At 43.4% G+C, this 72,089-nt stretch overlaps 1 protein-coding gene across 3 annotated transcripts; it reads left to right on the forward strand.

The window, feature by feature from the left end:
• Nucleotides 1–4,457: 4,457 nt before the first annotated feature.
• RNF157 (ring finger protein 157) lies at nucleotides 4,458–55,338 on the forward strand. Of its 3 annotated transcripts, XM_075845971.1 has the most exons (22): nucleotides 4,458–4,546; nucleotides 4,649–4,853; nucleotides 6,127–6,275; nucleotides 18,034–18,152; nucleotides 20,252–20,340; nucleotides 26,303–26,449; nucleotides 27,506–27,623; nucleotides 27,812–27,878; nucleotides 28,553–28,596; nucleotides 30,299–30,346; nucleotides 30,424–30,495; nucleotides 30,608–30,767; nucleotides 32,518–32,630; nucleotides 33,136–33,368; nucleotides 33,680–33,785; nucleotides 34,042–34,153; nucleotides 35,794–35,981; nucleotides 36,060–36,113; nucleotides 36,239–36,284; nucleotides 36,572–36,670; nucleotides 48,368–48,408; nucleotides 48,841–48,928. In XM_075845971.1, exons 3-21 carry the CDS (start codon nucleotides 6,188–6,190, stop codon nucleotides 48,406–48,408), a joined length of 1,944 nt encoding a protein of 647 aa, XP_075702086.1. In that variant the 5' UTR covers nucleotides 4,458–4,546; nucleotides 4,649–4,853; nucleotides 6,127–6,187; the 3' UTR covers nucleotides 48,841–48,928. The 3 variants fall into 3 exon arrangements, with proteins under 3 accessions (XP_075702086.1, XP_075702085.1, XP_075702087.1); XM_075845970.1 differs by lacking the exon at nucleotides 48,368–48,408 and having other exon boundaries at nucleotides 48,841–55,338; XM_075845972.1 differs by lacking the exons at nucleotides 36,572–36,670; nucleotides 48,368–48,408 and having other exon boundaries at nucleotides 48,841–55,338.
• Nucleotides 55,339–72,089: the final 16,751 nt, after the last annotated feature.

Below are 72,089 nucleotides of genomic sequence, written 5' to 3' on the forward strand. Positions count from 1 at the left end.
TAAAAAAACATACAAGGAAATGTTTGAAAATATTATCAGTTCATGTATTACCGCATGTTGGCAGTTTAAGGGGTTAAAACTACTAGACAGGTTCACATTAAATATACAATGAATTGAAAACAATTCCATCTGCCCTGCAGTTTTGTTATTATAAATAAATCCTATATAATTACAGATCCAGGACCAAGCTCATATATATACAATACCAGAACCAAGCTCAATAAATATATACAGCACCAGAACAAAGGTCAGCACATATATACAGTACCACAAACAAAGCTCAGTACATAAATACAGCACCAGAACAAAGCACAGTACATATATACAGTACCAGAATAAAGCTCAGTACATAAATACAGCACCAGAACAAAGCTCAGTACATAAATACAGCACCAGAACAAAGCACAGTACATATATATACAGTACCAGAATAAAGCTCAGTACATAAATACAGCACCAGAACCAAGCTTAGTACATAAATACAGCAATGACGCCGTGACACAGTGGCCAGCCGCTATCAGCACCACTAGCACTCGTCTATTCAGTTTTCCAGCACGGCTCAGTGCCTGATGAAGGTCACTTAGACCGAAACGTCGCACTCTGCCACTGGCATTAAAAACAAAATAAAAATACCTTTGTTTCAAAATTGGTGTGCCGGATACTCTTTTATACTACTGGCAGAATTGTTTGTGGGGGGCACTCTGCTGGCAGTATTATTTGTGAGGGGGCAATCTGCTGGCAGTATTGTTTGTGGGGGGGCACATTGCTGGCAGTATTGTTTGTGGGGGGGCACATTGCTGGCAGTATTGTTTGTGGGGGGCACTCTGCTGGCAGTATTGTTTGTGAGGCGGCACTCTGCCGGCAGGATTGTTTGTGGGGGGCACTCTGCTGGCAGTATTGTTTGTGGGGGGCACTCTGCTGGCAGTATTGTTTGTGAGGGGGCACTCTGCTGGCAGTATTGTTTGTGAGGGGGCACTCTGCTGGCTGTATTGTTTGTAGGGGGCACTCTGCTGGCAGAATTGTTTGTGAGGGGGCATTCTGCTGGCAGCAGGGGCATAGCTAAACGCTCATGGACCGCGATGCAAAAGTCTTTCTTGTCCCCCTCTTCTCATGGCCGATGGCCCGCAGCTTTCAGCTGCATTGCTGGGTCTCCTAAGTGACCCAACCATGCAGCGGGCGTCGCTAACGTCTTAAAATGTCATGTGTACGTGTGTGTGTTTGTGTGTATATATATATATATATATATATATATTATCCAAAAATGGTGACAGCGCTCTGCGAACACTAATGAATTGCTGCTGAATCTACTTACAATCAGGGCCGGCCTTAGGGTTGTGCGAGCGCACAGGGCGCGGCTCCCTCCCAGCATGTAGGGGCGCCACTGGGCTCTGCCTCTACTCTGTGCTCTGTTCTTAGTTACACACACTAAATAAGTAAATAAGAGCCGAAGAGCAGAAGAGGAGGAAGCTCCGCTCACAGCCCGTCCTGCAAGAGGCCTGTGATCCTGTCAGCATAGAGATGGTGAGTGTCTGTGTGTCGCTGTGTGTATACAGTTTGTGTCTCTGTGTGTATATAGTTTGTGTCTCTGTGTGTATACAGTCTGTGTCTCTTTGTGTATATGAGTGTGTATACAGTAGGTGTCTCTGTGTGTATACAGTTTGTGTCTGTAACGTCTATGGCCGCGGACCGTTGTCCTGACTTACCCTCTGACGGCCGCGGCCATGGACGAGTGAGTTCTCGACGACTTCTCCCTCCTTAGAGACGACGGCACTCACTTCCTGGTTCGGACACTGTCTCCTGCAGGGCGCACGTGCCCGGCCTTAAAGGGCCAGTGCGCGCACAGTTGTAGAATATCTTCAATTAGCCCGGAATGCTGCTGGACTATAAAAGGGGCTCTGCCCTCTCTTTCATTGCCTGAGCGTTGTTGTGTTACCTAAAGTTTGTCATTGCAAATGGTCTCCTAGTGTTTTCCAGTTCCCAGTGTTACCCGTTCCTGCTGCCTGTACCCTGTATCCCGTGCTGCCGTGCCGTCAAGAGTTGAAGTCGTGTTGTCTCTTCCGCTGCATCTATTGTGTCGCACCCCGCCGGGTGTCTGTCTGCTGTCAGAGCCTCATCTTAGCCTGAATCCACCGCTACTGGCTACATTGCCTCAGGTACCCTTTCTGGCTTATAGACATTGCATTGTACCTGTTTGGCCAGCTGCTATCCTGCTACGCGGTACGGCCCAGTGGGTCCCCACCCCGCGCCATGACAGTGTCTCTGTGTTTGTATGTACAGTGTGTGTGTGTGTGTCTGTGTCTCTGCATGTGTTTGTCTCTTTGTAAAAGTGTGTTCAATATTAAAGTAGAACAGATAAAATGAAGATATCTGTGCTGCCCTCTATATACCCTGCTTGCCCCATATATCCTGCTGCCCCTATGTATCCTGCTGCCCCTTATATATCCTGCTGCCCCTTATATAACCTGCTGCCTCCTATATACTCTGCTGCCCCCTATATATCCTGCTGCCCCTATATATAACCTGCTGCCTCTTGTATACCCTGCTGCCATTTATATACCCTGCTGCCCCTTATATACCCTGCTGCTCCTAAATACTCTACTGCCCATTATATACTCTGCTGCCCCTTATATACCCTGCTGCCCCTTATATACCCTGTTACCCTTATATATATGCCTCTGTGTGAGTGTTTATATGTGGCTGTGGGTATAGTTATCATCTACGACATTATCTGTACTCAGAGTTATCCCTGTGTTATCAGCGGTGTTACATAGGACTGCAGGTAACACTACTACATTATCTGTACTCATACAGCTATTACTGTGTTATCTGTGATGTTACATAGGATTGCAGGCAACATCTACTACATTATCTGTGCTCAGAGAGTTATCACTGTGTTATCTGTGGTGTTACATAGGACTGCAGGTAACACTACTACATTATCTGTACTCAGAGTTATCCCTGTGTTATCAGCGGTGTTACATAGGACTGCAGGTAACACTACTACATTATCTGTACTCATACAGCTATTACTGTGTTATCTGTGGTGTTACATAGGACTGCAGGCAACATCTACTACATTATCTGTGCTCAGAGAGTTATCACTGTGTTATCTGTGGTGTTACATAGGACTGCAGGTAACACTACTACATTATCTGTACTCAGAGATATCACTGTGTTATCTGTGGTGTTACATAGGACTGCAGGTAACACTACTACATTATCTGTACTCAGAGTTATCACTGTGTTATCAGCGGTGTTACATAGGACTGCAGGTAACACTACTACATTATCTGTACTGGGTATATATGGGTCTGTTTGTGAATGTATCTTTGTGCTTGTATATATGTGCCTTTTATGTATTTGTATATGTTCCGGTCTGTGTATTTATCTGCCGGTGTGTGTGTGTATATGTGTCTGTACGTCTATATATTTACCTGTATGTATATATTCCAGATGTGTGTACGTATATTTGCCTGTATGTCTAAATATCTGTCTTTATGTATGTACAATATATATGTTCCAGTATGTGCGTGTCTATATATGTGGTTAATTTTTGGTTTGTGTAGGGGGCGGCAATAGAGAGTCCCGCACAGGGCGCCATCCAACCTAAGGTCAACCCTGCTTACAATAGTGAGGTTCTTAGCGCACACTTTGATCAAATTCTGTGAGCCCACCTGCCACGACAAGGCGACCTCTATAAGGTGGGTACCTACACTGCTCATACACCCAGAACTGGGACTAAGCCTACATATACTTGGGGATGGTAGGAAACAGCATTAAACTAATTAAAATCTCCCAGGGCAGAATGGGAGGAGTGCAAGATCAAAAAATGGAGGCAGTCCCTAACCCCACATATATGCAATACATAAGAGACAACAAAGTTTGATCAGCACATTGCAACTAAATGAAACAAAACGTGTATACAGGTGCAAGGAAGCCTACTATCTGTACTATCGCGGGGTAAGGCTAGATTTACACGGGCGCTGTGCATCTCGGACGTGCAAAACAGACATTTTTAACGTCCGAGGTGCATCCGCGCGCTGCGATATCAAGCATCCCCCATAGACTAGAGTCTGGGGAGCGACGTAAGAGCATTTAGGGGCAACTGTGACGCCCTCATTGCACTTAAATGTACATTAGCATAAACGTAATAAAATGGATTTCTCTACAAACTTACTGCCAGGGTCAGAACCTGAAATTGGAAAATCTTCCCATGCCATTATTCTTTCTCTTCGTATTATTCTTGGGTGAGTGTCGTTAAACGTAATCATTGTATCATTTAGTATTAGTAATAAAGATGATTTTTTTCATTAAAATCTGGATTCCTGGAATTTCATTGGTCAGAATGAAGCAGCGTCTGTTTATTATGGAATCCCGTACTACAATGTGTAATAATAAAGACTGTAGTGAACTGATCTAGCCACTAGGAAGACTGTAATGACACGAACGCCCATTAGATGGCACTAGTTAGCAGTCATCTTCTGCTCGCCTCTGTCGGTGACCTTTCCGCGTTCGTATTCCTCCTTGTTTTCGATTGCCCGCCATGGTCAGTATCAGTCCGCCGCTTTCTAAATACGTATCGTGTCGAAAATATTCCTCAGGGCTACCACACATACTGTCAATTTTTCTGCCTAATCTCCTCCCACAGGTATCGGTCCCTCCCCCGTGACTAGGACTTTAAACACGTGGTTCCCGAGTGAGAAAATATGGTTGTCATAGGGACAGTAACTCCGCCTTCCTCATCATCAATGGCAGAGTTCGCCGAGGGGGAGGGGTTCCAAGCGCTAGAGTGACGTCACTGGTGTGTGCTGCGGCTGCTGCAGGGACCGGTGTCAGCAGCCGGACCGGGACAGGTAACAGGAGCCTGCTTGTGGTGACGGGGAACTGGGTGGGGTTGGGCCATCATGGGGCTATGCGTAGGAGAGATGGGTCCTTGTAGGGAGGGCACATACACAATGATCATATAAGCCGTCACTGTAAGGACCAAGACAGCCAGGGATGGCAGGGTGGTGATGCCAGTAACTGGGGGTGAAGTGTCAGTACATGGAGGGTATTATGTATAGGCAGTATGAGGGTGGTGCTGCCACTCCCAGGGTGTATTAGTGTGTATCACATTCTTTGGACTGTATATGTGAGACCACGGTGTTGTGTGTGGGCACTATACCCAGGATAAAGCTTCACTGTTGTCCGTGTACTTTGAGAGGGCACTGTCTGGCCATATGGGTGATATAATTGCTGGGATGTTATGGTGCCCGGTAGAGAGGGCACTGTCTGGCCATATGGGTGATATAATTGCTGGCATGTTATGGTGCCCGGTAGAGAGGGCACTGTCTGGCCATATGGGTGATATAATTGCTGGGATGTTATGGTGCCCGGTAGAGAGGGCACTGTCCGGCCATATGGGTGATATAATTGCTGCCATGTTATGGTGCCCGGTAGAGAGGGCACTGTCCGGCCATATGGGTGATATAATTGCTGCCATGTTATGGTGCCCGGTAGAGAGGGCACTGTCCGGCCATATGGGTGATATAATTGCTGGCATGTTATGGTGCCCGGTAGAGAGGGCACTGTCTGGCCATATGGGTGATATAATTGCTGGGATGTTATGGTGCCCGGTAGAGAGGGCACTGTCTGGCCATATGGGTGATATAATTGCTGGGATGTTATGGTGCCCGGTAGAGAGGGCACTGTCCGGCCATATGGGTGATATAATTGCTGCCATGTTATGGTGCCCGCTAGGAGCCGTCAGTAGCATTGCATGTCACCTGCAACAGTTTATGACCCAGCATTGTCACATGAAACTCACTCTATAAAGTCTATATCTAGGTTATTGGTTTAGGGAGAAACCCACAAATGTGACTCCACCCGCAGGGCACCTGCCTGGCGCCACTTGTCATTTAGCTCTAGTTTTTATAGTGTTGGATTCCGGTGTGGACATAAAACTAGATACGCGGCAGAATCGAATCCTGGCGATATTCCATTTTTAGTCTCATATGATAAAGGGTGTAGTATTCTATGGCAACTTGGCTGGAGTACAGGATACCCCTGGTGGCTCACGTTCCATAATAAGATGGTGTGTATATCCCTGGGTTGACAGGTAAAAGTCCCGTTCTCTTTCTATCTTAGTGGCTAGTGAGATGGCAGGTCAGTAATAGGAACTGGCACGTTCCTGTTCATCCTTGTGAGGATGGGTGCGCTTACAAGCCGGCAGCACGCAGGAGTCGAAGAGGTGGATATGCCGTCTAACTCCGTGTACAGATACCCCCCCAAGTCCGGTGAGTAGAGACCCTCTTATCTATAATAACAAAGTGCCTGTCTAGTGACCGATCCCCCTCGTAGATGTTATATACGATTATACACTGGGTTTTTTGTTTTGTTTTCTATTCAACCTTGGTGACGAGTCTCAAACCTGTTACCCGGAGAGCATAAACCTTGTCTAAACGAGATCCTAACTACATATAAAGATGCTTCTCAATTTACTTGCTTTTTAATTTTTTGGCCAAAACGGCGGTCGATACACCGGTCACGTGATCCTTTCATTCTGTAGTTCACTGCTTCCTGACGACGCGCTACACATGACCTCTGATTGCTGCCTACGTAACCCGCTGTCGGGGCATCATTGAACATGTGGCCAAAAGGGGCTGGAGCGGATACCAGTCATTTATTATGCCAGCGTCCTTGAGAAATCCACCATTGCACCTACTTTACTCCTCCTGTACATTCTCCTTCTCATTCTGGAGATCCTGGCGTGTCCAGGCATTGTATGAACAGTCCATTGCTTTTAGTGGGTACTATGCAATGCTTCATTTTTCCTGTGGTGGCGCTGCAGGGGAATTGAACACCTATTTCCAGGTTCACCCACAGATTACAATTGATTGCCGGGGGTCCCAGCAGCAGGACACCTTGTGATTATCTTATTGTCGGGGGGTCTTCAAGGATAAGAGACTATCCAAAGCATTCACCCTCTCAATGTAAAGAATTAGTTTCATATTCCAACACGCTATATACTTCTTGTGTGCTCGTGACAAAGAAGCCACATAACCCTTTGGATGCCGGATTAGTGATTTATCTGGACTGTAGGATTTAGGATTAGAATATATTTTATGTGTTTAGGTAATTTATGTTTATAGTGTAGCTCACCATCCGTGATCAATACTTACACATTGGAGAATGGCATAAATAGCAATTCCCTAAAGGGTTATTATTAGAATCGCTCCCTTGAGCTGTGGGATTGGATGCAGGGCAGGATATACAGACTGTTTTCAGTATGTTAGTTGGACAGACGGTAGTTTCCTTGCGGGCTGACACAGACGCCACCAGGGGAACTTGAATTACCTGCTGCATATTTGGAGTACTCCTGCTTGTACGGCCAGGTTTACTTAAGGTGCCTTAGGCTGAGTTCACACTGAGTTTTTTGCAGGAGGAAAATCTGCCTCAAAATTCCGTTTGGGATTTTGAGGCAGATTTTGCTCTGTCTGCACGCCGATTTTCGCAGCGTTTTTCGCCCGCGGCCATTGAGCGCTGCGGGCATAAAATGCTCCGAAATACGCTTTCTCTAACGCCTGAAGATAGGGCATGTCCCTTCTTTTTCCCTCGCGGGAAAAAAACGCCTCTGCCTCCCATTGAAATCAATGGGAGGGATTTTCAGCGCGTTTTTCATAAGTGTCAAAAAAACCTCCAGTGTGAACTGGCCCTAAGGGGGGTTGTTTCCATATGTTTTTAAGTTTGACAAACACAGTTTGTGAATCATAAAACAATTTTCCATTTCCGCCATTTTTTTTTAAACTGCGTTATTGGGTGATTTTTAACACGTCGTTACTAACCATTGTTACCCATTGTAGCGGCTCTACAGGTGATACGGCAGATGTGCTTTTCTGCAGATCTAGTCACTTATAGGAACGGATCCTGTAAAGGCTGTGTATACCTTTCACATTTGAAAGTTGCACCAAACACACTGACCTTTTTATTAAAAATAAGTAAATCCCTTTCAAAGGTTTACATAGCCTCCAAGTAATAAATGTTCCCACAAGAGTTCTGGTATATTTTTCTGTATTTTTTTTTTTCCCCTGATCTATCCATTGAAGTAGTTTTCCAACAAATTATTACCTATGCACTGGATAAGTGATCTCCTGAGAATTTTTTTTTATCGGGGCCTCCCCTTGTGCCATTTATAATATGGGTTTCGGCTTATGTGGCAGAGGGTGTCCCCCTTAGGCACCAAACCAAAGGTTCTACCGTTACCTCTGCACTTCACTGTTAGGGTATGTTCACACGACAGCGTCCGTAACGGCTGAAATTACGGGGATGTTTCCGCCTGAAAACATCCCCGTAATTTCAGCCGTAACGGCATGTGCAGGCGCTTGGACGCCGCGTCCATTACGGACGTAATTGCCGCTGCTATTCATTGGAGTCAATGAATAACGGCTCCAATTACGACCAAAGAAGTGACAGGTCACTTCTTCTACGCGGGCGTCTATTTACGCGCCGTCATTTGACAGCGGCGCGTAAATATACGCCTCGTGTGAACAGACAAACGTCTGCCCATTGCTTTCAATGTGCAGATGTTTGTCAACGCTATTGAGGCGCTATTTTTGGACGTAATTCGGGGCAAAAACGGCCGAATTACGTCCATAATTAGTGCGTGTGAACATACCCTTAGGCTGGATTCACACGAGCATGTTCGGTTCGTGGAGGACGGAACGTATTTCGGCCGCAAGTCCCGGACCGAACACACTGCAGGGAGCCGGGCTCCTAGCATCATAGGTATGTACGACGCTAGGAGTCCCTGCCTCTCCGTGGAACTACTGTCCCTACTGAAAACATGGTTACAGTACGGGACAGTTGTCCCGCAGAGAGGCAGGGACTCCTAGCGTCGTACATAACTATGATGCTAGGAGCCCGGCTCCCTGCACTGTGTTCGGTCCGGGACTTCTGGCCGAAATACGTCCGTCCATTACAGACGTAATGTGCTCGTGTGAATCCAGCCTTAGGGCCTGTGTCTGTTTCCATTTCTCCCATAGACTTGCATGAAGCAATCCAACTCATTACGTTGTGCTTGACCGTCACATTAGTGCTTGCCCATAAAAGAGGGAATTTGGGCCCCCATTCTAGCTCTGGAGAGAAATGATTATACAAATGTGTTTATATAGGGTACGTATAGCATGGCTGTCTGGGAGTAGTAGTATAGCTTTATAAGATGAGACAATAGTCTGGTGAAGAGTGGGAGTTCTAGCAGCCTGAGTGTCTGCATCCAGCATGACTGCATTAACTTACTGCATCAACCCTGCAGAGCCTCGCACCGGGGCAGCAGTCTGCAGCACCGTTGTCATGTCGTCAGTGTATTGAGAGCAAGCAATGTCATTCTCTATTGTCGGACCGCCGCTGCGTGTTCCTCGTAGACTGTACGCCGGCACGTGGAGTTATTTCCTGCTTTGGTGTGGCCTGGCGTATTTTTCACACCCACCTCATTCTATATAATATGGTCATCGGTGAAGAGTTCCTTTAAAAATGTTGTACTTGTATGATCCAAGATGCAAAGACTGTGGTGTAATTCTATAAGTGACAGGAGGAGATTGAGTACCTGTGAAGCGTGTGACCTCTGGAGAATGGCGTCTCCGTCACTAGGTTAACTCACTGTGAAATGCGTTTCCTCGGACAAGTCCTCCGTGTAAATTCTTTATATTTGACCTGCACGTTGTTGTTTCTAGGCCTCATCCTCCAGTGTACCTCCACCTCTGCTGTTAAATAATGCAGGTGATTCAGAAAGTCGTCTGCATGAATAATATATTGGGGAGAGGAAGTTCTAGCATTTTATAAGTGTTCAATTGTTGCGTGCCTTAGATTTAACCCCTTGAAGCCTGTGGTGGTGTGATGGAGGTTGTGGGTTGTGATGGAGGTCATAGTCACTGTCGCTTCTCTCTCAGCATGTTCTGTCTGACCTGCGCACTGGTTTTGGAGAAATAGGTCAAACAGTGAATTATGTTTAATATATTCTAGAGGTTTGACGACTGACGGGCCTTCCGGAATGGATTATTCATAAGGTTCCTTTCAGACCTTCAGTTTCTAGAATGACTTTCGGCTGTGGCCCGACATTTCACATCGACTTTTTATGGTCTGATCATGTGGTAAAGAGTCATTCCTTTTGACTTTTTATCCCTCTATTAAGACATTTTTAGCGCCTCTGCTACCGTATGTTCATTTTTTTTTTTTTCTTGCCTAACTAGATATGTTCTGCAGGAATTAATCTATAATCTACCTCTTCTCTCCACAACGCCCACTTGGTCAAAAGTAAAAACACACCCACTTGGGCATTAAGAAAGTAATTAGCATAAAGCTAAAATCGCTCATAAAGTGGTAAAATAGATAGTTTTTGTAAATAAAGCACTGCTGTCACCTACATTATAGCGCCGATTTCCTTATGTAAGAGACAGGGCACTTATAATGTGGTGACAGTCGCTTTAAGAACTAGGGACGCAGGGTCTCCCTGTGTTTCCTTTTCGGCGGGCGCACAGCATCGTATATTAATGCAATGTTGTCCAAATTGCCTATGAAGACCATTGAGACTAGAGCGTCAGCTCCTCTGTCACCCACCAGCCCAAGGAGCACCTCTAACACCTCTCCCACCAGCGTCCCCTTAGTGAAGGTGGTAACACTGAGTGGGTGCTCCTGCTAATCAGAACATCTGGGAGATGGAGCGTAGAGTTAACCGGGCCACCGCTTGTACACTTCAGCGGTCCGCTGGACCTGTCTATTTCCTGGGGCTTGCCCATATCTACTCTGGGCTCCCTGGCACTTTTTGGCAGACCGTGCAAATTTTTACAGTATGACGGGCGCCATTACACCGGTGGTGCTATTTTGCGCTTCGCTGCACAGGAGAAGGGGGGCAGGAGCTTCACTATTGACTTCACCAATAGCGCTTGAGTGGACTTTGTTCACTATCCACTGATAGGAAATCAGTCTTTCTTGATTAGCTGGTCTCTTTACATGACCGCCAGTGGCCAATCGCAGCGCTCCGTGGTTCGGGCTTCCGCATTCTCCTCTGCTCTCCTCCATTTGGACGGATGCTGCTGGGGATACAGGATCTCCTGGACAGAGCTGCTGCTTTTTGCCTCAGGAAGGACTTCGGACATCTTGAAATCGGGTAGGATCAGCCCTTGCTGCTTCTACTTTCCTACAGGCACCCTAGCCTATAGGTACTGAGTTAATTCGCTAAGGGACAGTACTCTTCACTATCGGTGCTTGTTTCAGATAGTAGACTTCTCTAGCAGCACTAGGTGAAGCAGCCATTACTGCTTGAATATGAGTACCCCTTGCTGAGCAGTTTTTTTATTTTATTTTTTCGGTTTCTTCATTCTCACTGCTTTAGTGTGAAGTTAAGTAATCCCCTCTACTGCCATGTCTGACCCTAAAGGTAAATCCTCACGCCATACAATCTTTGCCATTTATTATGCCTCTTCAAAGTGCAATACTAAATTTCCTTGTGGTCAGTCTATTTACTTATGATATGCATGCTGGCCTCCAAGCCAATTGCCTGTGGCCTCTGCACCCCTGCCACCCCCAGTGCTGCTCACCCCTGGTATGATGGGTGTGGATACGGAATGGGCTAATTCCCTCTTCTGGACAGCTGATAAGCTGGTGAATATTACTCGGTCCAATCTAGGTGGCATGTCTGCCAAACTCTTGTTCTGCCCGTCCATGTCTTCCCCTCATGGCCGGCCCCGTGAACGGACCAGAACTTCCGGCCCCAGATTGGCCACGCCGCTGTTGGTACACGGTCCTCGTGTCCACGTTGGCCGACATCCTGTGGCCCTTACTTCTCCGTCTCAACCTTCTCTCTGAGACCTCTGTTCCACCAGAATTTAAGGTCGCTACGTTTAAAGCCCCCGTTCTGAAGGCTCGTGGCTTTTTGAAAAGTGTTATCCTCACCATCCTGTAGGCTATACATTTTTCAGCCCATGTTTACCTTCGTACGTGGAAGGCTAACTTTGGTTGCTATGAGGATCGCTAGCTTTCCCCCTTGCGTTTTTACTTGTCCAGAATTATATCTTTCTTACAGAAGGGTTTGGATCAAAATTTAGCTCTCAATTCCCTGAAGGTGCATAAATCTGCCCTTTCCATCTTGTTTGGTCGCCCGTTGGCATCTAAAGCTGACATTAAGACTTTTTTGCAGGGGGTGGCTCATTTGCTTGCCCCTTATCATCCTCCAATTCCTTTGTGGGATCTGAATTTGGTCTTGGATGTCTTGCATTCAACTTCATTTGATCCCTTGAGAGAAATCTCTCCATTTCTGTTCTGGATGGAAGTTTTTCTGGTTGCGGTGATCTCCATCTGAAGGTTCTTGGCATTGGCGGCTCTCTTGTCATTCTCCGTTTCTGACTCTTTACCAAGACAAGGCGGTGCTCTGCATGGCGCCCTCCTTTTTTGCCTAAAGTGGATTCGGCCTTCTACATAAATGAGGATATTGTCTTGCCGTCTTATTGTCCTTCTCACGGATATCCGAGGGAACGTTTAAACAAAATAATCGTAATCGAGGTTACATGTTCAATTAATCGTGATTTTGATTTAGGTCATAATTGCCCAGCCCGAGCTCAAGTGTAGTGGGGTTATACAGCTGGACAATGATCCGAAGCACACATGCAAGTCCACGTCTGAATGGCTCAAAAGAACCAAAGTTAGGGTACGAACAAACTAGGTGTAAACACCCGATTTTCCGCAACGGATTAAGTAGGGAAAACCCGCAGCGTATTACAGTAGCAGCAGTGCGGGTGAGATATCAACAAATTTTGTCCCCACACAGTGGGGGAAAAAGCAGATGAAAAAAACGCACAGAAATTGACCTGTGGTGCGGTTTCCTCAACCGCAGCGTGTCAATGCTGCAGAATCGCAGTTCTTGTGTTGCGGGTTTTTCCCCATTGAATTCAATGGGGTGCTTTAAACCCGCAACTAAATAGTGGTACCACAAAAATCGCAAGTAAGAAAAAAATAAATAGTTCTACTTACCCAGAGTTCCATGCTTCTTCTCCAGTCCAGCCTCCTGGGATAACTATTTATGTCATGTGACCACTGCAGCGGTCACATGTCCGGCCTCCTGGGATGACGTTGCAGGCCAACGCACAGAGAAGCCGGAGGCAGGATGAACGTATTTTTTTATTTTTCATAATGTGGTGTGGTTTTTCAGACTGCATTCTCTGTGGTGTTCAGGACGGATAGGCTACGCAGCGTTTCCGGCCTAAACACGCTGTGTGTGTTCCTACCCTTAAGGTTTTGGAGTGGCCGAGTCAAAGTACTGACGAATCTCATTAAGATGCTGTGACGGGCAGTTTATGCTCAAACCCTCCAATGTAGCCGAAAAAAAACAAATTTGCAAAGAAGAGTGGGCCAAAATTCCTCCACAGCAATGCAAAAGACTCATTTCTAGTTATCGCAAGCGTTTTATTGCAGTTGTTACTGCCAATGGTGGCCCAACCAGTTATTAGGTTTAGGGGGCAATTATTTTTTCACATGGGTGATATAGGTTTAGAATAATGGAATGATGATTTAACCCCTTCCCGCAAAATGATGGGTCTGGTACGTCGGCATGTCAAGTAACTTACCGCAATCACACGTACCAGACCCGTCGTGTAGATGAAGTGGGCACAGGAGCTGATAAAAAAAATTCCATGTACCCCAAAATGTAACCAATAAAAATTACAGCTCGTTCCAAAAAGAACTAGCCCTCCCACAGCTCCGTCAACGGAAAAATAACACGTTATGACTCTCAAAACGCGATGATTCTAAATGACGGCCCAGACAAATTTTTTAGGTCCAGTTGTTTTTCACTAAAAACCCCACATCATCGTTTGCTGGACCCCATAGGTGGACCCCATATATGCAGCGGAGATGAGGAAACTTTAGGGCCTTGTGTGGCTTATAGGGATAGTAAAAAAGTCCAAGATTAGGCAATACTGGGGCGCAGATATTTTGTACAATACCCCAAAAACCCGGCCTGTGCATAAAGGATTGGTTCAAAGCGTACCACACCAATCCATGGATTATTAATTTTATTTTATATTCATCCCATTATTACATAATCCTATTATACCCTGATGTATTCCGCACATATTACATATACCCTGATGTATTCCGCACATATTACATATACCCTGATGCACTCCGCCCAGCTTGCATATACCCTGATGTACTTCGCACAGCTTACATATACCCTGATGTACTCCGCACAGCTAACATATACTCTGATGTACTCCGCACAGCTAACATATACCCTGATGTACTCCGCACAGCTAACATATACCCTGATGTACTCCGCACAGCTAACATATACCCTGATGTACTCCGCACAGCTTACATATACCCTGATGTACTCCGCACAGCTTACATATACCCTGATGTACTCCGCACAGCTTACATATACCCTGATGTACTCCGCACAGCTTACATATACCCTGATGTACTCCGCACAGCTTACATATACCCTGATGTAGTCCGCACAGCTTACATATACCCTGATGTACTCCGCACAGCTTACATATACCCTGATGTACTCCGCACAGCTTACATATACCCTGATGTACTCCGCACAGCTTACATATACCCTGATGTACTCCGCACAGCTTACATATACCCTGATGTACTCCGCACAGCTTACATATACCCTGATGTACTCCGCACAGCTTACATATACCCTGATGCACTCCGCACAGCTTACATATACCCTGATGTACTCCGCACAGCTTACATATACCCTGATGCACTCCGCACAGCTTACATATACCCTGATGCACTCCGCACAGCTTACATATACCCTGATGCACTCCGCACAGCTTACATATACCCTGATGCACTCCGCACAGCTTACATATACCCTGATGCACTCCGCCCAGCTTACATATACCCTGATGTACTCCGCCCAGCTTACATATACCCTGATGTACTCCGCCCAGCTTACATATACCCTGATGTACTCCGCCCAGCTTACATATACCCTGATGTGCTCGCCCAGCTTACATATATCCTGATGTGCTCGCCCAGCTTACATATACCCTGATGTGCTCTGCCTAGTTTACATATACCCTGATGTACTCTGCACAGCTTACATATACCCTGATGTACTCCGCCCAGCTTACATATACCCTGATGTGCTCGCCCAGCTTACATATACCCTGATGTACACTGCGCATATTATATACCCTGATGTACTCCGCACAGCTTACATAAACCATGATGTACTCCGCCGAGTTTACATATACCCTGATGTACACTGCGCAGATTACATATGCCCCCACATTATAAGCTGAAATACCAGTAAAACCCTCAAACTACTACCAAGCACAATCTACGCTCCAAAAGCCAAATGGCGGTCCTTCTGAGCCGGACAGTGTGCCCAAAGCAGTTTATGACCACATATGGGGTATTACTACACTCTGGAGAACCCACTTAATAATTTATGGGGTGTGTGTCTCCAGTGGCACAAGCTGGGCACAGCATTGGTCACTAAAGTGGCATATCCGTGGAAAAATGGCAAGCCCGCAGGGGCTTTTGAAATGTGACATGGCACCCGAAAACCATTTCAGCTCCAAATGGTGCTCCTTCCGTTTTGAGCCCTGCCGTGTTTCCAAAGAGCAGTTAATGACCACTTATGGGGTATTACCATAATCGAGGAAAAATTGCTTTTCAAATGTTGGGGTGCTTTTTCTCCTTTTATTCCCCGTAAAAATGTAAAATGTCCACGTTTTATCGGGAAAAATTTTAGCTTTTCAATTTTATGGCCTAATTCCACTAAATTTGGCAAAAAACTTGTGGGGTCAAAATTCTCCCTATACCCCTAGATAAATTCCTTCAGGGTGCAGTTTCCCAAATGCGGTCACTTTTGGGGGTTTTCACTGATTTGATCCCGCAGGGGCTTTGCAAATGTGACATGGCGCCGCAAAATTTGAGTTCCAAAAGCCAAATGGTGTTCCTTAACTTCTGAACTCTGCCGTGTGTCCAAGCAGCAGTTTATTACCACATATGGGGTACTGCCATAATTGGGAGAAATGTTGGGGTGTTATTTGTCCTTTATGCCTTGTAAAAATTGAAAATTTCTTATTTTTATTGTAAAAAAATTTGATTTTTATTTTCACGGCCTCATTACACTAATTCAGCAAAAAAATCTGTGGGGTCAAAATGCCCACTATACCCCTTAATAAATTCTTTTGAGGGGTGTAGTTTGCCAATTGTGTCTTTTTGGGAGTGTTTCAACTGTTTGGCCGCACAAGACTTCTCCAAACCTGACATGGTGCCTAAAATACTGTATATTCTAATAAAAAGAAGGCCCCTAAATTCTCTAGCTGCGCCTTTGCTTCTGAGTCCTGTGTTTCAGTCCATTACCACACTAGGGCCACATGTGTGATATTTCTAAAAACTGCAGAATCTGGGCAATAAATATTGAGTTGCGTTTCTCTGGTAAAACCCTCTGTGTTACAGGAAAAAAAAAGGATTTAAATATGAATTTCTGCAAAAAAAATGTAATTTGTAAATTTCACCCCTACTTTGCTTTAATTCTTGTGAAACGCCTAAAGGGTTAAGAAACTTTCTTATTGCTGTTTTGAATACTTTGAGGGGTGCAGTTTTTAAAATTAGGTGATTTATGGGGGTTTGTAGTGTATGGGGCCCCCTCAAATCCACTTCACAACTGAACTGGTCCCTGAAAAAAATTGTCTTTTGAAATTTTCTTGAATATGTGAGTAATTGCTGCTAAAGTTCTAAGCCTTGTAACGTCCTAGAAAAAGAAAAGAAAGTTCCAAAAAAACGATACCAACATAAAGTAGACATATGGGAAATGTGAAATAGTAACTGCTTTGTGTGGTATTACTATCTGTTTTACAAGCCGATACATTTACATTTAGAAAAGTGTTAATTTTTGCAATTTTTCTAATTTTGGTGTTTTTCACAAATATTGAATTTATTGACCAAATTTTTTCACTAACATAAAGTACAATGTGTCACGAGAAAACAATCTCAGAATCGTTTGGATAGGTAAAAGAATTCCAAAGTTATTACCACATAAAGTGACATTTTTAAGTCAAAACAGGCTGTGTCCTGAAGGGGTTAAATGCTGCATTTTGTGTTTATTCGTGTTATTATCTAAAAACTAGTTCGAAGAACTAAAATATTTAAATGTGACAAATTAGCAAAAATAGAAGAAATCTGATAATCCGGTTGTGCAACGTTTCAACTATCTGCCTTTCTCAAGCACAGCCAACACACGAGTGAAGAGGGTACATATAGAATACAGCATAGCTGGTGGAGCAGCCAATAAGAGCGCATATTGGGCAATCAATACAACAATCATTTTCAATATACTGTACCGACAGCAATGACATCCAGCATAATCTTATAATAAAACAATGCCTGTGTATGGAGTATTAATGTAAGAATTGTGAAATACAAGGCATTTTTTTTTTTTATAGTACCTGAGCACTCTGAACGATTCAAAGCGACGTGTGTCCATGGTGTCGCAAATGTATTGCAAATGTCCAGTGACCCATATTTTGGCCTTGGACATCAGAAGTGTGTGAAGCTTTTCCCGTTTTTGAAGGAGTGCTATCCGACAATCCGGGTCACGGGAGCGTTTATGTGAGGTCTCTAGGAGTGCAATCTCTGATAATAGATGGGCAATGGCTGAAGCGCGTTCCCTTTTCAATCGAGCCCCATGTTTTATAAACGTACCCCAGTGACCCATATTTTAATAGCGTGTGTCAATCTGTATTACAGCCACTAGTAGCATAATTTCGTGCATTTTAGACAACTGCTGGTTAAGCATCTACAAAAAAGTGATTTACTATTACAGTGTATAGGTCTTTTATACCACAATAAGGTATTCTTTAGGGTCTCAAGGCGCAAGTCTTCTGTGCCTGTTCAAAATTCATTCCACTATGCATTGATATGGTGGCAATAGTATGTAAGCTGTTATGGGAAAGTCTACCGCCTATTGTGATTTATACCACACCATGTCCAGTATCTGTTAATCTGATTTATAGGTTTTTCTATATCCAGGGAGTTACTTTGCCAGCCATTTTATTATGGGAGGAGAGAAGTTTGAGTCCAGCCACCCTGAAGGTTACCTTTTTGGTGAGAATAGCGACTTGAACTTTCTCGGAAGTCGGCCCGTCACGGTATGTATACTGATCGTTGCTGGTTCTGTCGTCTCAATGGTCCCTGACCTTGATCTTAGTAAAAAGCTGTATTATGACATGCCATATGGATGAAAAGCTCTTCAGACAACCATGTTTTATCTGCAGTATTTGTCTCTTATATTTAACAGTTCATGTGTAGTAACTATTTCTCTAATCGCTTCCTATCATAAGCCTCTGTTTATAACTCCACACACAGTGCCCCCTCCTTCCTGTGTGTTGGGGGCACATCAGGATACCCCCGCCTCCTTTCTATGCAGAGATGGATCACCGTGCTTACACGTGTATAGCTAATCCTGCACACATGCACTGTTAACCCTCGCTTCTACTTGCCCAGAGCTGGTTTAGTTGTGGCTAACGTTTTACCTTCCAGGTTCGACAATAATCTGATGCTTTATTTGCATGGATTAGGTCCGATTACTGATTTGGACAGTTACTTTATGCCACTCTGTAACCTTGTACAATTTTATTTTCTCTAAAGCTCTTGTGGCCGGTTTCCCCCGGTAGGCCATAGGTAAGCCTGCGCACACAGTCCATCAGCTGACATATTTCCGATATAGAATTCCGGGTGGCACTTGACCATACTTCTCAGGAATTATACTATGGAAAATTTCGGGCAAGTTATGTCAGGACCACTCAGGAGCAACGGACTCATGGCTTAAAAGGAATAGAGGAAGATTTCCTAAACAGCAGCTTTAAGATACTTAGAGACTTTGGGGAATGAACAGGAGCTTAACTCTAGGCAAAAGCGGCGTTTTCTGTTTCTGCCCAGAATTACGTACTGACTGATGAGCCATTGATGCGTAGCGGTAACCCGTTCGTGGCATGAAGGACTGAAAAATCAGTCCTCCTGAGATCCAAATGAAATCTGCATGGGGTTAAGTGGCCGTTGTCTTTCCTCCTCCCAAGACCGTAAGAAAACGGAGTAATCGGGGACTTTTGCGGCAGAGGACACGCTTTATGCGGGGCAATGTATATGAAACTGGTTTCCCTTTTAATGTTAGAACGCTATATACTGAATTGTGTCTGTAGACCACAATAGAACGATATTATTATTTACTGTAAACTACGAGACGCAAAGATTGATCGCAGTTGCAAGATTTGAATTAAAAAATAATAATTTTTTAGTTCCTTTTTATGTGATGATCTCAAATACTCCCCTAGGAATGTAGACTGTTGTTTAGTGTGTAGACTTTAGTTAACTATAGACATTTCGATTTTTGTTGGCGGATCTTGCTGATTTGGATGATTTCCACTGACAGTCTAATGTTTATGGGAGCTGGCAGTCTGTCACCCAAGGGCTGGCTACTATGAGTGGAAACTACTATCCAATATGTGAGCTGGCGTAGATTAAAGCTATAATTTTCATCAGTTTTCTGGCATAAATGATAGTCAATTTAATGGGCAGCGGGTGACCCCATTCCTCCCATTAAGCCCTGCATGCTTTTTTTTAAAGTGGCGGAGGCAGCATAAAAATGCAAAGTCGCAAATAAAGTAAAGTAATTTTTGCACAAATTGTGACTTTTGTTTAATATATTTCCACAATAGTGTTTGTTGCAGCCACTACTAGGGGGAGCTTGCAACATACATATTTTTACAGCTCTCACAGAGTATATAGATCCATATGCAGTGAGCGCCTTCTAGTGGTGACTTCTGGCAGCCAGAATATTATCAAGTAACACTATGACTGTGATAGAAGGAAAGCTGGAAATTTGGAGCGCAGTATCTGAAAAACACAGCACCAATCCCTATAAAATATATAATATAGTGGGCCCTATAGACTTCAGAGGATATATGAAGTTGTAATACATGCATGAGAAAAAAAGAACATAAAAAGGTAGTATACAGCAGGCTTAGGGGATAAATATTAATTCAATGGCATAGCATGCTAATAGGGGGGCGTGACATGTAAAAAGAGGTGTGACCTAAGTAATGGTAATCGAGGTTACATGTTCGATTAATCGTGATTTTGATTTGCGGCCTAATGGCCTATGATTACTATGTAAACCTCTGCCTGTAAGTTGTTTTTGTATGTGTTTATTATATGAAGATTCCCAAGCATATTCTCTAATCTCTTCTAGTTCCCGTATGCTGCACCTTCCCCGCAGGAGCCTGTGAAAACACTACGCAGCCTGATCAATATCCGAAAAGACACATTACGTCTCGTCAGGTCAATAACTCTCTACTAAATATTGACATGTAACTTAGGTTATTATGGGGTTAGGGATGAGGTCATATATTAAAGTATATCCTTTATCCAGTTCAACACTTGTTTTAATGTTTGTAATTGTAAGTTTTTTTTTTTAAAGTGCCGGGGTTTAAGTCTTACTGTTACCCCAATATGTCGCGGTGATGGTGCGGGTGTCGGGTGTCAGCTGTATATTAGCTAGCTGACAATCCGGTCTATTAACCCCTCAGATGCAGCGATCAATAGCGACCGCAGCATCTGAGGGGTTTTTAGCCGATCACCCCCCCCCCCCCTTACGACGCCTGCACGGGGCTGGCAATAATTGGTATGGCAACCGGTGGCTTAACAATGGCTTCCTGGTCTGCCAAGTCTGGAAGCTTTCGGCGGGTCCTAATTGGCTTACTGACAGTGTCACACTGACAGCTCTAATGCATTGTACTACGTAAGTAGTGCAGTATATTAGTATACGATCAGTGTTGCAGGCATTCAAGTCCTCTGGTAAAATAAATGTAACAAAAATAAAAGTTTCAAGTTAAAAAACCCAAAATTGCCTTTTTTCCCCATAATAAGTCTTTTATTATTGAAATATACAAAAAAATTATTTGTAATTGGTATCACTGCGGCCATAACGACCCAAACTATAAAACTATTACAGAATGTATCCCTCATGGTGAACACCGTGAAAATAAAATATGAAAAAAAGCGCCAGACAGGTCACATCTCCTGCCAAAAAATGGAATGAAAAGTGATCAAAAAGTCACATTTACCCAGCAATAGTACCAATAAAAACTACAGCCCATCCCGCAAAAAAATCCCTGACACCGCTTTGTTGACGCAAAGATAAAAGTTATGGGTCTTAGAATATGGCGACACAGAAAACAAATAATTTTTTATTAAAAAGTGATTTTATTGTGCAAAAGCTGCAATACATAAAAAAAACTATATAAATTTGGTATCGCCGTAATCGTATCGACCTCCAGAATAAAGTTAACATGTAATTTATGGCACACGGTGAATGCCGAAAAAAATTCAATAAAAAACAATTCCAGAATTGCTTGTTTTTGGTCACTTCCAAAAAATGAAAAAGTGATCAAAAACTTGCATGTGTCCCAAAATGATATCAATAAAATCTACAGCTTGTCTCACAAAAAACAAGCCCGCACACCGCTCAATCAACCGGAAAATAAAAAAGATATGGCACTAGTAATGCGGTGATGAAAAAACATCTCAATGTGCAATCCGGAGGGGAACATTCTCTCAGTTTCAAGAAGTGGTTATCGAGGCCCTAGTATTTGGGAATCAGAAAGGGAAGGGACATAGCACATCTGCTGGAAGCGAGGGTGCCCGTATTATACCAGGGCAACACTTTTCCAGCAAAATTTCCTAAACTCCAAAGGAGGAGAAGTCCCAAAAAAGGTGCAGAGTGTTACAAAAGGGGGATAAGAAAGGATAAAGTTTATCTGTGCGACACCGGCCTGTGCATAACGGATTTCTTCATAGCGTACCACACATCTATGGATAATTGTATTATTTACCCCATTATTATACCCCCTTATTATGCCCTGATGTACTCCGCACAGCTTACATATACCCCTGATATACTCCGCACAGATTACAGCCCCCACATTATAAACTGAAATACCAACAAAACCCCAAATGAAACTACTATCAAGCAAAATCCACACTCCAAATGGAGCTTCTTCCCTTCTAAGCCCTACAGCGTGCCCAAACAGCAGTTTACGTCCACATATATGGCATTGCTATACCCAGGAGAACCCGCTTAACAATTTTTGGGGTAAGATTCCCTAGTGACACAAGTTGGGCACAACACATTGGCGAATGCAATTTTTACTTAGCATCTTCCACTGCGTATTCATTTCTGAAAAACACCTGTGGGGTCTAAATTCTCACTATACCCGTTGATAAATGCTTTTAGGGGTGTGGTTTCTAAAATGGGGTCACTTTTTTTCGGTACATTAGGGGTTTTGAAAATGCGACACGGTGTCTGCATATCATTACTGTAAAATACCACTCCTTTTCTTCTGAACCCTCCTATATGTCCAAACATCCGTTTATAACCGCAAAAGGGGTATTGCCATACTCGGGAGACATTGCTTTACAAATGTTGGGGTGCTTTTTCATTTTTAATTTTTTGTGAAAATGAAAAATCAACATCTTATTGAAAAAAAAAAAAATGTTTTAATTTCACAGCTTAAAGAGGCTCTGTCACCAGATTTTGCAACCCCTATCTGCTATTGCAGCAGATAGGCGCTGCAATGTAGATTACAGTAACGTTTTTATTTTTAAAAAACGAGCATTTTTGGCCAAGTTATGACCATTTTTGTAGTTATGCAAATGAGGCTTGCAAAAATCCAAGTAGGTGTGTTTAAAAGTAAAAGTCCAAGTGGGTGTGTATTATGTGCGTACATCGGGGCGTTTTTAATACTTTCACTAGCTGGGCGCTCTGAAGAGAAGTAACATCCTCTTCTCTTCAGAACGCCCAGCTTCTGACAGTGCAGATCTGTGACGTCACTCACAGGTCCTGCATCGTGACGGCCACATCGGCACCAGAGGCTACAGTTGATTCTGCAGCAGCATCAGCGTTTGCAGGTAAGATCGACTTACCTGCAAACGCTGATGCTGCTGCAGAATCAACTGTAGCCTCTGGTGCCGATGTGGCCGTCACGATGCAGGACCTGTGAGTGACGTCACAGATCTGCACTGTCAGAAGCTGGGCGTTCTGAAGAGAAGAGGATGTTACTTCTCATCAGAGCGCCCAGCTAGTGAAAGTATTAAAAACGCCCCGATGTACGCACATAATACACGCCCAGTTGTACTTTTACTTTTAAACACACCCACTTGGACTTTTGCAAGCCTCATTTGCATAATTACAAAAGTGGTCATAACTTGGCCAAAAATGCTCGTTTTTTTAAAAATAAAAACGTTACTGTAATCTACATTGCAGCGCCTATCTGCTGCAATAGCAGATAGGGGTTGCAAAATCTGGTGACAGAGCCTCTTTAATTCTAATTCAGCAAAAAAAAATTTGGGGTCAACATTTTCACTATACCTCTGGATGAATTCCTAGGGGTAGTTTCCCAAATGGAGTCACTTTTGTTTTTTTTCCAATGTACTAGTAGTACAGGGGCTCTGCAAATACGATATGGCGTCCAGAAACCAATCCATAAAAATCTATATTCCGAAAGCCCAATGGTGCTCCTTCCCTTCTGAGTCCTGTTGTGTGTCCAAACAGCAGTTAACGAGAACATATGAGTATTACCATACTCGGGAGAGATTGCTTTATAAATGTTGGGGTGCTTTTTCTCTTTTATTCCTTGTTGAAATAAAAAGAAAAATGATGCTAAATCTACATCTTATTGGAAAAATATTAATTTTTCATTGCCATAATCTATTAAAATCTATGAAACACCTCTAGGGTCAAAATCCTCACTGCACCCCTAGATGAATTCCTTGGGGGTGTTTCCAAAATGGTGTCTTTTCTGGGGTTTTTTCCTATGTTTTGGCACCACAAGACCTCTTCAAACCTGACATGGTGCCTAAAATATATTCACATAAAAAGAAGCCACCAAAATCCACAAGGTGGTCCTTAATTTCTGAGGCCTGTGTTGCAGTCAAGTAGCACTCTAGGGCCACATATGGGATATTTCTAAAATCTTCAGAATCCGGGTAATAACTATTGAGTTGTGTTTCTCTGGTAACACTTGCGGAAAAAATTGATTGAAATTGAATATCTTAAAAAAAAAAAAAAAGACATTTCACCTCTACTTTGCTTTCATTCCTGCGAAACACCTAAAGGGTCAAGAAACTGTGGAACAGTGGCGTAGCTATAGGGGTTGCAGTTGTGACTGGGCCCCATGCTGTGTTTGCATCGATGTGTCTCTGAGACCCAGAAGCGTGACGTTTGGGGGGGACGGGGGACGGACGGGACGGACAAGAAGAGGAATTGGTCCGGACGTGAGCGGGATCTCCTAACCCCAGTCCCAGACTGTGTCAACGTGGTTGGGGTGTCAGCGATGCTAACCTGCCCAGATCATGACCTGGGCGAGATGTACTAAAGGTGCCGATGGGGGGAGGGTGTTGTGTGGGGGGAGCTGGGCGCTTGCTCTGAGTTTTCTGCTTTTGAAAGCGCCGTCTGGGGAGGGGTGGGCTTACTGCTATCTGACGCTTGCTGGGCAGGCGGGGCTTGTGGCTGCGCATGTCCCCGTGCACTAACCTGATTAGCCACAGCTTAAGGAGGTGTGGCAAGCTAGAGGAGGAAGAACGGTTTGCTCCATCTCTTCGTTCTGGCTGGAGAGTGTCTGTCTGCTATAGTCCTGACCCGCGCGGCCCGCACATTAATGGTAAGATTGTAAGGAGCTAGTAAGAAGACAGACTGTCTTCATCCTGGCAGTGTGATATGCTGGAACCCCCACTGATCACTAGAATGGGGTCCCGAGCCCCTTGTTCCTCGTCACTGCGGTGAATAGAGCGGTGCCTACAGTGGTCGAGCATGCGCCCTGCAGCTACACTCTGTCTATGGGACCGACGGGGACAGCCGAGTGTTGTACTTGTCTAATGACTTTGTATGGAGTGGTAGGGCGCGTGCTCGACCCCCTTGGGCACAGCTTGTTCAAGCTCTTACCATGGTGACGAGGAACAAGGGGCTTGGGGCCCCCATTCTAGTGATTAGTGGGGCCAAGTCAACACCTTGAACACTTGAGGCCCTTTTACACGGGCCAATGATCGGGCAAACGAGCGTTCATATGAACACCCATTCCCGATCATTGACTTGTGTAAACAGGGCAACGATCAACCAAAGAACCAGCAAACGGACCCTTCGTTATCTTCCTCAAACAATTCCAGAAAAATGTTTGCAGTGTGTGTGTGTGTGCGCGCGTGTGTGTGCGTGTGTGTGTACTCCCAGTAACCAGGCCTTTATGGTTTTCTCTCATTATGATTCTTTTTTTTTTTTGTTGATAAAAATACTTGTATTAATTCTTCATCTTATTACGATAATATACCTAAATGACAATGTAAACAGTGAAATTTTGCACCAGGGCCCAAAAGCCTTTTCGCTACGCTCCTGGGGTGAAATAACTATTTGTCCTACAAGCAGATACATTTAATTTTAGAAATAGGCTTATTTTTCTAAATTTTCTCTAAAATTTGGTGTTTTTCACAAATAAACATTGAATGTATCGACCAAACTTTACCACTAACATAACATACAAGGTGTCATGGGAAAACAATCTCAGAATCGCTTGGATAAGTAAAAGCACTACAAAGTTATAACCACATAAAGTGACACATGTCAGATTGGAAAAACGAGGCTCTCTCAGGAAGGTCAAAACTGGCTGCACTGGGAATGGGTTCATAATGTCAAACTCTGTTTTTTCGCTATATCACCTTTCAAAGTGAAGCCTTACTACTGATTCACAAGATTAGATTTCCTGGTGCATTTGAGTATCCGCAGCTCTCTGGTGCTAGATATATTTTTGGCACAAGTTACAATTTAAAATGTATTTTAGAACTATATATGATGCCTGGCAAAGGGAAGACCGTGGTTGCATCAATACTGTATGCCACTGCAGGCTCGTGAGCCTTCTCTGCGATTCTAGCAGTCCAGGGGGCTTTGTGTGAGACCTATCAGCTGCTCGTTTTTTAATTTCCCCCTATCATCCCTTTAGTAGGGCATCTCTGTCTAGTGACAAATGCGCTTTAATTTCCTGCTTGTGCCCTGGGTGTTATTAGAGCTACTTGTTGCCTATGAGATCATTAGCATGTTGGCATTGAGGAAGGCCAGCAATCTTTGCCCTTTAGTCAAGATAGGGCTGCATATGACATTGATATCAAAAGGTATATAGACTATTTTGTGATTTGATGTATTATGTCAGTACCTTCTTTAGATATATTTCCATATATTGTAATGTTCTTGCTTTTGTAGATGCACAGAGGAAGTGAAGGCCAGTGGAGCTGAAGACAGCCGGCCCAAGGTTCAATATAATGTGGAGTTTACATTTGACACCGATGCAAGAGTGGCCATCACCATCTATTACCAAGCCACAGAGGACTTTCAGGGGGGCATTGCCAGGTGAGTATGGGCAAATCTTGGAAGTCTTGTGGAAGTGGATAGTGTTGGTACAGTTCAGTCCAGGTTGTTTTTTTGGCAACTATTGCAGAAGCTCATGGTATTCTGTATCCAGGTCAGGCTGTCTTCATCAACCTTTCTATGTCTGTTTTCTGGCTTAGAAAAGTCGCAAAAGGGCCAAAAAGTCACAATTTGCGTTGCAATTTGGCCTTTTTTGTGCCACGTTTGTGGAGAAGGGCCGTGCCCACAGGGAAAGGGGCATGGACACACGGCCAGACAAATTTTATTATAATTTACGCCAGAAAACTTGCGTAATTTATAGTGGAAACTATAGCTAGGAGCTGGCATAGATTTGACTCTATGGGGCATAGCACGATACCTACCTTGCCACCTTCCGACAAGACTACCCCTGGACCCTTTCATTAGACATTAAAATTAAAAAACGATAAAAAAAAATATTTATACACCAGCGCCGCTCATACAAGGACCTGGCGTCAGAAAGTTTTATGCGACGCAGCACTGATGACTTTGAAGTGCTGCATCGCCTATAACGTCCTGACGCTGCCCGGCCTCGTGTCCTTGTATGAGCAGTGCTAGAAGGATGAGGGAGCCGAAGTGGAGTAACGAGGCGTACTGAGGTGAGTCTGTAAGATTTTTTTTTTCTTTTTTTTTCTTCAGGCCAGTGGGGGGCGTGTATGGCACACGGCCGCAGTCATTGCGGCACAATGGTGGCTCCCGGCTGAAAAATGCGACAAATTTATTAAGAGTTTACTCCAACTTCTTAGTCTTAAGTCTGGCGTATGAAATGACAGTCTTAATAAATTCCCCCCTATGTGTCAGAGATGCATGTGTGGCATACAAAGGGTTGCACAAAAGCTGTTGTAGTGGGCGTGCATTTTGACAGGTCGACGAGTATGCCAATCTTGATGTCGTTAAGCGGCTAGGAGCAGATAGTTGATACCTGGCTTTGGTAAAACCAGTATTGGATCTACACTGACGGAATGCGTATCATGGAGGAGGATTGCTAACTTTACTTTCACTTTTTTTGTCTTCATTTAGTTACATTCCTAAATCCAGCAATCTGCAGTCTGACGCTGTGAACTTCAAGAAAGGGGTCAGCCAGCAGTTTTGTCTTCCGTCCCATACTGTGGACCCCTCTGAATGGAGAGAAGAAGAGGTGGGGGAAATGCATGACCAGCATAATCTATACACAAGCACTTCTACATAATGTAAAATGGTTTCATTCACCTTCTACATGAAATCGACATATATATATATATATATATATATATATATATATATATATACATATATATACATACACACTCTGTTAATCCCCCCCCCCTTTAATATATATCATTTCAGTTGACCTTTGACCTTGACAGAGAAGTATATCCTATGGTTGTCCATGCAGTAGTGGAGGAAGGAGAAGGTAAGAGATAGATCTGTCAATCTACACTCTCCATAACAAACCGCATGCTACTCAAAAATCGGATGAAGGAAATATCGGCACCAAGACTTATATGACCGGCATTGTCTTATTTTATTGTCTAACGTTCATGATCTGCACGCTTGCTAATACAAATAAATAAATACTTTTTTAACTTTACATACAACTTTATTTTTTACTTTTAATGTATTCGCATACTCCTGTATGCTAATACATTGTACTGTGTCACTAGGACACAGGCTGCTGTTAGGGCAGCACATAGTGGACCCTAACAGCAGGCATACTGATCAGACAGCCGGGGCTCTTCCTAGGTCCCCAGGGCTGACTGCAGAGGGATTTTCCCGTTTTTTTTTTTTTTTTTTTAATTTTTTTAAATTTATTTATTTTTCTTTTTTATTTATTTTTTATATATATATATTATTATTTTTTAAATGTATTTTTTGATTGCGTCCCCGGTTTTCCGGTGACTCGATCAAAGAGAGGAGTTCCCTTTGATCATGCCGTGACAATTCCTCCTGACACAATGATTTAGTCAAATGTCTAGCTGGCGTAACTAGGGCTTCGCATTACGATAGACGTGTATGCTTTACCTTACCTGAATTGTACATGAACATTTATAGATGACTGACGTTAACACTATTCTTTTCCTTTTGTAGAACATCTGGGGCACTGCCATGTACTGATGGCAACATTTGAAAGGGTGAGTATTTAACACTAGGTCGCAGTGGCACTACCCTAGTGCTGCCAGTTTGAGTTATACATGCCAATAGCTGGACATGTGAAGTTTTGTGCCAGTCTTGTAATTGACAGGCTCTGTTCACACCTGTGTTATTTATTTACCATCAGATTTCCATTGCTCTTTGCATTTGCTTGCTGCGATATTCTGTCCAGGAAAAATGTAACATAAACTTGACGTGCTCATTCTAAGTCATTCGATTCCGTCATCGCTATTGTAAAAACGGAAACCATGAAGCCAGTGTGTACAGAGCCTTATTCATAGATCATGGTGCAGCTTGTGACTTATTGTATAAAGAGGCTGCTATTTTACATGAGAACAACATCTTACACTATGAGCAGACACTTGTTACCCTTTATTACAGAGCGGAGTGGATACATTTGTGGCCAGGTCAGGCTGTGTTTGGACTATGGTTATATTACCTAGGTCTCCTTGAAGAAATTCGCTTTTAAGGCATCCTTAAAGGGAAACTGACATCTTATAGTGACATGTCAGAAGTTTTTGATCGGTGGGGGTCCGAGCACTGAGACCCCCATCGATCACTAAAACGAAGCGGCAGAAACGCTCAGGTGAGCACTTTGCTGCCTTGTTTCTGTTCGGCTTTCTTCGGATATCGGTATGGGCTCGATAGAAAATCTGTGTTAGAAGCAAGTCTAATGGTCCGAAGCAGTGAGTGCCAAAGAGTGGGTGCAGCACGTGCGAAGCCTTCATGGCATTCATGTAGTACTGTTCAAGAGTCTAGCAGGTTAATAGTATTTTACTGAGGAGCATAAAGTATTTCTACCTACAGAGGCATCTCATCAGGTCTGTCAGTGTCTGTGTAGAAACATATCTTTTGGCTTCGTTCACATCTCTGCGTCCGTGCTCCGTTCACGGGTTCCGTCTGAGCTTTCCATCAGTAGTCGACTGCGCTATTCATTCCGTCCAAACGACAGAACCCTTAAACAACGGTGACAAATGAAAACCATTTGCATCAGATCCGTCACCATTGCAATCAATGGTGATGCAAACGGAAACCTATGGTTTCCATTTGGATTCCGTTCATGGGTTCCCCTGACGGAAAGCTCCGACGGAACCCATGAACGGAATCCTGACGCAGATGTGAACGAAGCCTTACATGGTTATCCCGGTTTATTCTTCATGTATTGTGTTTATTTTTTACTTTTTTAGTTAACGTTATTGACCACATCTCCTAGAGACAGTCAGCCATTTTATTCAAGTGAATACAGGCACGGTGAATCCGTTGTTCATCATTATTCCACCATTAGTGCTATTCGCTTAGCCCATTGATGTGTCCTCTATGATGACCCAGCACATGTATGTCATGTAACCAAGTTGCTAACGGAAATCTAGGGGTCACATGAGGTAGAAAACGGTATGATTTTACTATTCTATGAATAAACAAATTAAAAAAATTAAAAGTGGACAACCCCTTTAACTGCAGCATAAATGTTTTTTTTAATGATTGTGCCAGAAGTCCTAATTCACATGGTGCACAGGGGTTGGTGAACTAAAAACCAGGTTTGCAAGTCTGGTGATGTGATGAATTTTGGAGTCTTCCAGTGTCCATTTTTTTTGAAGATTCTTAGATTCACATACTGTTAGCCTGAATCCGTTTTTACCTCCAGCTTGTCCTTATTTTAGTGTCTTTCTTGTCCTTTTCCAGCATGCAGACGGCAGTTTTTGCGTGAAGCCCCTGAAGCAGAAACAAGTGGTGAGAGAGGTTTTATTTCAGGAGATGTTCCACCACATGCGCTTAAATCCTTAGTCTCTTCTCTCGTTCCTCTTCAGGTGGACGGGGTCAGTTACCTCCTGCAGGAAATCTATGGGATTGAAAACAAATATAATTCACATGACTCTAAGGTGTGTATGAGCTTATGGCCTTGTACACACCACAGGCATGCAGTGTCCGTATTATACAGGGTATCTATCACTGTGGACCTAAGAGGGTCTCCTATATTGTGTTATGTTTCAGGTGACCGAAGATGAAGTCAGTGACAATAGTGCGGAGTGCGTGGTTTGTCTGTCCGATGTTCGGGACACACTTATTTTGCCATGCCGACATCTTTGTTTGTGTAACACCTGTGCAGATACCTTGCGCTACCAGGCAAGCAATTGCCCCATCTGCCGTCTGCGTGAGTATTCGAGACCAGCTGTTCCCTCTGACCACTATTAGATGTGTCGTGTATTAAAGTCACTTCTGTTGTTCTTCATTTATTCTAGACACTCAATGGTAAATGACCAGATCTGTAAGTCCATCAAGAAGTCATTAAACATTACCTAAACCTGGGTGGGCTGGCCCTCCCGAATTTATACTTTTACTTACTTGCTAGTTAACTGGTTTACATGTGGTGGTGGCGGTGGTTTACCCATAGGCACTTTAACCCCTGTATTGAGCTGGAAGCTTCACTTCTCGGTTCCTGTAAAGTCCCGGTGAACTGTATTTATAGACGGCAACCCATCCGGGACACGTACTCACAATCCCAATGAAAACTACTCTGAAGGTCTGGCAGATATCAATGCTGCTCTCTAACTCAGACGAGGTGTCCTGGTCACCTAAGACACCACTTTGGTATAAACCGCTAACAGTTAAGAGGCCTCCGTAACCCTAGTTAGCGGGCAACCCTGGGTATATTGGCCTTGGCGGATGTGGTAGTAGAAGACAAAATAGTTACTTTTGTACAACTTCGGTCCAAACACCAGATCCCAACTCATCTCAGGTTCCGTTGTTTTCAGCTTAGACTTGCTCTCTGGTCGCAATTTGCAGGATATAATGCTATGTTCATCCCCGGTGGAGGACTGGGTGACACAGGAGACGTTGGCTAAACCATTATCCATACTTTATAGACAAATAATAACTGTATCTTCTAATAAACTTGATTGGGTCTTGGACCGATTGTCTCAGACTTTCTTCTGTCTCCACAAACGATCATAAGGAAAGGAAATCCGCTCTAAAAGGTCCCTTGATATCTACAAGAGACCAACTTATTCAGTTAAAATTTTTACACCAAATTTACTGCACCCCTTCCAAAGGATACAGAATGGGACGCGTACCCAGTCCTGTCTGCCCGCGGTGCCACGGAGCGGAGGGCTCCTTCCTACATATGTTCCGGGAATGTCCGATTATTAATAATAATTTCTGGGCTGAGGTAATGGAATTTCTTGAGCCTAAAGTCGGACTCCCTCGTATACGTGAACCCAGAACTTGTCTTTTATTATTGGTAGAGGAAGTTCTACCTACAGTCGCTGTTAGATCTCTCAGGACGACACTCCTATTGTTCTATGCTAAAAACATCTATACGCCTGCATTGGACACATCCTAAGGTTCCTAAGTTGTCCGCATGGATTGCGTTGGTCAATTCTACCCTGACACTTTTTAAACTTCCTTATGAAGCACGAGGATGCCCTGATACATCTATGAATGTGTGGAGCTCTTGGATAGCCAACCCTCATACCAGCTCATATTGCTCAGGTTAATTGGGCCAGGAATTTGCTGATGTCTCTCTGCTGTCCCCTGTTCCTCCACTAAACCCTTCCATTGATTGGTCCTCACCAGATTTTAATCTATATTTTCTTCTGATAAGGAAAGGCAGGCTGTTCAGGTTTTTTTTTTTTTTTTTTTTTTTTTTTTTTTTACTATATAGACCTATTGATTTATGCAGAAATATATCCGTATGTTCTTGTTAATAATTGATCTTGTACACTTGGTACTGCTGTCTGGTTTGCAACGGTTTTTTGTACTTTTACATTTTGTTCTGCTGTTTGATATGAGGTCTTAATAATATTACCTTTAAAAAAAATAAAAAAGTTGACCTAAACCTTGCCCCTTTTTTACACACCCTACAATCTGATGTAAATGACCTCTCCTCTCCTGCATCCCTCCAGCTTTCCGAGCACTTCTTCAGATCCGAGCGATGAGAAAGCTTCCAGGTCCTCACTCACCTTCTGGTTTTAGCCCGATCATTGCAGCTCCAAGCTCGGACTCTGAAGAGCACACGGTGAGTGGGACTTGTGTGTGTATATATGTATGTGTGTGTGTGTGTGTAATATATACGTGTGTGTGTGTATATGTGTGTGTGTATATATACGTGTGTGTATGTATGTATGTATGTGTGTGTGTATATATATATATATATGTAGAGATAAGCAGCACTCTGCGACATATTCCAACACGGTAATGGGTGCGAGCAGGTAATCCAGATCCGTGGATTATAAAACACAAACGAAAGAAATCCCACAGCACTCCGATGGTTCCAAAAAGTATGTGATTTATTCAGTCAACAGCTGCAACGTTTCCGTCCTGCTATAGCATGCTTGAAAAAGGTCCTATAGCAGGACGGAAATGTTGCAGCTGTTGACTGAATAAATCACATACTTTTTGGAACCATCGGAGTGCTGTGGGATTTCTTTCGTAGATATATATATATCATGCTTATCCTAAACTATTGTTCATTTTCTTTCTTCTGATAACACAAGTGTTCTATCTGATCGATTACATTCTAGTCTGCTGAACATGTTCCCCCTGGGTATGAGGTTGTGTCGCTCTTGGAGGCTTTGAATGGACCCCTGACACCATCACCATCGGCTCCCCCATTAAGAGCTCTAGGGGAATCTCGGCGGCCGGGCGTGCTTCCTTCATATGGCAGTGACATCCAGCTGCCTCATCTGCGCATGCACTCGCCTCTCCAGCATCTCTGCGGTAGCCAAGCTCTAAAACTGAAGAAAAGCATTTCAAGGTTTGTCAGTAAAATGATGCTTTGTCACATTCTTTATGTAGATTCTGTAATGAGTATATGGGCTGAGGTGTACTGTTTTTTGGGGTTTTTTTTGTCCATAAGTGCGTGCTACACGTACCTATTTGACTACACGTGTGTTCCTGCGTTAGGCTGGCCATATACCTTAAAGTCAGCAAAACCTGACTACATGTTTCTTTGATGGCACAGCTTGAACTGTACTCCTATTCATGTATATACTGCATCACTTGTGTGGAGATACAATAATCACCACATACATTGTATGATACAAAGATGTGCATCTTGCCTTGCAGATCAATTTCCCAGAACTCCTCAGTGCTGCAAGAGGATGAGATGGAAAAGTCATTCAGTGAAGCCGAGATCCGAACACCACAGAAAAAGACGCCCCAACTAGCTGAGGTTCATAAGGGCTCTGAAACAAAAAAAATATTTGTTAATAAGCACTGCTAATAAGTCATTAGGTGGCCATATTTTGTGGTGGAGAAATAGGCATTGGTATGTTGCCAAACTTTAAACGCCTAAAGTAAGATGTGTATAATGGGGCCAGAAGGTAATGTATAAATGTAGAACACACAGTGTGGGGGGTGACATGGAAAGAGGGGAATGGGTGGTATAAGGGCCTTCTACATTACTGAATGTGCTTACTCTTTCTCAGGAATGTGGAGCAACTCCAGAAAGTGAGAATTTGACTCTTTCCTCATCAGGAGCCATTGACCAGTCTCCCTGCACAGGAACGCCGCTGTCCTCCACCATCACCTCGCCAGAAGGTCAGGCATTCTCATCATTTTTAATATCATTAAACAATGAAACTCATGAAAGTGGTTATCCAGGGACCAAAAAATTGCATTGTAATAATATATTTATGTGAAAATAAGTAACTTACTAAATGTACTTTAATTTAAAATTCTGTTTTAAATGGTGCAGTTCAAACCTCGTGAATTGTTCCGGGAAATCCTGGAGCTTTTCTAATAATGATGGCGCTCCGACACGGCCCCACGCGACTGAGATCTTGCTTCATGTGCTGTTTGTGAACATGACCGCAAGGGGCTGTCACATTGCTTGAGTCCCGAGCAGATCATCATCTAGCGCTTTGGGACTCCAGCATTGCTCCCGATGTCCATATATGCTCAAATCGGGGGTTTCCTATCGCTTGTGTTCCAGAGCAGAGCATCAGCTGATGCTCTGCCTGGGGACTCTAGTACTGCTCCCGATGTCACTGTCCATATATGGTCAGTGACTTCAGGCTGGAGTTCTCAAAAAGAGCATCAGCTGATGCTCTGCCTGGGGACTCCAGCACTTCTGCCCACGTCACTGTCCATATATGGACAATGACGTCGACAGCCGTACTGGAGTTCCCAGGCAGAGCATCAGCTGATGCTCTGGAACTCCAGCGATAGGAAACCCCTGAATTGACCAAATATGGACATCGGGAGCAGTGCTGGAGTCACAAGCAAAGCGCTAGCTGATGCTCTGCTCGGGACTCCAGCAATAGGCAATATGACAGCCCCTTGCGGTCATATTCATGAACAGCACATGAAGCAAGCCCTTAGTCGCGTGGGGCCGTGTCGGAGCGCCATCATTGTTAGAAAAGATCCAGGATTTCCTTGAACAATTCACAAGGTTTGAACTGCACCATTTAGTACAGAATTTTTAATTAAAGTATATTAGTAAGTTACTTAGTTTCACATAAATATATTATTGGCATGTAATTTTTGGACCCCGGATAACCCCTTTAAATTCACAAAATTGGGAATTTATTGTAATTGTGAATCCGCCAGGTGGTCTAAATGTTCATTTTGTTTCCACAAAGTCTTTGTCAGGCCTAGTTCTTTTGCAATCCTAACTGGACTATGGCAAATGCAGAATTTCAATTTACTAACAAGTGACCATGATTTACTTGGCAATGTTACAAAGTTACTTAGATTGAAAAAAGACACGTCCATCAAGTTCAACCTTACTCAACTATACATAATTTCTAAAAAATGTATAACCCTTAATGCCATTTGTCCTTAGAATGTCATTACAATGTTTTTGTTGGCTCAGGTGTTGCCAGCACCGGTTTGCGCCACAAGGTGGCAAGCTTAGTATGTTTATACCTTTTTTATGTTGAATTGGTAGATTTCTAAAACCAGATATAACCAGATGTCACTGTTATTTTGTTCTATAACCATTTAATTGTACTCCTCACCCACTCCATGCCCCTTATTTTGTGCCCTTTCCCTTTCCCACCACTCACTGGTTTGCTCCTTTTTTGTTTTTGTACTGCCCCCTTTCATTTGGTCTCACCAATTCTCTTCTTATCTCCCTTACTGCTGTCTGCCACCACACCCCTTATTTTTTTTCTGTTCACTCCTTTATTTTTCAATACTTCCTCCTTTGCCCTACTCCACCCTCATCTTTTGCGCAGACCCCTTGAGCAGTAGCCTGGCGCAGTCCGTAATGTCCATGGCCTCGTCCCACAGCCAGCAGTCCCAGATCAGCACAGACACGGTGTCCTCCATGTCTGGGTCCTACACAGCAGGTGTAATGGAGGAAGGGGGGATTACACCATCACCGCCTGTGGCTCCCAGTGTATCCCCCTCTGAAGAGGGAGAGGTGAGACTTGCAATGTTTTATCTATAGACTACTACTGGGTCATAACCTTCAGTAATTCACTGCTCTCCTCTTTAATAGCTGTCACCGGAGGGACACTATGTGACTGTTTCTGCGGATGAAATGGATGCAGAGGTACCAAACTATGGATGAAAATTTTAGGGGGCAATATGGGGTGAAACGCAGGAGTCTTCGTTAGTCCCCACTGGCAGTAAAGTGCCCTATTGACTTTATTTTTCTTTTCTTTAATTTCCTCCTAGGGAAATGTCACAGAGGAGGAATTTGCATCCCCAGAGGAGGACGATGGTAACACTCCCAACATTTGCCCTATTGAATGTCTAATGTGCATGTTCCATGCATACTGCCTACATGTCGCTGTGCAATTGTCAGGTCCACCCTCCGCATACGTGTATTGGAAATCCTCATCATTATTCAGCATGTCCTGAGTACACTTTTTGCACCCGTCATCCCTGCACGGCATCTACGCTGGTGTTCACAACTCTTTCCTCTTTTTACTGTGCACACTAGATGCCTTGGGCAGTCTGTCTTGTGCCCCACCCTGCCCACCTCTAACTTCCTTAACTCTGTTGCAGGGCAGAGGACTGGCAGAGAGTGTGACAATAACAATGCTGCTCACGTCACACTGCGGGACGCTCTGGACAATGTGCGGGGCTCTGAGGGCTGCCTGGCCGGTGAGTGGCTGCCTCCTGAACATGAACTCTCCTGCTGCCCATCTGTCTATAGAGATGGCTTTCACTGACCTTCCAAAGCTGAACACACCCTGTAATGAATGTGATTAGGAAACATACCCTCACCTTGTCTGTCTCCAAATTCAGTCGTGATCCCCTGTGTGTTTCTCTTCTCTCACACCTTTGGATTGGTGCAACTTTATAATTCGTTTTTATTAATCATTCCTATTACTTTTTGAGATACAGCTGCTCAATACAGAGCAGCTGTATCGTTAGCGAAGACCTACATCCGTCTGTCCCGCGGCCCTTATGGGGTTCAGTGTCAGCGGGTCCTGCATGTCTCTGAACTTATATGTGATGGGTAACAGGTGGATCTTGCGTGTCAGAGACGTGCAGGACCCACTGACACTGAACCCCATAAGGGCCGCAGGACAGACGGATGTAGGTCTTCGCTAACGATACAGCTGCTCTGTATAGAGAATACAGAGCAGCTGTATCTCAAAAAGCAATAAGAATTTTTAATAAAAACAAATTATAAATTTGCACCAATATTTAAAAAAAAAAAAAAAAAAAAAGCCTTTTCAAAGGTGTATATAGCTTTTTAAGCTTTGCCGCTAGATGTATTACTATCCACTCCTTTTTTTTTTTAGAAGTTATGCATCTTACTTTTCCCTGCATTATTTAGGCCCCTTTCACTTTCTAACAATTTCTCTGTTCCCCTCATAAGTTCACTCACACCCAGGGAAGACATGCATTTTGCGAGCCAATATTTTCAGCCCATCGTTTTATCTGGTAGAGATATCTCTGGTGGTTTAGGAATAATTCTCATTTAGATGTTAGGTACTTATGAATTGAAAGGGATTATTATATTAGGGGCTGTAAATATTCAATTGTGCCATTCCCTAATATATGTCATTGGTTACTCCATTTACATGCAGGAATGATTCTGATAAGTCTGCAGGGAATTTAACCCCTAGGAGACGCAGACCATGTTCGTTTTTTTTATTTTAGTTCTTTATCTCACCGCCTTCCAAAAGCCATAATTTTTTTTATTTTTCCAACGACAAAGCCGTATCAGGGCTTTTGCGGGCAAGTTGTAGATTTTGATGGTATCATCGACATGTTTAACTTTATTCTACGATTACGGCGATACCAAATTTATGTATTTTTTGTGTTTTAAGCTTTACCACTTTTACAAAAGTATTTGTTAAAAAAAATAATTGTTGCCATATTCTGGGAGCCATAACTTTTTTTTATGTTCTTATCAGTTGAGCGGTGTGTGAGGGCTGGATTTTTTCCGGGTGAGTTGGTTTTTATTAGCACCGTTTTGGGTACACGCAACTTTTTACAAAATTATAAATTTTTTTTGGGGGAAGTGAGGTGACCCAAAACCAGCAATTCTGGTAAAAAATTAAGAAAACTTTCATGTTTTTGTACTTTTTTTATTTTATTAGTCCCCCTAGGGGACTCGAACCAGTGATCGTTGGACCACTCGGATAGTATTGTTTTTTTTTACCGGCTGCATTAAACCCTTAATAGGAGCACTAAGTTGGCATACCTGCGGGCCTTCATTAGACCCCCAGGGTGCCATTGCAACCATTGGCACCCCCCGCTCTTGTCACAGGGGGGGCCCAATGGGCTGTAGGAGGAGCTGCCCCCGTTTGCAGTCAGTTGGCTTACAGCCAGGCTCAGGATTGTGGGAAATGGTTAGGACATATATTAAAGAATTCTTTATATAGTTCATGGTTTAGCATTATGAGAGAGAACAGTATTTTCTATGTTTAGTGTGCCTTTCAACACGGGGGTCTGACGTAGCTTAGGGGTTAATGCATTTTTATCACTGGTAATAGGTGAGGGTTAATGGTAATGGCTCTAGGGTTGTTAAGGGGTTATTGTAAAATCTCTGAATATCAAGGGTAGAGAGGGTTAATGCCCGCATCCCTGGTAGTTTAAACAATTGAAGGGGTTGATTTATACCTGGTGTCCACTCACTTACTGCACTCACTCGCTGCACTCACTCGCTGCACTCCGTTAATTTAATTCCTGCCCTGTATGGATCAGAGAAAGATAAAGCACTAAGTCCTCATTCACACGACCGTGCGGTAATTATGGTCAGTAAATACTGCACGGACGGCCCGCGGAGTGTCGCCCGCATTTGCGGACCGTGATCACCGTAATAAGTATAAGAGCACTGAACGTAAATACAAATAATCGGACATGTCCTATTTTTTTGCGGGTAATTTCTACAGCCCGGACACACACGGGAAGGTGTCCGTGGCCGCTAGAAATGAATTGCGGATAAAAATTACGGTTTTATTGAGCCTAACAAAGAGATTTAGGGGTCTGGCCCACTTGGCACCTAACAAGTCATGTCTACCCCATCCTATTTCGATGGCCCTGTTTATGGCAGCCTGTATTTTATCATTGGACTTACAGAGGGTGATCTGTTGGGTTGAGGGGCACTGTGACCACTTCTGAGATCAGGGATTAAACCGAATACGCACCGTTGTAAACCACATCTGTATCCCGCTGAATTCCATGCAGACTTATTATAAATAAAAGGGAAAGTTCCAATAAGAAAATGACTGTCCTCTCCCTAACTGCTGCCAATACTAAATCCCATTTCTCCTTTTTCGGTCTTCCTCTAGTATGCGGTTTCTGTACATGTCTCACTCGCATCCGTCTCTTTCCTGCAATCCAAAAACACTACTACTTGCGATTTTACCATGTCATTTTATTTTTATTTTTATATTATTATTTGCTTGGCACACTGTTTTTGCAGGTATTTATCATGTTTTTACCTGTAAAAAAAAAACCATTCAAAAACCACATGTAGTTGCGGTTTTCAGCCACAGAGCCACCGCACATGTCACGATGTGTGGCCTTACCCTTAGTCCAGTATATTTCTCTGCACTGTTGCAGTCCACTTTTGACTTAGATCTTAATCACATATGTATATATGTATCTCTATCAGTCCCGTCCAATCATTTTCACCCCATGTTTTCTGTCTGCTCCCTGTTGTGTTCTATACCTCCCCCTCTAACAGACGGAACGCTGTCTTACTTTCTCTCGTCAATTAATTGCTGTAAAAGTTCATGTTCACTATGTGTCAGCTGTGCTCACTGCTTTCTGCTCTGCTTGATTGTGCTACCTACTAGTCTCCCGCTGCAACCCAGATGCCCACTAGCATGCCCATGAGGTTGCAGCTCTTCTCTGGGGCTTTGTGTAATAATTGGCTTGGAGGCACCTGACCTGAGAGGCTTCTGCTGCATGATACAAAACTTGGCAAGGCTACTGCGCGCCCACACTATTGATGGCATTCCAATTACCATATTTTAACCAATATATGTTTTTGGGGTTGCAATATAGTTATGAGTGTTGTGATTCCCTATCCTGGTACCCATACTGCTGTCCTAAACAAAGGATGCCATTGACCTATCAAAGCACTGCATGGGTTGTAACGTCTGACCTAGCTGCTATTTCACGCTTACATGTATTATCAGATGCCACTATCCCTTCTGTTTTAAATGTATAATGTACTTAGATCAGTGGTCCCCAGCCTTTTTTGAACCAAGGACCACTTTTTTAGGGTCAGTTCACACGTTGTGTAAATATTGTGTATTTCCGCCACTGAATTAGTTGCGGAAAGTCCGGAGCATAATACAGTATCAGCAAAGTGGATGAGATAGAACAAATCTCATCCACGCGCTGCTTTAAATAGTGAGCAGAAAAACGCTCAGAAATTGACATGTCACTTGTATTTGCTTAAACGCATCTTATTGAATTCAATGGGGAGGTAAAGCCCACAACAAATGATGCGTTTATTGCAGCGGAATCGCAGCGGTTCCGCCGCCCAAAAAAAACGCAACTCGGAGAAGAAAAATAAATCTCATACATAGTCAGAAGTCTGTTTCTTCCTCCAGGCCGGCCTCCTGGGGTGACCTTTCATCCCATGTGACCGCTGCAGCCAATTACAGGCTGTAGCGGCGGTCACATAGGAGGAAACGTCATCCCAGGAGGCCAGCATGGATGACGTCAGATTGCCGGCCTCCGGGGATGACCTGTCATCCCATGTGACCGCCGCTGCAGCCAATCACCGGCGGCAACAGTCTCCTGGGATGAAACTTCATGCTAGCAGGCCGGTGAAATTATGCAGTTTTCTGCAGCAGACTTTCCAGGCGAAAAACTGCACCACAGTTTGGTGCTGTTTTTTGCCCGGAATTCCCTGTGGCCACCATCCCGGTTATGGACCACTGATGTAGATTATGTACCAGTACACCTGACCAAAAGTATCTGGATACCTGACCATGACACCTATATGAACTTGTCGGACATTCCAATCCAAAACTATAAGTATTAAGGGCCTGTTCACATCACTGTTGACCTTCCGTTGAGAGGTTCCGTCTGAGGTTTCCGTCGGGTTAACCCCTCAGCGGAAAGGAAAACGGAAACCTAAGCTTCTGTTTCCCTCACCATTGATATAAATGGGGACGGAAACGTAGCTAATAGTTTCCGTCTGTCACCGTTGTGACATGGTTCCGTTGTTCTTGACGGATCCAATAGCGCAGTCTACTTTAGCTAGGTTTCCGGCACCATTGAGTTCAATGGTGAGAGAAACGCAAGCTGAGGTTTTCGTTTGCTTTCAGTGGTGAGAGAAACGGAAGCATCAACGGAACACAGGCGGTGATGTGAATACAGCCGAATATGGAGTTCCTGGGAAGACTTTCCACAAGATTTTGGAGTTTGTCTGTAGACATTTGTGCCTATCTAAAATAAATTTGTGAGGCCGGGCACGGATATTGCCCAGGGTCTGGCTCGCAATTGGCTTTCTTATTCATCCTGGCTGACTTGTTCGTGTCCTTTTACACCAGCCAATTTTGGCTGTAAAAACTAGCGCCGATCAACAAGACAGCTCATTGATCGGTGCTCGTTTCCTCCTTTCACAAGGAGCTGTGATCAGTAATGTATGGGGATTAGCGGTCGTTATTACGATTGTTTGTCCCCGTGCATTTCCATCATGTTGGCAGCACATCTCCCTGTGTAAACTCATGGAGATGTGCTGCCGACAACGATAATATTTTTTGCTGCATAAACTATACGATCAGCCGATAAATGAGCGTTTTCTCGTTCGTTCGGCTGATCGTTGCCCTCTCTATACAGGGCAATGATTGGGAACGAGCCTTCATATGAACGTTTGTTTACTCCTAGATGTTTCCATTTCCAATAATAGCGCACAGTTGATTGTGATATTTTTCTGCTAAATCTTCCCCAAACTGACGTGCAGCCTAGGTGGCTTCCTATGACCGTGCCAAGTTTTAAAGGAGTTTTCCCATCTTAGACATGTATGGCATATCCACAGGATTTGCCATAAATGTCTGATAGATGCGGGTCCCAGCTCTGGGACCCACATCTATATAGAGAACGGGGGTCGCGACACGCTTCACTATAAAAAGAAAAAAAGGACATACTTACTGATACAAGGACAGGCTCAATCACCAGCAGGATGCAGACCAGCACAATCCTACATAGGGAATTGTTAGGGTATGTTCACACGCACTGTTTTCAGACGTAATTTGGGCGTTTTACGCCTCGAATTACGCCTGAAAAAATGGCTCCATTACGCCTACAAACATCTGCCCATTGCTTTCAATGGGTTTTACAATGTTCTGTTCCCAAGAGGTGTAATTTTACGCGTCGCTGTCAAAAGACGGCGCGTAAAAAGACTCCCGCGAAAAAGACGTGCTTGTCACTTCTTGGGAAGTTTTTGGAGCCATTTTTCATTGACTCCATTGAAAAACAGCTCCAATAACGTCCGTAAAATATGCAGCGAAAAGCGCGAGTAGTTACAAAAACGTCTCAAAATCAGGAGTTGTTTTCAGGGGAAAACCGCTCCGTAATTTCAGACGTATTTTGCTACTGCGTGTGAACATAATACTGATGAACAACTCTCACACCTACTATTCATGAGGGGGGGGTGGCAATCTCCATAGACAATCATTGTCTGTGGAGATTGCATAGCTGTGTGCTTGTTTTTATACACTTGCATGCAATGAGTGTGGCTGAAACGCCTAAATTCATTAGATGTGTCCACATACTTTTGGCCACATAAAGAGAAACGCCGCCCACGGCCTGACAAATTGACGTCAGAAATTTGCGGAAATTTACTTTCTGGCGCACAGCCAGAGATGCGCCTAATTTATTAACAGGTGTTACCCCAGTGCTTTTTATATTACATTAAATGTAAGTCTTAGGCCTCATGCACACGACCGTAGCCATGTGCACGGCCGTGATTTTCGGGTCGGCCGGCAGCGGACTGTCAGCCGCAAGCCGCCCGCAAATCGCGGGCAATGCACATGGCCGCGGTCATTATTTTCAATGAGCCTGGACCGCAGAACACGGCCGTAATAAGACATGTCCGTTCTTTCTGCGGTGCGGGCTCCCGGGCCATGCATGGACCGTAAAAACTACTGTCGTGTGCATGGCCCCATAGAAATTAATGGGGCCGCAATTCTCCCCTGGATTTTCCACAACTGATTTCATTCTGGAAAATTCGCAGCGTAGCACAGTAGCAGCAGAGCGGATAAGATTTGAACAAATCTCATCCACACACAGCGGGAATAAATCTGATGAGAAACCGTTCATAAATTGACCAGTGTTGCGTTTTTTTTTTTGTTTTTTTTAAAAGCTCTGCTCCTCTGCTGCAGGTTTTCTCAATTAACTTTAATGGGAAGGTAAAACCCGCAACAAATAGGCAAATGTTGCGAATTTTGCGGCAGAAAAGCTGCGATTCCGCTGCATTATTTTTTTTCTAGCAGTATTTACACAGTGGAGATTCCGCCCGAAAAACTCCACCACGACTTAGTGCGTTTTTTTCGGACGGTATTCCCTGCGGCTTCCAGGATTGATACGCTGTGTACTTTTAGGCAGCGGATCTGCCCGATGTGCACTTACCCATTGATTGCATAGAGAAACTGACATTGGGTCCACACACAAAATGCCATGTCAGACTGGTGATCACGTGACCGCATGGGGGACGCAAACGGAGGCTGTATTTGAATAAATACTCGCTGGGTGAGATAAAACAAATTCTACTTGTGTACAAGATGCCTATTACTAAGGCTGGATTCACACGAGCATGTTCGGTCCCGTAAAGGACGGAACGTATTTCGGCCGCAAGTCCCGGACCGAACACAGTGCAGGGAGCCTGGCTCCTAGCATCATAGTTATGTACGACGCTAGGAGTCCCTGCCTCTCCGTGGAACTACTGTCCCGTACTGAAAACATGATTACAGTACGGGACAGTTGTCCTGCAGCGAGGCAGGGACTCCTAGCGTCGTACATAACTATGATGCTAGGAGCCCGGCTCCCTGCACTGTGTTCGGTCCGGGACTTGCGGCTGAAATACGTTCCGTCCTTTACGGGACCGAACATGCTCGTGTGAATCCAGCCTTATAGGGCAAAGGAATAATACTTTCTTGGGAGTTGCTGACAAGGATAGTGTTCAAATGATATTGTGCATTTTTTTTTTTCTGTTACATTTTGCTTGATTTTTGGTTTGCAACAGATTCTAAGAAACTGCCCTCCTAGTTAGTCGATACAAAAACCGAAACAAAGTAGCAAAAAAGTCACAAGTGTGCTCACCCAATCTTCGTTCTGGGATCTGTAGTTCCTCGATGGAGTGCAGTAAGGACGGGGCTTGCAGGCAGGCAAGAAATTCATGCAATGTAAGAAAAAAGGAAGTCCCTTAGCATATCCATAAAGTATAAAAAGCGCTTTATTTGGTCATCTTAAAAAAATCCAAAGAGGACACAGGTTAGGCGTCTTACATCTTACGCGTTTCGAACATGACTGTTCTTACTCATAGCTGTAACACGCCTTACCTGTGTCTTTTTTTAAGATGACCAAATAAACCTCCTAGAAAGTACTTTGGTCAATAAGCATGGCAGAGCTCAACTCCATCCCACTGGTTTTGTATTATGCGTATATTACAGTAATAACCTGATGTAAAACACGAGGGAAACTTATCAAAACTGGTGCGAAGGAAAAGTGGACTAGTTGCCCATTGCAACCAATCAGGTTGCTGCTTTTATTTTTCAATGGACGAAGAAAAACGAATGTGGTGGAATCTGATTGGATTCTATAGGGAACTATTCCACTTTTCCTTTGCACAACTTTTGATACCCCCCCCCCTCATCTTTGTACAGCAGATTACGCAGTCTATAATTGAGAACCATTCATAATACAAATTACAGTAATATAACCCTCGTCTCTAGTAATTATATGCCGTGAATCCTGTGTTGCTCATCTTTGCGAAATTCCAGTTAACGCCATGGCCTGTACTACCATTACATCAGTGTGCTGCAATGTAAATGACCTGCTTATATAAATAAACACCTGTCTGATCTTGGGTATTCCACTGTAAAGTAGTTTGTTGTATACCACATTATCGCATTCATTGCCGCCCTCTATTATCCCCAAAAAAAAATTGCGTACAATGCACCCCAAAAAAACTTGTTGTGCCATATATAGGCTTCTATATTTGTCAACAGCCCCACAGAACAATGACAAGGTTCAAAAGTGAAGCTACACGTTCCATATACAGTGGAGTTACTTGTGAATTCTTTGCTGTATGATTTCACCTGTACTGGTCTTGAGTTGCCGCATGTCGACTTTACCAGTTATAGCCAAATGGCAAATAATTCTGCCGGCTCCCAGCTATCTTTCATGTTTCAAGGACTCGTATATCCCTGCAGGCCCTTGCTTAGTCCATGCATACTGCATGATTTGCTGCGTTGCATTGTGGGAGGCTTTGTGCTGTAGATTAGTCAGTTTGTAGAAAAAAAATATGTCCTCTGATGCACTGCAAAATATCGTGGTAGACTCTCAGCGCCCTGTCCATACTGCGTTTCACAGTCTCTGTTTGACCGGGAATATCTCCAGACGTATTCTTTGAACGGAGCCTATGCCAATAACGGTGGCATCCATCATCGAAGACCATAATGGTATCCGTTTAACAGATACATCACTTTTATGACCCTTTTCAGAACTTATTTGTTAAACTGATACCATTATAATCTAGGGGTGTCGGATGCCACTCTTAGGGTGCAGTCACACATGGCAGATTTTGTTGCAGAAATTTCTGCGACTGAATGTCCGTTCCATTTTTTCTGAATGGGGTTGTTGCTGGGACAGGTGCGGGGATTTCTGCCAGTTCCATTCAGATGAATAAAACGGATTTTCAGTCTCCGGAACATAATTTGCTGCATGTGACTGCACCCTTGAGCATCCATTAAAAGGATATGTCATGAAAAGCTATTGAAAGGCCCGTGGCGTATGTGTTAAACAAAAGCCTGTGACGCATGCCATACACCTCCCATAGGCTATAATGTGTTGGGATCTGTGCTTATGGTGTGTTGCGTTTGGCAATGAAAATGTAGAAACCGTTCAAGTTTAAAAAGTTTACGCTTGGCCTTATTGGCATCCTGACCTATTATAAACCATGAATGCAGTGTTCTTTGGATCAGGCTTATCGCACTATCCTCGTGTGGATTCCCGGGCTCTGACCCCCTCTGCACGAGCTGCAGAGCTTTTATGGCCCAGTAACCACCTAGTAGCTGCACCTGAGCTAACTGGTCTAGGGCCGTACTGGAGTTGGAAAGGGAATGACCGGTCCAACTACCAATCCTACCTGCCATGTCCTAGAAATCCAGTCCCAGAACACAGATTTACTAAAAGCCTCATCAAACTAGGTTTGCGGAGTCAGCCCAGATTGTCTGGATTCCTTTCTCAACAAACCGTGAGATATACACCCCCTGCAGTACTTTTCCTACTGCGGGCTTACACGTTAAAAAACGTAGACTTTTTTTACTGGATGCCTCTGGATAGATTAGAGTAGTTTCTACGCTATTTTATTCAGCAAATTAAGGATACACTGCCCGATGGAGGCTAAAAAAACAACAACACTCTTTGGGCCTCTTTCAGTATAATGGGATCCTTTGGGTACATCTGATGTATATGCCATTAAACGTTAAACTTGTAGCTAAAACGCGTGAGTGAAAGGGGTCTAAGCTACAAAGAGTGTCTGTCAACAAAGTGGCAGCCTGCACAATTGTGAATACAATTTGAACAAGTAAAAAATTCATAGTCGTATGTAGAATACTGTCTGAAAAGTTACTCGGCATTAAATGTCAAATACTATTGAAGAAGGGCTCCAGTTTTCAACCGGTTGAGGAATGCCCACTGTGTACATTTGGCACGGGTCGAAAAACAACGCAAATTGAAGGACTAAAGACAAAGACTATGGCGGAATTGCCGTTTTTTCCCCAGAAAGAGTTAATAAAAGCCAATCAATAAGTTTATAATAAGAAATACAAAAAGATTCCTGCAGTCCTTTTAATGTTATTTTCCAATAATCTATATTTACGATCTATCCGCTGGAACGCTCACTGATCCCGAGAACGCGCTTACTTGGCTGCCCTTTGCGCCCCATATAAATGGAGTGGTACTGGGCAATCTCTGCCACCTCTCTATTAATTTTTCTATGGGGCTGCCGGAGATGGAGATAGGTAGTGGCGTGTATGGGTTTAACTGGCACTTTGTGACAATTAGCCGCTCCGGGCTGCCTTTGGGTCACGTTATCCCCACTCTGACTCCCTGAATACTACAGTGTTTGCTATAGGGACTGAAAGTCAGTTTCTCAGTTCAAGTCTATGAGGGTATCGATGTCGGTCCCCTAACTTGCATTGAGAGACTGACCTCTGGTGCCTAGTAAGCCAATGCACTTCAATATCTTTCATGTCATCACATTTTCAAAGGGGTGGGTGGGGGGGGGGGGGCTGGAAGAAAACTTTGCTGCTTTAAGAGGGAAACTAAAATATTGTTAAACGTGACTCATTACCACGTCTTAGATTATAACGTGCCCATGAGCTAAGAGATGAACCTCTCCTTGAAAGCATTAATTCAGAAGTTCTAATTACAGTCCAATCCTTTTCATTCCTTTTTTTGTTTTATGAAAGCCGTATAAAGATGGAAGGCTGCCTTTATAGAAAGAAGATCTTTACATTTTCTAGCTTCTGCGGAAAAAAGAAAACTTGAAATCCTAATGGGCTTAAGAGGTTGTCCGATTTGAACAATTCCCTTTTTTTTTTTTTTTTTTTTAAGGGTCTCCCAAAAAATAAGCTGATCACTTTTTTTGTGTCCCACTACTGGAACCTTTATTGTTCAGTTGTGCTCTGCAGTGGAACCTAGCATCTAGTGTTCAGATCCCCTGCAGCGCCACCACAGGAGAAATTAAGCACTACACAGTTCTCCTCTAAATCATTGTGTTTTCCACTTTCCACTCTGGCTAATAGATAGGGGTCCCATGTGAGAGACCCAATTCAATTTACCCAGAATGCCATAATTGCTTATTTGAAAGTAGGTTTCTAAACCAGACAACCCCTTTTAAGTCCGGCTCTTTATGGTAGCTGATTGGATTCTGTTCATTTGGTTCTTGCTTTCATTGCTAACCTAAGCATTGTCATTCATGTCATGAGGTAGTCAGGTCTTGTGTGTGTCCTGCCTCGTATATTCCCTCAACTCCTGTCTGATGTTTTTTTTTTTTCCCTACACTTTATACCCATTTGTCTTTTTTCCTATATCCGCTTCAATCTCCTCTTCTGTACCCGTCTTGTTTTTTCTTCCTCTACCGCCCATCCGCAGTGGCTATTCCGGACCCCCAACCCATACCGATTGAAGATTAGGTATGAAGGAGTATGTAACTGCAGAAAACTGCTCCATCATCGCCATTAACAAATAATCTTATATCGATCTCTTGATTTCTAGTCCTTCGTTTTCATAGGCTTTCATTTTTAGAGGGTGGAAGAAATGAGTTCCTCAATTTTTTTCCTAATTTTAATATTTGTGCCAGGCTTGTTAGTTTTGTTGAGCATATTGAGGCCGTAGACTCCATGATTTTCTGTAGTGAGTAAATCTACTTCTGTCCTTCCTCTGCTTCCCATTGTATATACTGTCGTGTTTATGTCTTATCACGTCAAGTTCCTCATTTCCTACATCTCTCCTTTAGTCTTCCTTTTTGGTGTTTTATATTTTGCCTCTCATTCATTCATTCATTCAGTCATTCACATATTTTTGTTTTTGGGGAAAAAGCAATAACGCTTCTCCCTTCCTTCCAGATGCCTGTTACCCTGGTACTCCTGGCCAGAGGAGAAGACATCCATACCACACATCGGACACTTGTATCTCTTTACAGGAGCTGGGAGACAAAAAAGGACGTCTGGGTACTCAGGACGTGTGATGATTTAGCTGCTATCCTGTGGACACTTATTCCCACCAGTCACTGAGAGAGACTGACCTCCATAAAGTCACTCAGGACACCTCACTGTTTATACCCTGTGCCAGCCTTCTACCCTCAGTAACCTTGTTTAACGCTTCACCTCTGAGTAGGTTGATTGGACACTTGCTGCCTTTTCCAGGTGGGGTGGTAAAACGCGTCATGTTGTATATAGCCTGTGTATACATTTCGTACAGGGGAAACATGCACTAAGCTAACCTAGGTTGTGACACAAGTACTTGTTTCATAGTTTGGCGCTAGCAATATATCTGTTCTCTGTTCAGTTGTGTGGTGATTGGCACGTCCTCCTGCAACACTTTTTGAGTTTGTGGAGTAAAAACTACCGCTCATTTGTGTATAAGCCAAGAAATGCCCATGTTAAGAAGGCTCGGAGTCCACTTACTGCTAAAGCTTGTGTGCGTTTTCTGTTTAGTGCCAGCGTACAGGAGGAGATATCGGAGAGAGGGTTAATTTAATTCATATAAAAGTACTCCGTCCAGGTGACATGACCGTGTAGACAGGCAATGCCGCTGTTTGGATGAGGGTGAGTGGAGTAGGGTCCATTCTTGAATGAGTTGAGTGCGAGGATGGTGTGGTAGCGTACAGTTGAGAAAGTCTAGCTGCGTGAAATTCTGTATGATTAGAAGGTTGGCAGCTTCGGTTATTGTATGAGATGCTGGAATGATATTGTAATACCGCCAGTATTAATTGTGTACCTCTATTTTGTCTTTCTTCAAGATTCTTTTCCATAACCGTCCTCTGAGGCTTTTCAAAACATTTATTCTACAAAAAGCTTTATGTACTAAGCTAAGCTTCTGCTAATAGTGACTCCTTCCCTACAAGTCTTTAGTTTTGCTGCGTTTCTGTAATGGCAAAAGCTCATCTTCTTGTTCTTACCAAAGCACTATTGCTGGTAAATTCTGTATTCGTGTGTAGACCAAGGTTTGTGAGTAGAGGACTGTGCTCCTGCATGGACCTCGCTACATCACCGTGGTGGGAAAGGGTACAAGTCCATTCATACTCCTCACAACTATAAAGCTCCAAGTAAATGGAAAAGCCTAAATAGGAAAAAAAGCAATGATAGATGACACTCACAGATGCACACAACCAACACAAAGCCACCCACAGATTAAACTATTGCACATTCAAGTAAATGGTACAACCTACAGTACCGGGCACATCCGCCCGTACTGACGAGCCACTGTTCCTGCGTTAACAATGAAGGGGACGTGGCCCTTCATTGTGCTGATCTGCGGAGGTCCTGCTAGTGGGCCCCCAACATTGATGACCTATCCTACGTCAGAGCCTACATCATTGCTGTAGACACAAATCTTACATGCAGTATTCTACTTTATCCTGCAATCGGTGCCGGGAATCAGAATCTGCACCAATTTATTAGTGTATTTAAAACCAAACTCCACTCTTATAACTGCATACATTTAGTTTAGTTGCCAAGCAACCACCTGACTTCCTGTCTAGGTGACCACCATTTAGCACATGTGGCTACACCGCATGTAGAGAAGTAGCCGCATGAAATAGCTATCTACTATACAATAGACTTCTTCTCCATTAACAAATTTGTTTTAGAGCTTTCTTATTCAGTCGACATGAGGAGACTGCACAAGAAATCAGGCAGCTTTAATAGAATATGCAAGTTAAGGTTTAAAATCTGCACAAATGTTTGTAGAAAGCAACTAGCAGCAGACTCGGTGACTTTTGACAGCTTTCCAGGAGAGGCCTCGATCATTGTACGGATCACTCTGCTTTATCTACACAGACACTCCTATTGTAAAGTTTACATGGCCTGTATGCAAATACTGCAGTATTTTGCATCTACGCGTTTTAGTCCCATGTTATTTGCTGTTTGCCTCACATACACAAGATGTTCCTTGCGCGTTTCTTCCATCGTGTGCATTTGCCTTTTTTTCTTTTGTGTTTATTCTACCTCAGCCCTTCTTTTAAAGGCTTGTTCCCTTCTTATAAAGTGATGTCATAGGATATGCCATCACTCTATGATCAATAGAAAAGCGACCTCTTGGAAACCCCACCGATCCTGAGAATGAATGAGCCAGGCTGTACAGGGAACGGCAGCTGGGTGCCACTGTGCAGGAAAAAATAAACCCAGGGAAGGGGAAGCCGTGCTAAGTCAGCACTGCAGCCGCTTCATACTCAGGATAGGTGGGCGTCCCAGAGTTCAGACCCCCACTTATCATAAAGTGGGAACAACCCTTTAATCTTCTGCTTACAATTCTACTGTTCACATATTACATTTTATTTTTCTCTACTACCTGCACACCTAACATTATATACCATAAGCCGCCCATTTTAACCACATGCTGATACGCCATTATATCCATATTATTTGCCCTTTGTAAGCTTCGGGGGAAAAAGTAACGACTAGTAGTTTTTTGTTCGTAAAATTGATGGTACATGCATAGAAATCATTGTTATCAGACCAATTATCAAAGCTCATAGATGTTCGTTGTTAGAATTTCATAATAATTTGGATATCGGCAAACGGTTATTGTTTTTATGGACATTTGTTTTTACGTGTAAGTGGGCCTCAAGACTCCATCATCTGTCCTTTTGTAATGCGGTTAAGCATATTGGCCGCTTTAGGCCACAACATAGATTTATTTCTGATGTCAACTTTTAGTTGATAATCTTCAGACAAGGTGGCAGGGAAAGGTTCGGTCAAAATTTAGCCCTAATCCTTATGCTAACCAATTATTTTTCTATTGCTTATATAACGCCAACATGTTTAACAGTGCTGTCATTTTTCCTATATCAGACATAATTAAATTATTAAGTCCTGGCTGCCTGCAGCCACCACTAGAGGGAGCTTACTGTATATTGGTTTATTAATGAGATTAATACATAAATATTATGCAGTAATGTTATAATTAAAGTCTATGGCTATGCAGGGAAATTGAAGCTCTGTATCAGAAAAATAGAGATCCAACTGTTATAAAGAAGTTACCAGAACCAAATTTTGGATTGATTTTAAGTTAAAAAAAATTATTTGCTATACATTTTTTTTTTTTTTGTAAATAGAATCATTGTCATGCTTTTTCCTATGTGGCTAGACATTCCAAAGCCCCCAGTATAATTTTCTAGCCATTCTACCTCACAGGAACAATGAGCTTATACACGCTAACATTATGTATAATCCCGTTTATAACTTAGAATTCACTAACCGTTGTAAATTTCACAAATCACTTTAAACGCTACATTTGAAGGACGCCACAAGCTCATATATGATCCATCTATAAAAAATGTATACGATTACGGCATTACCTTGGAAAATTATACTTCCTGTTTACATACGAGGTGCATCTCAACAGTAATGAGAACGATTGATTTCTTTTTTTACGCTCCCCACAAGGGCTGCGTGAGGAAAGTGGGGATGGAGGTTGTTCCGGGGGTATAAAGTATACGGCCGGATCATCCTCCGTTGAGAATTTTTGCAAAACTTGTCCCCAAAAACTTGTCTGATATGCAGAAGGAGAATCGTCTGTTAATTTCCCAAGAACTGTTGTATTGTGTGACAACGGAGCCCGACTTTTTGCGTAGATTGATTACTGGAGATGATTCGTAGGTTTTTGAGTACGATCCTGAAACAAAAACGCAGGGTTCAGAATGGCACACTCCCAATTCACCTCGACCGAAGAAAGCCCACATTAGCAAATCGAGAGTCAAATCAATGCTCATCGTTTTTTTTGGACTGTCAAGCCGTTCACAAAGAATTTTTACCACCAGGACAGTCAATCAGAATTTTTACCTACAGGTCCTGGAGCGTTTGAGGAAAAGGGTTTTTGCGAGTGTGCCCGGACGTTGCCAAAACTTGGATCCTCCACCATGACAATGCGCTAAGTCACACATCATTGGCTGTGAGGGACATTTTGGTGCAAAAAAACATACCCTTCCTCACCCACCCTATAGCCCTGTCTTTGCACCGTGTGACTTATTTTATTTTTTTTTTGTTCCCCAAAACTCACCTGAAAGGACACCGTTTTGGTTCTGTTGAAAACGTCCAGTCAGCCACAACGAGGGCTCTGAACAACCTCATACATGAAGACTTCCAGCACTGCTACGAAGAATGACAGTGTTGCTGGAATCGTGTTCAGTCCCAGTGGATTACTTTGAAGGTAATCCAACCTAAATGTATGGGTTTTTTTTTTTAAAGGATTTTTTGGGAAATCATTCTCATTATTTTTGGGATGTACCTCCATGTTAGAGCAGTTGATTGGTCCATGGTTAAATGGGAATGTAGATCGTTGGCAGTGGTGACCATCAGATTTTGCTGTAAGGGAGCTATCAGAAGTTTTTATGCTGAGATTCGGTAACTGCACATGGATTACCACTGATTGGCGTTCTGCACCTGTACATGCCGAGGTTTCAAGTGGCAGGTGCAGCATGCCAATTAGCGGTACTCCACATGTCATCGCCATTCTCCGCACATGTAATAGCACCCTTAGGCCAACGGGTTTCTGCAGTAATCGGGGAAACTGCCTCCTCGTAGGTTCTTGTTTCAGTGCCCCTGTCACCGCTCAATGGTTTAGATAGAGTCTCGACCAGTTCTATTAGCTGGCGGTGTTCTCACACACTCCCTGATGGCTAATCTATACTCTAGGGAAGAGGGGAGGAAATGCATGGTCATGTATGAAGAAGGCATGGCTGTGGAGCAAGTGCAATAAGTAACTAACTTTGGCTGTTATCACTGTTATGGAGGCAGTGAGGCATCAGAAAAAGTGTGTATGCAAACATAATGGCAGCATTGACCTTATGCCCTAAAAGGGGATCCCATACTGAAAAAGTTTCACTACTGCAATATTGAAATTCCTTAGGAAAGGGGAGTGCCCCTCTCTGTGGACCCTGACCACTGTCCTAATTCACAGTGCTTGGAGAGGATTTCAGAGCTTAAAGAGGCTCTGTCACCAGTTTATTAATTCCCTATCTCCTAACTAATCTAATATGATGCTGATAACTACAGTGTCATTTTTTTTCCAAAAACTTTTATTATTTGCAAAGTTATGAGCATTTTTCTAAATATGCTAATTTGTCTATACTTGACAAATGGGAGGTGGCTCTTTCTTTTCACTCTGGGCGGTGTAATGTTTTCTGTATGATGCTGTCCAATCAGCATACAGCTTCTCCCCCTTGCCTGCCCAGCAACACAGTGTTCCATTCCCGACTGTGTTTTCAACTGGTGAAATTTCCGGTTGTTTCACAGCTGCGATCCTGGTGCCATATGAAAGATAAGAATCTCATCTTTCATATGCCACCACTTTTCTAGGTGGTCCACAGCTGGAGATATGGCTGTTTGAAGTGATCCCCCTTCCCTCCAGCCTCAGTCTCTCGCACTGTGTGAAGCAGCTTCATGCTGATAGGACAATGTCAGAGGCTGTGAGGAGGCTCCACCTCAGGAAAATCGCTGGCGGTGACGCCCACTTGTCTAGTATAGCCTCATTTGCCTATTTTAGAAAAAAAGCTCCTAACTTCTAAAATAATAAAAGTTTTGGGACACCATTTTCACCAGCATTATCAGTGTGACAGCGCCTATTAGATTAGCTAAGAGATTAGGCATTCCTAAACTAGTGACAGATCCTCTTTAAGAAGCCAATCAGCAGTTCTATTCATACAGGTGCAGAATTGGCAATTCTGACTTTAGGGGAAACAAAGCTAACCGCTTCAAAGGGGATTCAGTGGTTCCCTTTAATTGCTTAACCTTGCTGTGCGACCCAGCAGAAACATTTATACATATTTCATAAGAGATTTAATGCAATTTTCTAACTGTTCTATACTAGTCAGTCATAGGCTAAAGCAACCCAGTCTTAGCCCATGGACATCCACATATCTTTTTAAGGAGCATGTGTGCAAAAGATACAACCAGGGAAGCATATATAGCTGTAGTCCTTATAAACATATACAAGTCCTGCATATCACTTTACACATATAGTATAAGCCATCAGTTGTATAAGCACTGTTCTCTTTATATGGAAGCCTGGACGGTGACCAGATGACATCACCGCATACATACCCAGACATGTATATCACTAGGTCTGTACATAAGTATGTGAAATAGAGCAATATATCATACTTTTATGTACCATCCAGGACATCTGGGTACGGATTAGAGCAGGTCGTATGTCCTATCTTTCTATGCACATGTGATAATATGATGATACTCCAGAGGTCACCCTGCTGACATTCTACTGTGCTGCAGTGTCTTTCTCGAAAAGTTTGTTACACCTTCCTTCCTCTCCCCACTTTTGTATCAACGCAATATGTATGTAGGGCCCTGCATGATTACACAGATGAATAAACTGTAAATCTCTTACTTTCTGCAATGTGTGTGGTCTCATGACACTTTGTTATTCCGACAACAGGGGGCAGATTTCCGTACTTCAGCATTTACAGCTAAAGAAAAAGGTCCTCCGTTTTGCAAAAACCAGCATGACCTTGACATATCCATATTACGGTGTTGTGATTTACAGAGGCCCCTGAAGGCTCAGTCAACACCTGTTCCTGCACACAGGTTTAGAACAGACAGCGCGGAGGCCGAAAACTACGCTCACGTGTAGTGGCGAATGGGCGCACAATTTTGCCACAGTTTTGGGCCCCATGCACGCGACCGTAACTTTTAATTATTTGAAATTGCGGACCTGTTCATTTCTATTGGCCACGGACACCTTTCCATATATTTACGGATGTGTGTCCGGGCATTAGAAATGATCCGCAAATTATAGAACATGTCCTATTGCGGCACTGACTCGCCCATAGAAGTCTATGGGTGCTTACGCAATTGCGGGCGGCTACGGATGGGTAGTCGAATCCGTATTTGCCTACAGTAAAAATCCTTATGGTCGTGTGCATGAGGTTTTGACGGCTAAATCGTGCATGCATTTGTCATCCAATTGGGCGTAGTTTTGGACACCTGTGGCTGCCGCACTGAGTTCTAACCCTTACTGCGCTTCCCTAAAATACACGCTGCCCAAATTAGTCCTTACAAGTAGAAACAAGTCCGGTAATGGATGGGAGCGGACACGATAATCTGAGCCCCCCCCCCCCAACTCCTCTGATTGGCTGTCTGCATTGCACAGACCGTTTTAATGGCAGACGTATTGTGCTGATGACCATCAAAAAGCAACTATGGAGAATTTAATGGGGTTCTACGAGACTAGGAAAACCGCCTTTTTTTTACTCCAAAAATATGGTTCTCCGCTGTAGTCAAGACCAAGCCAATGGACAAGAGTGGTTCTGTTTCTGGAAGAAAGAAGCATGTTTTTTTTTTTTTTAATCTCGTACAACCCCTTTAAACTTTCTCAAGATGAGGTCCCAGTGGTTGGAACCCCATTGATCACACATTTAGGCTGGGTTCAGAAGTTGTGTAAACACAGCCTTATGGTATAGCTAAAAAAAACATTTAGCATAACATTAAAACCACTGACAGGTGACGTGAATAACCTTTATTATCTGGGTACAATGGCACCTGCCAAGAGGTGGCATATATTTAGCAGCAAGTGAGCACTCCATTCTTGAAGTTGATGTTTTGGAAGCAGGAAAAATGTGAAAGTAGGGCCACACAGAGCGGCAGGAACCCGCATCTGATTTCGACTTTACGGCAAATCGGCACAGTTTTAAAATGGATTGCAGATTTACCTGAAAAACCGGGCGGCCATCAACAATTAAACTACCGTTTTGCTGCAAAATTGTTCGCCCATTAACGATCAAATTGAAAACTGTGCTGATTTGTGGTAAAGCCACATGGTGGCATCAGTGGCGGATTAAGTAAACCATAGTCCCTGGGCTGTGCCACAATCTCCACCGCCGCTCTGCCGTGTCTATAGTGAACACCACCTTTCTGTGCGAGCGTTGACAAATGGGTGTTACGATTCCTCTTGCCAAAGGGCTGTGTCCCTACATACTGACAGTCTCCGACCATCTCTGACTGTATCACTCTGTGTATAGACACATCCTCCTTACAATGGGAATGGTAACAAACATTTGTCTATTAGTCCTGGGTACACAAATACTTTATGTGGAATTAAGGATTTTCTACAACAGATATGTCAGGAGAGGGGACAGATCCTCTATAGATCCAGTGACTCACAAGTGACGTCTTCTCTGATGGGAGTTGTTCTCTTTTCTTCTCCATCTCCCACAGACCGGTATGGCGACTTCTCCTGATGAGACATCTTTGCCCTCCAGTTCTGCAGCTATTTCCAGCCTCTATAGAAACACAACAATTCAACCAAGGCCCAGGACCATACATTAAAGGAGTTGTCCGGGCATGGACCAGTTTTTCATACTGATGACCTATCGATGTGCCCGGACCACCCCTTTTACTCCGACTAATAAATTAGAATGCATACAGACCCCAGACCTTCTAAACGATTGCCGTCCCCAGACCACACCCCCCTAAGCAAATACAAACCCCAGAACAAGCACCGTAAATACAGACCATGGACCAGACCTGACCCCCTAAACTAATACAGACGCCAGAACACACAGTGCATTGCAGTTTGCTGCAATTGGAGCTGTGTAGGTCAGAGCGGTCAGAGTACTTCTCTTTAAAACGGTGCACCGTAAAATGTATTTAATCTGGCATCAATGGGATTTTATAGTTGCCAGATTATCAAATATTCTGGATTATAGGACTGTCATAAAGAAGTATATGAAACGCAATGTAAGGCGCACAATTATTTGCTGTCCCCTCGTTACCTGCAGTAAATGCTTATCCCCATAAGATGGCGATCTCTTTGTATGGAAGGAATGCATTGTCAACCCCAATCTTAACTTCGGTTGCTTCTCACTTCCTGCAAAAACATGGAGGTAAGATTACAAATTTATAAATTGTCGGATTAGAACAGATACAGTCTAATATCAGAGGAGGCAACATCAGTCCCATACTTTTGCAACATGAATCGAGATGGATTTATAATTTAAAAAGCATGGCTCCCCGGGGCAAGGATAGAAGAACTACTGTATACAGGATTTTATAAAAGATTATATATAAATATGTATGTGTGTATATAATATAATTATTAGGTTTAGTTTTTCCTACACTTTTTTGCACTCGCACTTTATATTATTTGTTTTACAATATATCTTTATTATCACGTGTTTTTTGCAACATTTATCGTTCGTTACACTTTTTTTTAATTTATATATAATATTCATCTACTCGCATTATCACTAATCTTTGAGCCCGTTCGGGTTTCTTCCATCACTAGAGCACACTGCCAGATTTTTTGAAAATGTTTATTTTTTTTTATTTTCAGTTTATTCTTCATTTTTTTTCATTTACACTATTTTAGATCTTCTTTTCTCATTATTTTTCACATTTTTTTTTTAAATTATACTGTACATGTCCCAAGTATGTCACCAACTATTTATATAGATATGAAAATAATTGACATCTTCTACCTTCTCTTCTAGGCAAAACGTATGCATTAATATCCTTGATTTCCTTCAATATATGTGAGATTTTCGACTCAGACAAGCAAGAAGCAACTATTCGTGAATATGTCATTCCAATGCATATTGTGGGATGCCTGTTAATTTATTGCTGTCGCATTTCGCATGTGCGGGGAGCCTCGTAATGCTATGACGTGTGAGGCCCGGGCGCATGCGCACTGCGTACGGGCAGTCGCCGTTCTCGGTGTCTACATCCCTGCGTGCTCTGCATGCTCGGGTAGCGCATTAAGCTCGGGTGGGTGCTGATGGCGGAGCTAACGTGGGACTAGAGAGGGAGATAAATGTTCCAGTTTATGCACACACCTGAATGTAATTTTCGTTAATATGCGGTCTTATAAAAAAAAAATAAGGTGCTCTACATCACAAGCAATCACCCCTGAGGAAGCCACATTTGTGGCGATACGCGTGGGGCAGTCAAACCCCTTCATCCCATCCTTTTTAGCTAGTTGATATCCATGTCGTCACCATGATTACGGTTTGATGCAACATTTCTTATGTTTTTTTAGCTATACAAGCTGAGGGATTTAGGTGGTCTTGGGGTTATTTTCTATTTGGCTGCTTATCGAGGTGGCAACCCCCCTTTTGTATTTTTGTCCAGCATGATGTGCGGTTTTAAATGATTTTAAACATGTCTAGGTAGTGTGCTCATTTCTAAATAAACTTATTTCTGTGCACTTTTGTAGTGACTATTTAGTCTGTTTGCCATTTACATACCCATATGTGTGTTGTTTTGTTATATTCTGCGTTGTCAACCCCTGCATATCCCAACGCACAAATATAGGACATGTCGTGAGTTTTACGCAGCGGACACACGCTGCGTGAAACTCACGGACAGTCTGCACGGCCCCATAGACTAACATAGATCTGTGCGAGGCGCGTGAAAATCACGCGTGTTGCACGGACGTATATCACGTTCGTCTAAATAAGCCCTTAAAAAGTCCTTTATTATTAGAAAAGAATTAAAAACATAAATAAAGCATACATAATTGGTATTGTCGTGTCCTTAACGGCTTGAAATATAAAAATATGTTATTTATCCAGCGCAGTGAACGCCGTAAAAAAAACAATAATAAAACAATACCAGAATCGCTGTTTTATTTTTTTTAGCTGCTTCACCTCCCAAAAAAATATAACAAAAAATCATACCAATAAAAACTACGGTTCGTTCCACCAAAAAACAAGCCCTCACACGGCTTTCTTGATGGAAAAATAAAAAAGTTATGGCTCCTAGAATATGGCAACATAAAAACAAAATTTTGTTTTGTTTTAAAAAGTTATTTTATTGTGCAAACACTGTAAAACATAAAAAACCCGATATACATATAGTATCGCTGAATCCCATAAACCTGCAGAATAAATTAAATGTCCTTTATTTTGCACGGTGAACGCCGTAAAAAAAGAATAAAAAACAATAGCAGATTTCCTGTTTTTTGGTCACCACGCCACTCAAAAAATAGAAGTGATCAAAAACTTGCATGTACCCCAAAATGGTACCGAGAAACTACATCTTGTCCCATGAAAAATAAGACCATACACCTCTCCGTCGCAAAAAAAAAAAAGTTATGGCGACGCAAAATGTGCAGGGTGTCCAAAAGTGGATAACATCTGGCACCATTTGTAAGTGCGGCACTGGCCACATATCTGTGAATTCTTATTTATTTACCGCATTATTATACCCTCTTATTATGTCCCTGATGTACTCCGCCCAGCTTACATATACCCTGATGTACTCCACACTGCTTACATATACCCTGATGTACACCGCACAGCTTACATATACCCTGATGTACTCCGCCCAGATTACATATACCCTGATGTACCCCGCCCAGCTTACATATACCCTGATGTACTCCGCACAGCTTACATATACCCTGATGTACTCCGCACAGATTACATATACCCTGATGTACTCCACACAGCTTACATATACCCTCATGTACTCCGCACAGCTTACATATACCCTGATGTACTCCACACAGCTTACATATACCCTCATGTACCCCGCACACATTACATATACCCTGATGTACTCCGCACACATTACATATACCCTGATGTACTCCTCACAGCTTACATATACCCTGATGTACGCCGCACAGATTACATATACCCTGATGTACTCCGCACAGCTTACATATACCCTGATGTACTCCGCACAGCTTACATATACCCTGATGTACTCCGCACAGCTTACATATACCCTGATGTACTCCGCACAGCTTACATATACCCTGATGTACTCCTCACAGCTTACATATACCCTGATGTACTCCGCACAGCTTACATATACCCTGATGTACTCCTCACATATTACATATACCCTGATGTACTCCGCACAGATTACATATACCCTGATGTACTCCGCACAGCTTACATATACCCTGATGTACTCCGCCCAGATTACATATACCCTGATGTACTCCGCACAGCTTACATATACCCTGATGTACCCCGCACAGCTTACATATACCCTGATGTACACTGCGCATATTATATACCCTGATGTACTCCTCACATATTACATATACCCTGATGTACTCCGCACAGCTTACATATACCCTGATGTACTCTGCACAGCTTACATATACCCTGATGTACTCTGCACAGCTTACATATACCCTGATGTACTCTGCACAGCTTACATATACCCTGATGTACTCTGCACAGCTTACATATACACTGATGTACTCCGCACAGCTTACATATACCCTGATGTACTCCGCACAGCTTACATATACCCTGATGTACTCTGCACAGCTTACATATACCATGATGTACTCTGCACAGCTTACATATACCATGATGTACTCTGCACAGCTTACATATACCCTGATGTACTCTGCCTAGCTTACATATACCCTGATGTACTCCGCACAGCTTACATATACCCTGATGTACTCCGCACAGCTTACATATACCCTGATGTACTCCGCACAGCTTACATATATCCTGATGTACTCCGCACAGATTACATATACCCTGATGTACTCCGCACAGCTTACATATACCCTGATGTACTCCGCACAGCTTACATATACCCTGATGTACTCCGCACAGCTTACATATACCCTGATGTACTCCTCACATATTACATATACCCTGATGTACTCCGCACAGCTTACATATACCCTGATGTACTCCGCACAGCTTACATATACCCTGATGTACCCCGCCCAGCTTACATATACCCTGATGTACTCCTCACATATTACATATACCCTGATGTACTCCGCACAGATTACATATACCCTGATGTACTCCGCACAGCTTACATATATCCTGATGTACTCCTCACAGCTTACATATACCCTGATGTACTCCGCACAGCTTACATATACCCTGATGTACTCCGCACAGCTTACATATACCCTGATGTACCCCGCCCAGCTTACATATACCCTGATGTACCCCGCCCAGCTTACATATACCCTGATGTACTCCGCACAGCTTACATATACCCTGATGTACTCCGCACAGCTTACATATACCCTGATGTACTCCGCACAGCTTACATATACCCTGATGTACTCCGCACAGCTTACGTATACCCTGATGTACTCCTCACAGCTTACGTATACCCTGATGTACTCCGCACAGCTTACGTATACCCTGATGTACTCCTCACATATTACGTATACCCTGATGTACTCCGCACAGCTTACGTATACCCTGATGTACTCCTCACAGCTTACGTATACCCTGATGTACTCCGCCCAGATTACATATACCCTGATGTACTCCGCACAGCTTACATATACCCTGATGTACACTGCCCAGCTTACATATATCCTGATGTACTCCGCACAGATTACATATACCCTGATGTACTCCGCACAGCTTACATATACCCTGATGTACTCCGCACAGCTTACATATACCCTGATGTACTCCGCACAGCTTACATATACCCTGATGTACTCCGCACAGCTTACATATACCCTGATGCACTCCGCACAGTTTACATATACCCTGATGCACTCCGCACAGTTTACATATACCCTGATGTACTCCGCACAGTTTACATATACCCTGATGTACGCCGCACAGCTTACATATACCCTGATGTACCCCGCACACATTACATATGCCCTGATGCACTCTGCACAGCTTACATATACCCTGATGTACCCCGCCCAGCTTACATATACCCTGATGTACTCCGCCCAGCTTACATATACCCTGATGTACTCCGCACAGCTTACATATACCCTGATGTACTCTGCACAGCTTACATATACCCTGATGTACTCTGCACAGCTTACATATACCCTGATGTACTCCGCACAGCTTACATATAGCCTGATGTACTCCACACAGCTTACATATACCCTGATGTACTCCGCACAGATTACATATACCCTGATGTACTCCGCACAGATTACATATACCCTGATGTACTCCGCACAGCTTACATATAGCCTGATATACTCCGCCCAGCTTACATATACCCTGATGTACTCCGCACAGCTTACATATACCCTGATGTACTCTGCACAGCTTACATATACCCTGATGTACTCTGCACAGCTTACATATACCCTGATGTACTCTGCACAGCTTACATATACCCTGATGTACCCCGCCCAGCTTACATATACCCTGATGTACTCCGCCCAGCTTACATATACCCTGATGTACTCCGCGCAGCTTACATATACCCTGATGTACCCCGCCCAGCTTACATATACCCTGATGTACTCCGCACAGCTTACATATACCCTGATGCACTCCACACAGTTTACATATACCCTGATGTACTCCGCACAGTTTACATATACCCTGATGTACTCCGCACAGTTTACATATACCCTGATGTATTCTGCACAGCTTACATATACCCTGATACATTCCGCACAGCTAACATACGCCCCCACATTATACACTGAAATACTAGTAAAACCCCAAACACAACAACTGCCAAACTAAATCTGCGCTCCAAATGCCAAATGGTGCTCCCTCCCTTCTGAACCCTACAGTGTGCCCAAACAACAGTTTACATCCACATATATTGCATCGCCACACCCTGGAGAACTCGCTTAAGGGTATGTGTACATACAAACTCAAAAACGACTGAAAATACGGATCTGTTTTCAAGGGAAAACAGCTCCTGATTTTCAGACTTTTTTTACGGCAGCTTTTGGAGCTGGTTTTCTATAGAGTCTATGAAAAACGGCTCCAAAAACGGCTGAAGAAGGCACATGCACTTCTTTTTCGTGGCCGTTTTTTTACGCGGCCGTTTTGACATACGGTCGCAAAAAAAACGGCCCGTCGGAGACGGAACAACGTTTTTCCCATTGAAATCAATGGGCAGATGTTTTGGAGGCGTTCTGCTTCAGATTTTTCAGCCGTTTGTTGGCACGTTTTTTGCTCCAGTCGGGAAGGGGGGGGGGGGGGGGGGGGCCACGGCAGGAGTGTTTTTTCTTTCTAAAAAATAATAAACTGTGACCTGATCAATGATAGGGTAAATGGGCCCCAGTGTTCATGTGGGGGGCAGGGGAAGCACTGAGCATTGCTTTTAGGGTATGTCCACATGTAGCGTAAACACTAAGGATTTTCTGCAACGGATTTAATTGCGAAAAATCCGCAGCATAATACAGTAGCAGCAAAGTGGATGAAATTTCAACAAATCTCATCCAGCCACTGCATTAAAAAACCCACTGAAAAACTATTCAGTAATTGACCTGTGGTGCTTTTTTCTTTTAATACGCAGATGTTAATTTATGCTGCGGGATTGCTGGTTTTCTGTTGCAGGTTTTCCCTATTGAATTCATTGGGGAGGTAAAACCTGCAACAATTAGCACATGTTGTGATTTTTGCAGTGGAAAAGCTGCGTTATGGGGGCATCAGCCCTAAAAGTGCCCAGGGCAGCACCAACTCCAAATACGGCCCTCATACATTCTGCTGCAGAGCTAAGGAAGAAAATGGAGCAACAATCTCTAGCGACATCACGACATAAAGCCAACCCATCCACTCCATCCAAACAGATCCCTTCCCTACAATTTCAGTTGAGATGCTTTTTACTACATAAATATGAAATACATTAAGGCGAACTAAGACAAGGCTTTATAATGTAAACCTTAGGGTTACGGCCTCGAGAATAGAAACCATGCGGCTAACAGACGGCTCTACTACTACGGATCTGCTAAAAATATGTATTTTCAGACTACTAGAAAAGCGTGTATGACCTGAAAGAAGACCCTTCACAGCACAACCCACTTCTTCCATAATCTCCTTTCTAAACTCCGTGGGCCTGGTTTACTAAAACCGTCTTAGATTTAGACAGTGTAAACTTAGACAAGGCAGTCAGAAGATGCAGTCAATTTATCAAAGTGGTGCATGCTGTATGATAAATTTGCACGTTAGACACTTTCTCTTCCATATACTACCTCTTAGGCCTTATTTACACGAGTGTATTTCACGTCCGTGATACGCGCGTGAAAATCACGCATGTCACACGGACCTATGTAAATCAATGGGGCCATTCAGACATTCAGTGTTTTTCACGCAGCGTGTGTCCGCTGCGTGTAACTCACTGCATGTCCTATACTTGAGCGTTTTTTGCGCATCACGCACCCATTGAAGTCAATGGGTGCGTGAAAATCACGGACAGCACACGGAAGCACATCCGTGTGCTGTGCGTGATTCGCGCAACTGTTGCTCAAGAAATGAAGGGAAAAGAAAAACGCCTTCATTTCATTTTGTAAACGTCAAAACCGTGTGACATAAGGATGGCATACGCGCGAAAATAACGCAGACACGCACCAGACACTGATGACACACGGAACTGCAATGTGCACAAAACGCTGCATTTTTTTTACACAGGCCTTAATTGGCTTAATTTACACCAGTGTTTAAACCACGTCCCTTTCTGCTATACCACACTGGGTCACACCCACTTGTGGAGCGCAGCGCAAAAAGTGTCTAAAACTGTTAATAAATGTGGCGCACAGCATGTACGGATATAGCCATCTTTATCTGGACTCTGATGACTTGCTGCAGCGTGATATCACACAACAAAAGCCATTAAAAAGGTCAAGATAAGGGAACTAGCCACTGTGTATTTATTGCGTTAAAATTCAAGATAAAGACGGCTACATCTGTACGCCAGAATTGTTCCTCAACTTGAGCCAGGATTCAGGCGCATTTTCAATCGTAAATCTGCTCCATTTTCTATCCCCAAAGCACAAAAAGAGTTAAATGATACAATTTCTAACGCTTAGATATTAGATATGGCTGGATGGCCATATAGGAGAGTACTATAAGCAATTTCGAACCCCATCTTAACATCCTATATAACCAGTAGCGTAGCTAGAAGGGTATGTTCACACGGCAGCCTCCGTTACGCCTGAAGTTACGGAGCTGTTTTCAGGAGAAAACAGCTCCGGAATTTCAGACGTAATGGCATGTGCGGGCGTTTTTCGCAGCGTCCATTACGGACGTAATTGGAGCTGTTTTTCTATGGAGTCAATGGAAAATGGCTCCAATTACGTCCCAAGAAGTGACAGGCACTTCTTTGACGCGGGCGTCTTTTTTACGCACCGTCTTTTGGGAAGCATGGGCCCCCTAATGATGTGGACAGCGGTAGTTATGCTGTATATACATATATATATATATATATATATATATATATATATATTAGAGGCGGCATATCTATAAGATTACGACCCCTATAGCTTTGCAACTGTATAGGATTAGATATAGCAGCTCAGCATACAGTGTCACACATGATAGGATTAGATATAGCAGTCCAGCAGACAGTATGGCACATGCTAAGCTTAGATACAGGGTCCAGCAGACAGTATCACTAATGAAAGGCTTAGATAAAGGGCCCAGCATGACCGTCGGCACAGAACATCGTAAAGCCCATTCAAATGAATGGGCAGATGTTTGCCGGCGCTTTGGAGCCGTATTTTCGGACGTAATTCGAGGTTAAAACGCCCGAATTACGTCCGTAAATAGGGTGTGTGAACCCAGCCTAAGGGTCGCAGAGGTCGCAATTGCCCCGAAGCCAGGGGGCCCACATCCCCCTGCACCAGTCTCTTCACAGTTACTGTAGTAACTGGGGCCTATGTAGTAAACTACACGGGCCCCTGTTACTACAGTAACAATACACTTACGCTCCTCACTCCTGAGTCAGGTCCGGGCGCTGCGCTGAGTCCTGAAGTCATGACGTTATGTGCACCGTGCACAACGTCGCTGAATGGCGTCATGACCCGCGCTGCGCCCGGAGATGAAGAGGACCCGATTCAGGAGCGAGGATGGTAAGTATAAGAATATTGTCTGCTGGTTCCTGTATTTAATCCTATCATGTGTGATACACTCTGCTGGGGCCCCGTTAGATACAGGGCCCCAGCAGATAGTATCCCACATGATAGGATTAGATACAGGCTGTATCCAAACCTATAATGTGGGATACTGTGTTCTGGGCCCTGTTTCTAATCCTGTCATGTGTGATACTGTCTGCTGGGCCCTGTATCTAATCCTATCATGTGTAATACCGTCCCCTGGGCCCTGTATCTAAGTCTATCGTGTGTTATACTTTCTGCTAGGCCCTGTATCTAAGCCTATCATTTGTGATACTGTCTGCTGAGCCCTGTATCTAAGCCTATCATGTGTTCTACTGTCTGCTGAGCCCTGTATCTAAGACTATCATGTGTGATACTGTCCGCTGGGCCCTGTATCTAAGCTTATCATGTGTCATACAGTCTGCTAGACTACTGTATCTAATCCTATCATGTGTGTGACACTGTCTGCTGGGCCATGTATCTAAGCCTATCATGTGTGATACTCTCTGCTGGGCCCTTTATCTAAGCCTTTCATTAGTGATACTGTCTGCTGGACCCTGTATCTAAGCTTAGCATGTGCCATACTGTCTGCTGGACTGCTATATCTAATCCTATCATGTGTGACACTGTATGCTGAGCTGCTATATCGAATCCTATACAGTTGCAAAGCTATAGGGGTTGTAATCTTATAGATATGCCGCCTCTGATATATATATATATATATATATATATCAGAGGCGTGTGCGTGCGTGATTCGCGCAACTGTTGCTCAAGAAATGAAGGGTAGACGATCAAACTTGACTATCTAGAGCAGGGGTGGGCAAACTTTTTGACTCGCGGGCCACAATGGGTTCTAAAATTTGACAGAGGGGCCGGGCCAGGAGCATTTGGAGGGAGTGTTTGGGCCGGATATACTAAAGCATTAAATGTAGTGTGTGCAAACCTCATAGCACAGTAAGAACACTACAACCCAATTTATTAACTGTCTTTCAAATGTGAAAAATAGCCCTTATCAGTTAATAAATTTGTCTCAAGGAATATGCAAGATATGGCATTTACATACTATTTCGCAGATACTGGGAGAAGGAAATGTAAATAGATTAAAATAACGTACGCACTGTGATTTATCAAGAAAAAAGTTCTGTTGACTCTGTAAATTAGCTGCCAACCTCTGAGCAGTAGCCGCCCGTTCTTGTGTTGACTGCTTGCTAGCATAGTTTGCATGCTTCGTGGCAAAGTGACGGCTGATATTGTACTCTTTGAAAACCGAAGGGCTTAATGGTGACGTGAAACGAAGTGAAAATTAAAGTGAAATAAAGAGAAATACGCGCCACATTAACCCCTTAATGACCGGGCCATTTTGCACGTTAATGACCAAGGATTATTTTTTGTTTTTCCACGGTCGCATTCCAAGAGTCGTAACTCTTTTTTTATTCCGTCGACATAGCCGTATAATGGCTTGTTATTTGCGGGACGAGTTGTATTTTGTAATTGTACCATTTTTAGATGCTTATAACATATTGATTAACTTTTATTAACTTTATTTTAGGAGAGAATTGAAAATAAGCAGCTATTCCAGCATTAATTTTCACGTTATAAATTTACGCCGTTTACTATGCAGCGTAAATAACATGTTAACTTTATTCTATGGGTCGGCACGATTACAGGGATACCAAATGTGTAAAGGTTTTATATGTTTTTTCTACGTTTGCACAATAAAAACCCTTTTAGAAAAAAATTACTTGTTTTTGCATCGCCGCATTCCAAGAGGCGTAATTTTTTTATTTTTCCGTCGATGTGGCCGTACGTGGGATTGATTTTTGAGGGACAATGTGTAGTTTTCATTAGTACTATTTTGGGGTACATAGGACTTATAGATGAACTTTTATTTTATTTTTTATGGGGGGAATGGGAGAAAAGAGAGAATTTTGCCGTTGTTTTTTGCGTTTTCTTTGGACGCCGTTCATCCGGCGGTTTAATTAATGTGTTCATTTTATTGGTCAAGTTGTTACGATCGCGGGGATACCATATATGTGTATGTGTGATTTGTTTTGACCGTTTTATTAAATAAAACCACTTTTTGGGGCAAAAAAGTAGTTTTATTTGACTTTGACTGTAATTTTTTTTATTTTTTTTTTCACAAACTTTATTTAACGGTTTTACTTTTTATTTTTTAGTCCCACCCGGGGACTTCACTATGCGATGTGCCGATCGCATATATAATGCTTTGGTATACTTCGTATACCAAAGCATTATTGCCTGTCAGTGTAAAACTGACAGGCAACCTGTTAGGTCATGCCTCTGGCATCGCCTAACAGGCAGATGCGGAAGACAGACCTGGGGGTCTTTGTTAGACCCCCGGCTGTCATGGAAACCCGACGGCGACCCGCGATTTGTTTGCGGGGGCGCCGATCGGGAGACAGAGGGAGTTCCCCCCTCTGTCAAACACATTAAATGCCGCTGTCACTGTTGACAGCGGCATTTAATGGGTTAAACTGCCGGAATCGGCGCGTGCTTCGATTCCGGCAGTTGCAGCAGGAGCCAGGCTGTGTATAACAGCCGTGCTCCTGCCGCTGATCGCGTGGGTAAACTGTCAGTACCCGCGCGATCACAGGACGGATATATCCGTCCTCCTGCGCGAACTAGCAGCTGCTGAGGACGGATATATCCGTCCTTCAGCGTTAATTAACAACGGTCAATGTGTTTTGAGTGCGCCATCTATTGGGAAAACGTGGGCATTGCAGGGAAAGGGGAAAAAAAAAGGAGGTTTTTACTATTATTTGGACAAGTTCGGCGGGCCGGATTAAAAAGCCTAACGGGCCGTATGTGGCCCGCGGGCCGTAGTTTGCCCATGTCTGATCTAGAGGAAGTAAAAGTCGTAACAAGGTTTCCGTAGGTGAACCTGCGGAAGGATCATTATTACAGCATAACTACCGCTGTCCACATCATTAGGGGGCCCATGCTTCCCAGCCCGACACATAACATCATGGGCTGGGCGACACGGGCCTCCTCATTCCCAATGGTGTAGCTAGCACCGGGCATCTGCGGCCCTGGGCGACTGCCATGTTTAATTGTATCTGCATCCTTAGGACGCAGATACAATTGAACACTATTGCAGAGCAGGGAGCTAGCTGAGTGCTCTGCCATTTACTAGGCTATAGGCCAAATTAGGCCTCAGCCTATAAGCAGCTGGGACTGGATCCCTGCGCAGGCCGGCACGATGATGTCACTGGATCACAGCAGCCTACGCAAGGGTCCCCTCTCTGGCCGATGAGGAGGCTGTGGAGCAGCTCCATTCGTCTCGGGAACGGGGCTAGGTGAGTATAAGGTTTTTATTTGTTTGGGAGGCACTATCTACAAGGAGGGATTGTGTGTAGGACTATCTACATGGGGGGGGGGGTTTGTGGCACTATCTACATGGGTGGTATGTGGCACTATCTACATGGGGGTATGTGGCACTATCTACATGGGGTTGTATGTGGCACTGTCTACAAGGGGGGTATGTGGCACTATACAGGGGTAGATGCTTTAAGTTTTGGGTTACTTTTTTTTAATAACTTATATGACTATGAAATAACATAATTGTGATAACAAATATTATAATATCAGTGCTTAACTATTTGTTACAATTTTCATAACCTTGTTCCTAAAGGTTAATTAGAGTACACTTGGTGGCCTAGCTGTATTTTTACATTGCACATAGAACTGATAAATGTTCATTGTCGGGAGGGCGGTGGAGGTAATGTCCAGGGTGCTGAAAGACCAGGGTTGTTCAGCGCTAGTCACTGTACAGGGTGCTGAAAGAGTTAATGGGCTGCACTGATCGGCGCTAACTTTTTCAGCACCCTGGACAGTGACTAGCGCTGAAGAATGACCATGCTCGGCGCTCGTAAAATACAATTTATGAAATGAAAAATAAAAAAATAAGTTCATACTTACCCAGAACTCCCTGCGTTTTCCTCCTGTTCGGCCTCCTGGGTTGACGCTTCATCCCATGTCACCGCTGCAGCCAATCACAGGCTGTAGTGGCGGTCACGCAAGTCTGAATGACGTCAGAAGGCCGGCCTCCAGTGATGACGCTTAATCCCACATGACCGCCTCTGCAGCCAATCACAGGCTGCCGCATCATACTGGAAGGCTGGACTGGAGGAAGAAGAGGGAATCGTCACCAAGACAACGACCGGGTACGTATGAACTGCTTTTTATTTTATTTTTAATCAGCAGCCCCTTCTCTCTATCTGTGATGGATAGAGACAAGTGGCTGTGCCGATTAGTGTAATATATCTGTAATGTGCCTCTGCCCGCTCGGCCGTTGCTAGGCAACGGCTCCGTCACACACGGACGGCACACGGATGCCTTCCATCTGCCTTCAGTTTTTTTGACGGCCCCAGTCGCATGAGCCTCACGGTCACGGAATCTCGGACCAAAGTAGGACATTCTCTACTTTGGATCGGAACGGAGCAACGGGACCGTCAAAAAAAACTGAAGTGTGCATGGCCCCATTGAAATGAATGGGTCAGGGTGCTAGCCATCAGAAAAACGGCTAGCACCCTGAAGAAAAAGACTGAAGTGTGCATGGGGCCTAAAAGGAAGATTATGCTAATTATGTCGATTGTCACTTATCCTGGATTGCAAGGACCAATACAACCAAGATGCTTATTCTGCCAAAAATCTTGCATAAGTTCTGTTGTCTCCCATTACTTATTTGTTCAAAATTCAATTGCAATCTGATATGCTAATTTTTATTTGGGACAACACCACCCTAAAGTAAGTAAATCGGTCTTATTTTCACCACTAAATAAAGGTGTACCAAAGCTGACCACATACCACTATGCCAGCCTCATATATCAACTCAAAGGCTGGTGGGCCCCATCAAATACTCAAAAATGGCTACAAATAGAAAAAAAACATACACTAGGGGTAACTCCTTTAGAGCGTTATTAGCTGCACTAACACTTAAAAAAGTATCACATCTATCCACTATGCAAACACATGGGGAACCTAAAAACTATTCCTTCCACTTCTGATGTCCTGCTAACCCTTGCATAACATATTCAAATTTAAATTTGAATCCATAATTCTACAATAGTCACGTTTGAATACTCCATCATTAATTAATTGTTTCACCAATACCTTCAAATTTTTAACATTCTATCCTCTACTCCTATATCCTATGTTATCCCCCAGCTGACACCTATAGAAGAAAATTTTTATAGACACAAAATGCATTCGAGGAGCTTATCAATTGCTTACTTATTACTCCTTACTACAGATACCGGTAATATACCAAACTTTACGCTCAATTGGGAGAAAGAATTGGATGATA

Source organism: Rhinoderma darwinii, chromosome 13 (assembly GCF_050947455.1).
Source record: "Rhinoderma darwinii isolate aRhiDar2 chromosome 13, aRhiDar2.hap1, whole genome shotgun sequence".
NCBI classification, from domain to species: Eukaryota; Metazoa; Chordata; class Amphibia; order Anura; family Rhinodermatidae; genus Rhinoderma; species Rhinoderma darwinii.

Bases quoted from the DNA above. Each gene is read 5' to 3' on its own strand.
- RNF157 (XM_075845970.1), top strand. From the start codon at position 6,188: ATGGGTGCGCTTACAAGCCGGCAGCACGCAGGAGTCGAAGAGGTGGAT. The intron at 20,341-26,302 runs GTCAATAACTCT...TTGCTTTTGTAG, and splicing joins GACACATTACGTCTCGTCAG to ATGCACAGAGGAAGTGAAGG. The intron at 36,285-36,571 runs GTAACACTCCCA...ACTCTGTTGCAG, and splicing joins ATCCCCAGAGGAGGACGATG to GGCAGAGGACTGGCAGAGAG.